General features: G+C 44.8%; 1 protein-coding gene, 1 long non-coding RNA gene and 1 pseudogene across 5 annotated transcripts; 2 read left to right on the forward strand and 1 right to left on the reverse strand.

The window, feature by feature from the left end:
• Window positions 1–12,036: 12,036 nt before the first annotated feature.
• Window positions 12,037–17,167, reverse strand: LOC123408812 (annotated as a pseudogene).
• Window positions 17,168–24,108: 6,941 nt separating this feature from the next.
• Window positions 24,109–35,089, forward strand: LOC123407505 (bifunctional nuclease 2). Of its 4 annotated transcripts, XM_045100647.1 has the most exons (12): window positions 24,109–24,246; window positions 24,638–24,669; window positions 25,012–25,311; window positions 28,262–28,432; window positions 28,517–28,566; window positions 28,644–28,700; window positions 28,785–28,850; window positions 28,964–29,038; window positions 29,448–29,566; window positions 29,923–30,014; window positions 34,768–34,826; window positions 34,907–35,089. In XM_045100647.1, the coding sequence occupies exons 2-11, from the start codon at window positions 24,660–24,662 to the stop codon at window positions 34,821–34,823; spliced, it is 996 nt and encodes a 331-aa protein (XP_044956582.1). In that variant the 5' UTR covers window positions 24,109–24,246; window positions 24,638–24,659; the 3' UTR covers window positions 34,824–34,826; window positions 34,907–35,089. The 4 variants fall into 4 exon arrangements, with proteins under 4 accessions (XP_044956582.1, XP_044956581.1, XP_044956583.1 ...); XM_045100646.1 differs by having other exon boundaries at window positions 34,768–35,089; XM_045100648.1 differs by having other exon boundaries at window positions 24,110–24,142; window positions 34,768–35,089.
• An 18,032-nt stretch (window positions 35,090–53,121) lies between these two features.
• On the forward strand, window positions 53,122–55,712 carry LOC123409881. Its single transcript, XR_006612926.1, has 2 exons — window positions 53,122–54,596; window positions 55,386–55,712. It is a non-coding gene; the product is annotated as an uncharacterized LOC123409881 (long non-coding RNA).
• Window positions 55,713–72,089: the final 16,377 nt, after the last annotated feature.

Here is a 72,089-nt window from a genome sequence, read left to right on the forward strand (position 1 = left end):
ATGAGAGAAGCCTCTACTGAAACATATGCCCCCCGGGTCTATTTTCCATATTATACTTTCAGATCTATAAACCAAAAATACCAAAAATATATTGCTGCCATTTATTTACTTTTGTTTTACTTTCCGTTCTAGCAATCTTTTATATCTATCTCCACTACAAGGATACTCCTAGTAAAGCAACACAAATTTTACAACATTTTAACTATACGTTGCAAAATTCACATTAGATACGCATATAATCGGTGCCTCATATGCGTTGTAGTTTTCCACCTCCTGGCCTACTTGTGGTATATATATATATGAAAAAGATAAATAGAGGAAAAGGACAGAAATATGTGCGAGAAAGAGAACCCTGGATTCCCCGGGTCTCTCCCAAATCGCCGCCAACAACCGCCTCATCTCCCTACGACCCACCTCGCCGCCGGGACTCCCCTTCCCTCCTCCCACCTCAAAGCTCCTAAGGCTGCCGGATCCTCAGCACCCCCGTCCTCCCATCCCTCTCGTGGCCCATCTCTCTCTCTCCCTGACGACCACTGGGAAGCACAGCAGCAGTCCCCTCGCACCGTGGAGCCCTCCCATCCGGCAAGATCTAGTGCTCGCGGCCACCAAAGACCACCCGTGATCCTTCCTCGCATCACATGGTTAGGTTTTCGTCCTTCTGCTCCAGCGTCTGTGGCCATGTCGGCCTCTTACCCACCTGCATGCCATGGCGGTCATCTCTTGTTACCTAGGTCGTCTCTTCTAAAATATCATGATTTTGTTTCTTTGGTTTGAATGGATAGTAGCTTATTCTCGATTGTAATTGTTGTTGTTTTATTGTTAAATAAATTGTTTGGAAGTTTCTGGAGGCAAAACTACGTGCACGTGGTCGGGGTGGCGATGGCGGCTATGTTTGGTCTTGTCGCTTTTCCTCTTCCCGCTAAAACCGACGCAGATAAACATTGGTATAAAGTTACAGACCTCCCTGCTATTGACTGTTCTTTCTTGTTATGCATGTCTTTTCATATACATCCTACCATGTTTTTTATTGATGGAACAGTGAGTTCGTTTTTACCCTGTGACATGATACGAGTAAAGCCAAGAATCTACATGGTTGGAATTCATGTTAGATTCACAGAAATAGTCTATCATTTTCGCTTCTTTATCTCATGTAGCTTGCAGTTGTCCAAGTGAGTATGAGAGTTGATTCCAATTGTGGGAGATTTAACTTGGACCATGTTCACATGTATTTTGTGTTCATCAAGTATTATGATGTGCTGATCCGTCGAGTTGAGATTTAGTTTTTTCATGACCATGCTGATATGTGTTGATCCTGTCAATAACTTGCCCTATCTTTGATTGTACTCTAATAGATGTGAAGTGTACGTAAGTGCCCTCTTTGTTTACCCTTTTTTCTAAACTAAAGCTTGTTTACTAAGCTACTTTTATTCCAGTTTCTGTGGATTACTCATGAGATTATTTATAACAATTTACTCCTACAAATATTTGCCCCTCTGTCGATTGTCTATATGCATAAGTAATTCCTGAAATTAGCTGTTCCATTGTTAAGCTCTAGCAAATCTTTTGTTTCATGTTGCTAAACTTGATTAATTATTCTCCCGTGGTTTTAAATATCAAAATATATGCCGAAAAATAAAGTACAGTTGCATTTGGTTGTAGCGGCCTTAGATGAAGCATCTGAAGTCGACAATCACGCGGTGTTTCTTGCGATTAACTGAACACCCGACTTTAGTTGTGCCATTCCAGGTTTTAATCCATTGGCTGCATAAGAATTTTTATGGTTGAGCTCGAGTTATCTACATGGTGATGTATGCACCCTGATACTAGATGTCGGTGACTTGCTGCATTTCGCAGTGTGCGTGTGATGTTATGTGCTTTGTATACTAACAACATACGGGAATGTAATAGATCGACTATTGTTTTGTAAAAATCAGGAGAGTCTGAAGGCAGTGAATGCCATTTTCCATGCTCCATCTTTCGTTTTAAATATTTTTCTGAAAGTATTAGGTGGTACTGGAGCGCATGAGGAGTGCCCATGTTCTTATCAGTTTTGTTTTCCTTTTTTCTAGATTTAGGATGATTTAGTTAAGATAGTTTGGCAAAAGTGAAACACTGTTTTTTTATATATGGTTTTTTAAAATATATTTTTATTTGTTGTCCATATGGACGGGCGCGGCAAAGCGTTCCTTCATGTTCTAGTATATACATTTACTCTCTGGTTCGTTCATCCTAATGTATGTGCAAAACTATCTAACTAACTCAGGGATAAATTCATTGAGCCACATGTAAAGTTTCCAAGATAGTAACTAGGACACATAGAATAGAGGAATATAGTTGGCTCTTCTTTCGTTAAGTAGGAACGGAACGTGATGAATCTTTACTTGTGTTGCATTGTTCTAAAGATGCATGCGACATTTGTAACCTTTCCCCTTGGTTTTGCAACTACACGCACCGACTAGATGCTAGGGGACGCCATAGAGTAAGTTGAGTTCATGGAGCAAGTCATGGACGATGTCATGGAAGGTATACTCTCTCTCATCTCCCTATCGTGCTACTGCTCTTTGTGACCATGGCCATTGAGCCATGCCAGGTTCTATGCTGCTGTCCATGCAAATTGATAGGATTGGGGGTTGTAGGTTTCAGTGGATTTGTTTAGCAATAAATAAATATGTTGGTTTGCATAAAAGAAGTTTGATTATAGGTGTACACAATTAGTAGTGGATCTCTAGGCTGATGACGACACTATAAATTTGTTTCAATGCATTTGGGGTTGTAGGTTTGTTCCAAAGCATGGTTAGCACTGTAGGTTTTTGTATTTCTTGTAGGATGGCTGACACCAGCTAGAGCTAAATGTTTTGGTTCAGTTTCAGGTGGCTAAAACCGTTCTAGTTCAGTTGTGCAAACTAATTGGTGATCCCATATTTAAACTTGATGATGCTGAAATTAAAATTAATTCTAGGCGGTGCATGTCGACAAGACACGTGTGAATACTAGATATTTTGTTTGGAGTCGCAAAAATTGCAATAGTCTCGGTAATGCATAAAAACAAAGATTGCATGGTCTTCAACCTTTCTACGTGTCTAATATCCTGCCTCTATCACTACTTGCACCATATTAATGCATTGTGTGTTAACAATTCATTTTTTATTTTCTTGTAGATTCAAAAGATATATGGATGAATATATGGGTGCATGGAAAGTATACTGCAATGATGGTAATGATGATGATGTTTCAGTTCATGATGATGATGATGATGATGATTATGGATGCTTTCAGTTTTAGTTAAGTTGTAGGGATGTTGTTCTTGTTGGATGATGTTCCTAGGTCAAGTTTGAGCTTAGTTGTAGGAATGTTGATGGATACTTTCAGTTTATGATTGGATGTCAAGAAAATATTTATATTATGCATCACATGCGGATGATGTTCCTCCTGTAATATCCGCTAGTGTAATCCAACAGTTTTATCCAATATATATTTTCTTCCTCGCTTGATATACATATAATTATCACCATTATGTGGAGCATTGGTTTAATTGTATGCAATGTATAAAATATTATTCACATTATAAATGTACAAACACCTAAAGCGTTGCAAATTCTCTATTGCGCAATAATGAGATTTGGATTCTTGTACATTGAGCACCAGCATATAAAAGTGTTGTAGAAGTTGGTTTTATGTGTTGTACTCTTGCAACGTTTCCTTTTACCAACGGCGGTATAAGCGTTGCATTATGCGCTAGCAACACTGGATAAGGCTACGCATCGCAATCCGTTGGTAAAGAAACTAACAACACATATATGGACTTTTAGATACGGAAAAAAGCGTTGCTAGAGGTGGCGTCATGTTGTAGTGCTCTATCAGATCTCATCCTTGCAAATAACCGTGAAGGGATTGGCAACCCCTTTTTAGCGTTGGGTTCAAGTGTTTAATTTTTTGTGTAGGTGCGGAGATTGGGGCCTTGCTTGTTTCTCATACTGGATTGATACATTAGTTTCTCAACAAACTAAGGGAAATACTTATCTACTTTGCTGCATCACCCTTTCCTCTTCAAGGGAAAACCAACGCAAGATCAAGAAGCAGTAGTGTACCACCATCTTATTCCCATCTAGATCTAGTTCGGTTCTTTTGCCCAATTTGTGCCATGTCATCTGTCTGGCCGTCTCTTCGAGCATGAAAATATGTTGAAGCCTTGGTATGATTGGCATATACCGAAGAACATTAATTGGGATTTGGGTCTGGCTCTTCTCACCCATATCGTTGTCTACCACAACATACCTGGAAGACTTGCAAATGGGACAATAGTTCAAGTCCACATACTCAAGCCTAAATACGGCACATCCTTTCTCACGGGCATGTATCTTCTCATAGGGCATCTTAATTACATGAGGTATTTTGTCCGACGGGTACAGGTTTGCAGGCATGACATGGCCTTCGGGTAGAAAGCGTCCAAATAGTGTCATCATCGCGTCGTAGCATTCTCTTCCCAAGTTGAATTGAGCCTTCAGATCCATTACTTGTGCAATGGCATCTAGCTGACAAAACTCAGTGTGCCCGTGGAGAGGACGTTTTGAAGACTCCAACATTTCATAGAAGGCCTTTGCAGATTCCTCCATCTCATAGTCTGAATCTTGAGCATCATCAAAGTCTTGCACCATGTCTTCGATCCTCGTACCATTCTCGTCGGTGCGACGATGAACCACCTCAGCTTTGGTGCGTTGGCAGACTCACCATGAAATGTCCACACCGTATAATTAGACATAAAACCCCTCCTATGCACGTGCTTACCCATTACAGCTTGTGTCCTCCTTTTAAAGTTGTTGCACCCAGGATAGGGGCACCAATTTGTTCTCTGGCCATTTGCAAATGTGAATTTCACAAACTCCTTGGTTTTCTAAACCATTCTTTGGTCATCTCTTTCTGACTAGTGTGACCGGTGTACATCCACGCACGATCACTCATCTTGCCTAGTTACTAAACACACAAGTAATATATATATATATATATATATATATATATATATATATATATATAATTCAGCATATATATTCATTAGTTAATCAAGTTTGTCAGTTTTATTACGTCCATGCAACCTACACGCTAATAGGTAAAGATAGGTCCTAATCCCACCCGAGTATGTGAAAATTGGGTTCGTTTTCCCATGCTCTGCTCTGGATCCGATGCAAAATTTTGGTAGCACCTCCCCGTTGTTTTCCTGATACACATCTCGGCAATGAGCAGAGGGGATGTGTACCCGAGGCACAGACGAAATTATGCATCGAATCCGGAGCAGAGCATATGGGAAAACGAACCCAATCTACACATACTCGGGCTTTCCATGGATAACGTTGAACAATTAGGAAGTATCACGGTTATAAATATATGCAAATGCATGCATATTTGTAAATGTAACCCTTTCGAAAAGGAGACACATACTGATGATTTAATGTACCTATATCTAGCAAGCTTCATCGGCACAAAGACCGGAAGAGAGCGAATGAAGGGGGAAGGAGGAGATGTCATTTGTGCTCGCCCACGAACGCAAGGGCGGAGCTCGTCAAACACACGGGGAGGTCTTCGAACACCAGAACTCGCAGGAACGAAACAAATGCACAGGTAAATCCACCCGATCAACACAAATATTTTGTTTTTTTATAAAAAAATCAGAAAATATAGGACACAACTCATAATTTACAAAACGATGACCCCGTCGGCCTCTGGAAGGCCGAAGAGGACCTTTTCGGTCAACAGGAGGCCGAAGCGGCGTCGGGTTCGGGGGTGAGTGGCGTGGGGGCGGCATATTAACAACTGCGTGTGGGATTGTAAGGGCGATCTATGAGTGACATCTTCCCGTCACCACATGCAAATGCAGGTGCCTGGTGTCGTGCTGGGGTGTTTGGATGTCGTGTAAGGGTGTAGGGGTGTCGGGGTGTCGGGGCGTCGTGCGGGAGTGTCGTGTTGGGGTGTCGGGGTGTCGTGTAAGGGTGTCAGGGCGTCGTGTCGGGGTGTCGTGTAAGGGTATCGGGGTGTCATTTTCTTCTTCTTCCTATTCTTCTTTTTCCCCTCTTCTTCCGTTTCTTCTTCCTCCTCTTCTTCCTTTTATTCTTCTTCATTTTATTCTTCTTCCTTTTCTTCCTTTTCTTCTTCTTCTTCTTTATCATCATCGTCTTCTTCTTCTTCTTCTTCTTCTCCTCCTCCTCCTCATCCTCTCTTCTTTTTCTTCTTTTCTTCTTCTCCTCTTCTCTTCTTTTTCTTCTTCTTCTTCTTCCTTCTTTTCCTTTTTCCTATTCTTCTCCTCTTCTCCTTTTCTCTTCTTCTTCTTCTTCTTCTTCTTCTTCTTATTCTTCTTCTTCTTCTTCTTCTTCTTCTTCTTCTTCTTCTTCTTCCTTTCTTCTTCTCCTCTTCTTTTTCTTCTTCTTCTTCCTTCTTTTCCTTTTCCTATTCTTCTCCTCTTCTCTTTTTTTCTTCTTCTTGTTCTTTTTCTTCTTCTTCTTCTCCTCCTCTTCTTCTTCTTCTTTTCTTCTTCTTCTCCTCCTCTTCTTGTTCTTCTTCTTCTCATTCTCCTCCTCCTCTTCTTCTTCTTCTTCTTCTTCTTCTTCTTCTTCATTTTCTTCTTTTTTTGCACTAACCTAATTAACCTAAAATAATAGTAACCTAATATACACTAACCTAATTAACACTAACAGCAAAAAAAGACCTAATAACAACCTAAACCAACAGTAACTACTAACAATGCAATGAAATGAAAAAAAATGCAAATACTCATCGGAGGAGGGCTGGTGGAGGAGGACCGATGCAGGGGAGGGGGTCTCGCCGCGGTGGGAGGAAGGAGAAGGGGCGCCGCGGGGAGGGGGTGCTAGCCGCGGGGGAGGAACTAGCTTCGGCGGTGGGGCACCGCCGCAGTGGGAGGGAGAAGGTGGGTCACCGCCGCGGTGGGAGGAAGGAGGTGGGGCGGCATGGGGAGGTGGGGCGGCGTAGTAGAGGGGGAGAGGGGGGCGCAGGGAGCGGGCTCGCCGCGGGGCGGCTGGTGGGTGGGGGCGGCGGCGAGTGGGCGCGAGGGAGAGGCGGGGGGAGGGAGGGAGGGGGATCTGAGGGAGGCACATAGATGAGGGAGCGACTAACGGCGGGAGGGAGGCCGTCCGCTTTGCCGTCTACTAGGCTGACGGCAAAGAAGGTTTGCGTGAGCTAGCAGACGGCAAAGAGGGCACCCATTTTACCCAAATGCCAAGTGGGCCCATCAGGTCCTTTGCCGTGTACTTCTCTGCTTTTTGCCGTGAGCTGAATGACCTAATGGCAAACACCTTATTTGCCATCATTCCCTTATTTGTTGTTTGTTTTCTACAAGCTCACGGCAAAGACCTTCTTTGCCATCCGCTCGCAGACGACAAGGAACTGGCAGATGGCAAATTCTATAATTCGAGTAGTGGCACTACGTGCAGATTGGTACCAAGATTGGTAATTTTTGCATGCGAGTACTAACTTTGGGGCGGGTCATTGCAAATCAAGCCAAACAGCGTATAAATACGTATTGATAGTGTATGTGACCGACAGATCCCACGTGTGAGGTGCTGACGTGGTAGTTTTTTTTTGCAGAAAACCCTTTTGCTTTATACGTAATCACATGAATTCCTTTATTTCACAGAAAAATAGATCATGTGAAAGATTTTTTTTGTTCGTAAAATTTTCAACGCTAAATCACTCTCTTTTGAGAGTTTCCATCGAATTGGTACTACGAGTAGTGACACTACGTGCGGATTGGTATCAAGATTGGTAATTTTTGCATGTCAGTACTAACTTTGGGGCGGGTCGTTGCAAATCAAGCTAAACAACATATAAATACGTATTGATAGTGTATGTGACCGACAAGGCCCGCGTGTGAGGTGCTGACGTGGTAGTTTTTTTGCAGAAAACCCTTTTGCTTTTATACGTAATCACATGAATTCCTTTATTTCACAGAAGAAAAGAACCTGTGGAAGATTTTTTTTTGTTCCTAATTTTTCAACGCTGAATGAGTCTCTTTTGAGAGTTTTCATCGAATTGGTACTACGAGTAGTGGCACTACGTGCGGATTGGTACCAAGATTGATAATTTTTGCATGTCATTGCAAATCTTTACCTAATAATAAAGAGGCTATCGCTTCCGTCGGAAAACCCACCGAGGTGATTTTACAAAAAAGTCCTTACTGTTTATGACATTAAACTCGTAGTACATATTAATTTTTTTTAAATACTCATATTTTTTAAACCGTAACTCCAAATTTAACATATTATATATGAAATTTGATTAGAAAAATATGTAGAATATAAATATGATATTAGTTTATCTGTTAAACGTTTAATAAAAATATTATCTAGTGTGCAATCTTAATAAATAAGTCATTATTCGTCTTTCTTTCATACCGGTACTCATCCGGGTTGGGGATGAACACGTCAACAAAATCAGGATTAGAGATGAAACTGAAGGTCACTTGACTGATTCTTTGTACGTATTAAATCTACATGCAAGCCGTGTTAAAATAGAAGACCTGTGAAATTTTGAACTGCATTTTTGTAGGATAAGACGATCTTTATTTGTGTCGTAACTACAAATTCTCATATTATAGACCATTTTTTGTAAATTAAGAGTGTGTGGTATTTCTTTCTCCCGTTGCAACGCATGGGCCCTTTTGCTAGTCAAGCTAAACAGCATATAAATACATATTGAAAGTGTATCTGACCGCGAGGGCCCGCATGTGAGGTGTTGACGTGGTAGTTTTTTTGGCAGAAAACCCTCTTGACGCAATCAAATAAATTCCCTTTATTTCACAGGAAAAAAGATCGTGTGGAAGATTTTTTTGTTCGTAATTTTTCAATGTTGAATCAGTCTCTTTTGAGAGTTTCCATCGAATTGGACATTTAAATAAAATGTATCAAAATGAGTGGTCAGCGGGATTCGAACTAGCAACCATCCGTACGCAAGCGTCGTGCCCGACCCACCATGCCATAGATTTGCTCGCGTTACACGGCGAGCACTATATTTCTTATGCTGGGCTCGCTGGTTGGGTGAGTAAAATGCGAAACGAAAAAAAGATGAAGTAGATGAATTAACTCATCCGGGGATGCTACAAATGAAGTAGTTTGTGGCCGCGTGCGAGGGTGATGCGGTCGACGCCGGACTTGTACACGTTGGCGCGGCTGGCACCCTTGGCCGGCTTGGCGCACGCCTTTTACCCGGTCGCGCTCGCCGCCATCACGTCATGCGCCATCGCGTCGTACTTGAACATTGAGCATACACATCAAAAGACTTCGTATCAGTTAACTTGCATGCAACATACTCCCCTCGTTTCTAAATATAAACCTTTTTAGAGATTTTACTAGACAACTACATACGGATGTATATAGACACTAGTTGAATGCATGTACGTTGCCACGGAATAACAAAATATAATTAGAAAATAATTATGGTAATTGAGAATCTCATAATTCTAGTTTCCTGTTAACACGGCTCTGTTGAACATTCTTAAAGTATTTTATTAGTAGTTCTTGTGTGCTATTTAGAAAAATAGTACAAGTTTTCTCTTCGTGTGAGAGAAAAGGCATATTACAAAAAGCTTGACTCATGTATACAACACATAGTTATTCATAATGTTATTCTCTTCGTGTGAGAGAAAAGGCATATTACAAAAAGCTTGACTCATGTATACAACACATAGTTATTCATAATGTTATTCATGCCATAAGTGGAAAATACACATGAAAAAACCAACACACACAATATTCTTGCACATCACATATCATGAACTACACATTGGCTTGGCTAAAAACACATGGACATAAATTTTAAAGCAACCTCCCACGCATCCCATCTAGAGCATCAAACACTCATGAAATATGGTTCCTCGTGCCACACAAATAAAAACTGATGAGCCCATCTAACCTATCTAAAATCAGACCCAAGGAAAACCTTCTCCAGCCCACCCTTGAAAAATACAAAGAATAAGTGAAAATAAGTTCTATGTGGAAAATGATGCGTTACATGACGTGTTTTTTAAATAGACATACGCAGAGTGTGTCCCTTCATTTTGCATGTAGAATTAAACACAAAACCGCACGTCCTCGACCTCTAGCATCTTGTGTCAAACTCCATCAACAAATGTGGTGCGCTAAATGACCCGTCTTTTTAAAAGACATACGCAGAGTGTGTCCCTTCATTTTGCATGTAGAATTAAACACAAAAGCGCACGTCCTCGACCTCTAGCATCTTGTGTCAAACTCCATCAACAAATGTGTGTTATCAAGACAACATAATGGAAAAGACAGATTAAGATACTACAAGAACAACAACATAGACTTGAAAATGAAAAAAAAGAATGAAGAACAATGACTAGACAAAGTGGATGAGAAAATCATTAGGACTGAATGCCCATGCATTGCCACATAATAAATATAAAAATATATAACAACATTGATCAAACAATTGTTCTAGTTTTGAAAATGTGTGTTTTACAAGCATGTCATTTTATTCATGTAGTCGCAAAATACCGTTCTCTTACACTTTTTGCTCGCATCTCCTTAACCACCTTCTCTTTACAAAATGTGAAGGTGGCATGTTTCTATGCAGAAAATTTGGCTGGTTATTCCCACTTTGTTCCGCCCATGACCTCAATGCAGCCCTCCAACAACCCCTTTGTCTGTCGCGTGCTTAAGCTTTCAACTTAATCTCGCATGTCTTTGTCTTTCCAACAGACTTACATTTGTAGAAAAGCTGAGAGTGTGAGTACTTATCCCCCTAGCTCTAACATTTTGCGACAATTTTAAAACAGTACACCGAAATCATGAGATACACCCTATTTTTAGGACCATGATAAACTAATAGTTTACGAAAATGATTTATGAATCATGAAAGTAATATTTGTACATGAATAGAGTTTGCGGTTTGGTTTGTGATTAATAGGCCTATGTCAATCAAAAGAATCATTTACATTTGTATCATGAGCACAGAGATCAACAGGACATAAGAAGCAAGGACCATTGCTCATGTTAAAGAAATATCTCATTAAAACGTAACTTCACTTCGGCTAAAACACGCACCATACAAAAATGGTTCAAGACCGAATAATGTAAAGAATCGAGGGTAATAATTTTTCAGCAGACATAGAAAGAAGGAATTCCAAAAGAGGGATCTGCAGTCGTCGTGATGGTTTAACCTTGTTGGGTTACCGCTCACCCTTCGTATCAATCCTCACCTCCCTTCCTACGCGATAGCTACCCACGCCTCGTTCGATCCACGCAGAAAAAATCCAGTGAACAAACGGGCCGATTCAGTCGACCTCCACCCTCACGATCTGGCTACCCGCACATCATATTGGCATGAAAAAAGCAACGACCACGCACCCTCGCTCCTCCCAATCCGATCTATCTCTTGAAAAAATTGCGACAACCATCCACCCCAAAGCAGCCGCTCTCCCTCGTGTTCCTAGCCGCCGTCCACTCCTAGAGCTCCCCTCGTGTTCGTTGGGCTGATTTATGGGCCACGTCGAACGCCGGGTGGGCTGCCTGTTTTACGTGCGGGTGTCAATCGTACGTGGGAGGTGATCGAGGTTGAATCATCACGACGATAGATCCCCTTTAATAGTTTAATGCCCGTGTGTTGCCACGGAGGAGAACTATTTATAAAGACAACAATATATTGACTTGTTATTCTACGACAAGTGCAAATGCTCATGCAGTTTAAGATCGTGTCCCAACCAATGATGATATCTTATTTCACTCGTGCAACACCACATATTCCTCTGATTTTCTTCATCCATTCCAAGTGCTTCCTTCAACTCCCAACCATGTAGAAGATAAGGCATTGATTCTTCTTACATCTCAAATTGTCATTGGCTCCCTATCAATCTGTCTCTAGTTTCACGTATCGTGTGCCATCTCCTCGTATGCCCCTCACTTTTGAAATCAAAAGGATAAAGATGACCAAGCATTAATCTTTTCGTATTGATATGATTTAGTGAAGTAGGAGTCCGAAGAATAGCGACATACAACATTGGTAACAAAAGGGTGATCAGGGTTTGGGACACCAAACTGGGAGCTGCCATTCCACATCAACCTGGCCTCCTAGCTGTCCAACCACACGATCTGAATCATTTACAATCAACGTGGTTAGCATCAGAAGGTGCTTCAACTCCAGAGGTGGGCATCTCTCGAGTGTCAGCTTCTTAAGACATATTTCTTTATCAAAAACTAACAGTTGGTCTAAGATATGCAGATCACGCTCTCCATTAATCGTCAATTCTGCTGGTCCAGATCTGGGAGCAACGCAGAGGAGGAAGGAATGGTTAGAGCAGAGTGATCGAGGTGCGCGCCATAAAGGGGAGTCACGTTTCCCCTCTGCATATATAAGAGAAAGAATAGGCGGAATCAGGAGAAAGAACCGTACCTTTTAATTGGATTTATTTCTGTTCTTGACGTGAAATCTTGCTTTATTTCTGTCTGGTAATCTTGTGTGTACTTCCCTCGGATCAGATGTTGTTTTTGTGCCGGACCACGCACATCCTGAGACTCTTGTGTTGGAATTCTAGTTTGTTCACTTGATGTTAACGGGGTTTCTTGAGGGATCTCGTGCTGTTTTTCTGCCGGAACATCCAGTTCCTCAACCATATCTGCTCTGGATACGCTCACGTTAGGGTGCCTGCCCGTGGCTTTCTTGAATGCTTACTCCGCGGCCTCCAAGTCACATTCCACAGCACCGGCAGCTCGCCCAATCATTCCAGAAATCTCCTGGACGCTTGATAGGTCTTGGATGCCGACAAACGAATCACCATACACTTCTCCTCGATGGGCATTGAAACCTAGTTTGAGCCTGTGAAGATTGGGCATTGTTCCTTTCAGAAATCTCAGGCGCAACACACCACACCTGAACTCAAAATACTCGAGAGCAACAAATCCTCCAGGTGCGAAGGCGAGTAGTCCCGTAGCTGGTCGCTGGACCTGCAACGTGAGAACCGTGAGGAATGACAATTCTTGCAGCTTACAGATATCAATCGATAGCAGTTCTCTCACAACAAGTTTCAGAATGCAGAGGTTGGTAAGCTGTCCAATCCACTTGGGGATTCCACAGATGGGTGACAACAACTCCATTGTTTTCATACTCTTCACTAAATCAGGAGAATATATGGATGCATCCAATGAAACAGGAGGATTAAGGGTGGTGACAATTTTGAGGGTACCCGTCAAATCGGGCACTTCTGTCCCAACTCCGAGACGAAGATGAACAATATTCGATGGAATAGCTTCTACCCGTGCATTTATTTCCAGTGTTTCGGACCTCGCGTCAGATCCAGAAGATGTACGGTGTCGTTGCATGTGACCTGCAAAGATCTCAGTAGAACCAATTCAGAGCTATGCTTGAGATCAACACCCGTGCTTGGTATATCGACCCAAATATGGAGGATCAAGACTCGGAGAAACTTAAACTCCAAAATGGAAGAGTAGTAGCAGCTCTTTAATCCAATAAAGGCAAGTGATCGAACTTGTGACAGTCCAATAATCTCTGGTCTAGTTGCATGTTTTGCACTGCCAAACTGGAGGGACAGACGACTAACCTTGTTAGGAAACCCAATTGTCCTTTTAGAATAATCTATTACCGTCATAAAGTTCTCTTCTCTGGACTTTGATGTGATAAGATTGTGTGCCATGGCATGCAGTGGATAGTAATATACGTCATTACTATAGCCCACATCTATTTGTTGGATCAGGCCCATATTTACAAGCTTATCGAAATAGTTTCCAGCAACCTTCGTTCTGTCCTCTTCTCTTGGTGCAAGGATGAAACTTTCAGCTACCCATTGCTTTACTATATCTTCTTTCAAGATTATATAATTCTCTGGGTATAAACTGAGATGCAACAGACATGTCTGCAAATGACCGGGAAGACCGTTGTAGCAAAAACTGAGTACTTGGTTGAGTACCTCCACAGGAGTTGTATTTGTTGGCATTTGCTTTTGTATCTGCTCCCATCTCTATACTGTATTTGCTTCCCCTTGGCTTGCTAGAACACTGGATATGCTAATAATTGCCAGTGGTAAACCATCACATCTTCTTATCATCTCCTTTGACACATCATCCAATTGGTGAGATTTCTCTTCTCCAGAGCCAAACACTGCACCGACGAACAACTCTTCCGAGTGGCTGGTGCTAAGTGGTTCCATCTCAAAGATGTGCTTTGACTTATAACTACAGCATGCAAGTGCAATCTTCTTAATTTCTGTCGTTGTTATTATCCTACTTCCAGTACCCTCCGGGAAAGCACGTCTAGCAACATCCCACACAGATGTAGCCCATAAATCATCAATTATAATGAAATACCTGCCATACAAAAGTTTGTGGTACATTAAGATTTAAGCATACTTACTTTTAAGACATGATAGAGAAGGAACCCATATCGATTGAACCTCAAGCATATGATATGCAATTTGCACAAAGGTGCCAGATTGGGGGAGGAGCCATGATGCAAATGAGGACATAAATAGTCATTCTAACTGAATGTAGTAGTTTCTCTAATGGGGTACTGTTAATCCTCATGAATTAATACGATCCAAGCATATTTCTATGATAACAAGTAAAACAATTCTGAAACTGCAATGTAAGAATATTAGTATCTCACAGCACCAGCTGAGACCGGCGCATTGCCTGCAGCTGGTTGGCTGACCACTGGCCACATAGAGAACGACCAACTCAAATGTGTTGAGCGTTGATGATCTTCTTATCGGACTCAGGCTTAGGTGCGCATCTATGTTCACCGGCTCAGAGGGAAGCAACCATTGCTTGGATTTGAATAAGAACCCGACCTCTGCAAATAAGATATAATTATCACTGGAGGAATATATCTCGGCAACAAGGTAAAACTTTGAGATGCACCAAAACACCAAATTAAATTGGAGGACGACGGTTAAATCAAACGAGGGTCACTGTCAATGTCAAGGACAGATGAACCTCAAGGTGAGTAGGCAATGCAATTTTTGTCTCTGCTCGGCGGCCGTGATGAGACGTACATCCAGCCGACGAAGGAGTATTCTGATTCTTTACCGTCCGGATGATCTCCTTGCACACGTGGCCGAATATGAATCCTCCCTGTTTCCACCTGTACATGTTGGTTACCTCTCCTGCACTACACCATATGCACACACACACATACACGGTACACCACCATCAGCTTCAGTTCGATTTGATTAGTTGAATTGCTATCTTTTTTGTGAGAAACAATTGAGTTGCCATCAATCATGCATGTATGTGTGTACACAACAACTGTTTCATGGAGGAAAGAAAATGCAGATATTGAGCTTACCACTGCTCCTTCCTTAAGGTGTATAAGTTATTTATCGACACCCTCCAGCTGCCAAAGCACATCGTCGACCGTTAGTGGCTCCATCTCAATCAAACACCTTGTTGCGCACAACCTGCAACCGTTCGATGCCATCTTTTTCAGATACAAAAATGCCATATACTACATCACAGTACAGTAAATTCTCTCGTCTTCATATAAAACCATCAAGAATCAATTTTTGTAGCTGTAAAAACAGGGTCTGACAACGTTCCATTTTCTACATACCCAACAACAATGGAACAGCTAGTACCGAAAGATCCAACATGAGGTTGATTACCATGGTGATGAACAAAGAAGGCCGGAAGCCTGTAACAAACTCATACCACTTACTCCTTGGTGAACATCATGTGCAGGTCACCACTCTCCTTCTCCTTGATCTTCGTGAGCTTCTGAAGATGTAACTTTAGATGTTTAAGAGCATGATAACTTTAGATGTTTAAGAGCATGATCATGCACAAGATATACATAGAATATGATACTAGACCATTCAGAGTGCATCAACCTGCAAACAGAAATACTTCTCAATATTTTATTTCTACTTGTGTTGGGTTTTGTTACTCTAGCACTTTACTGCAGTTGTGTTTGACGTATTGATTTCAGATGTAAGGGCTCTGTCAATCACATTGGCCATTGCTGTCAGTTTGTCACTGATGTGGAATAACAAAAGCCTTACATTTCACACATACATATATTAGTTGATAAGAAGAAGAGTAGTAACAATCTTTGCATGGATCACATCACTCTTGGGGAAGAAAAATCAAATAGGAATTCCCATCCCAATTGCTCAACATCACCTTTAACACGTGCAACTTGAAAGGCAACAGACTTTTCTACATCAGGACCCCTTCAGGCTTAGTACACAGGTTGTGTATGCATCACTTTCTCCTAATAATAACATGATTGTACTAATCATGCTCTTAAACATCTAAAATTATCTCACAAACATGGAAATTCCCTTGAACAGTAGTCACTTAAAAGCTAGATAGATATCAAAACCAAAAAATTGAAGCCATACACACTAAAAAATATGCACTCACATTCCCAAGTTGGTCAATGATAGTAAAATAAAACATTAGTCGTTAGACTAACGATACCATTAGTTTCCATCTCTCCTACTTCTATCTCAGCGAATCCACTGGAGTAAAGAACTGCCAAACAAATGTTGCATCCGAAAATTCAACACTACTACAACTATCAAATCAAACCAGTCCAGGTTCTTGTGAAGCGAGGAATGTACAGGGAGGATGACTACCTCGATGAGCTATTGTCAGCTATTGTGTTGTCATGAATAAGTTGATAAGCAACCCACTGTTCCCAGTTTCATTGATATTGCAAACCAATAAGCATGCAAATAACACAGAATGTAAAAATATATATTGACCAAGGCAACCGAACACTTTGAAGTCTCCTAGTAGATGCAGAAAAGAGAGAACCATGGATTGGATTTTTCGTTTTTTTCCATTCAAGAGTATATAAATGATGTTGGAACTTGGGTTTCAGCAGTCAGCACCTCGTATTTTAATTTTTTTGCATGGAGTCAGCACCTACAATGGGTTAGTTGTGGAGCACGCACGACATTAGGATGGGGAGAAGGCCTTTACCAGCGACCACATAGGAGCAGAGGAAGACAACGGCTGTGTCGGGACAGTACTTGTCCACGGGGACGACGAGATCCGGTGAGGATCAGGACCTCCTCGTCGGTGCACGGGCTGGGGATGGAGAGGACCGTCGGCTTCGTGGTAAACCCGTGGAACTCTGGGCCCATCATGATGCAACCGTCCACATCGTGGTCGATCCGTGGCGTCGTCATGGTGGATCCGTCTCCATAGTGGTGGAGCCGTCGCGCCATCATAGTGGATTCGTCTCCATGGTGGTAGGTTCGTGGCACAGGGAGGAAGATCCGCCCATTGCTGCTGGAGGCGCTACGTGGCGAGAGAGAGAGAGAGTTCCCGCGGAGTAGAGCAGAGAAAATGAATCAGAGATTCAGCGGGAGGAAAAGCACGGGGCCTGCGGAACAAAAAAACATTGTGGAGCAGAGGGGACGGGGAGAAGAAAGACTCACCGGATGTTGAGGAGGAGCACGAGGAGTGACGGCGGGCGGGCGGCCTCCAGGGGGTTGCCGGCGAGATCGAGGAGGATGGTCAGGTCGTCGTCGGACGCGTCCTCCTCTCATCCTTTTGCCCTGCTCGCTCCATCCCCTGGTGAGATGAGATCCAGGAGGATGGTCAGGTCGCCGTGGGCCCACTCGCGGAGGGCCGGCGGGGAGGGAGAGGGCGCGGCGGCGAGGAGGGCCGGTGGGAAGGGAGAGGGCGCGGTGGCGGCGCGGGGGTGGCGGCGGCATCGAGCAGCGGGGGGCGAGCGGCGCGGGGGCGTGTCCCACTCGCGGAGGGCCGGCGGGGAGGGAGCACGGCGGCGAGGAGGGCCGGTGGGAAGGGAGGGGGCGGCGGCAGTGCCGAGCGGCGCGGGGGCGTGTGCGGCGCGAGCGGTTCGCCCTCCCTTCGTCGGCTGCGGGGAGTGCGGGGATGGGGGTCGTGGGTTTTCTGATTTGTTTTCATCGAACGTACGACTACGAGGAGGTTGGGGACGAGCCAACGAGGGTGGGGAGTTTTTTTTTAATTTAATCGTCCGGTTTATGAAGGGATGAAAAAAATCGGTGGAAGTGTTAGCGGGAGGAAGTGGGGATCGAGTATGGTCGAACCATCACGACGACGGCAGATCCCCTTTAATAGTAGAGATACTTTAAAATGTAGATACACTCATTTTACTTTGTATATAGTTCCCTAATGAAATCTCTAAAAACACTTATATTTAAGAACAGATGGAGTATATACATCGAACGATGCATGCATGCACGGACTTACCTAGGACATCGCCGACCTTGAAGCTCTTGCCGCTGGGTTGAACACTGCCGCCTCGGTCACCGCCACGTGCAGGAGCACGCAGACGAGCAGAACGCCCACGACGAGGGCTGCACTGCCTTCCTGGCGCTGCCATTGCTAGTTACCTCAGGAGCTCCTATCGATCAAACACCCACTCCGGAGCTAGCAAGTACGAGGATGAGGAGAAACAGAGGAGCTGGCAATGGACTAGCGTGTGCACTTTTATTTATTGACCCGTCGGAGTGAAGGCGACAGGGCATGTAGGCCCGATAGCACGGTCGAAATAAGTGTGGAAATATCGTCAAGTAGGCCTCGTTTGGCCCAACCAACCAGCCCAATACGTCTAACCTAGTATAATAGATACTAGTTAAAGGCACGTGCGTTGCCACGGATTAAAAAAATATAATTTTAAAATAGTTGCATGAATTGATAAATATCCATCGATCATGAAGTTATGTAATTTTCATACATACTTGACAACATGATTCTCTAGCAAAATAAAAATAAAAATAAGATGGCTCTGGCTTAACTGTGGCAGCTTTAAGCACTCTCATCAATGTGCCTATGTCAAACCGATGAAGATTTTTCAACAAGGATTTACTGACATCAACGAATGATTCACAACCAGTAAAAATAAAGCCCGAAAATAGAGGATAACTGGAATCTCAAAAAAGAAGCAAGCAAAAATGTTTTAGGTGCTCACAGTCTCACCCAAAGACCATGTTTCATTCAAGACAAAATTTGCAGTGCTTTCTACAATAGTATTTGTCATGTCCACCTTGCTAACCATAGACATCACGAAATAGAAATACATACAAAAAAATCAGACCTTATTCATTCACAGGAAATTAACATGAATTTTGTAGTGATTCTGCAAACAGCAGTTAACATATTTAAATTGTATGATAGGCCCGGACTACTCTCTCTCTCTCTTGCAAGGCTAGCGGTTGCTTCACTTTATTGAATGTCACCATGGCTGTGTTCTCTCCTTGAATGTAATCTTCAACATTTCTGAAGAACGTCAAATGGAGCGCTTGTGTGTGCTCACCTCAAGGTGGCGCCTGACACCCTTATAGAGAAATCCATGTTGCCTCCCATGCTCAAGCGTCTACAAGCTTACATTTCAATCTATAGAATTACACAATAAGCAATTATGTTAAGCCCTGAGACCATGATTCCCTTTAGCACGAAAAATAATTTCTCTGCATAAAGAAATTGCATTATGTACTTTGACCAGGTTCATTGTCAAGAAAATGTCTTTTTTCGTGAAACCTTAACCCTAGCTAAATGATTTTGATGCATAGCAATCACGGCATATACTTTTCTTTACTCTGCAAGGCCTGAACAAAAAGTACAAATTAGGGTAAAGCATAATTTGTTAACAAAACATATTTTAGGTCTGATATGCTTAGATGGAAGACATTTTAGTAAAATAAAAATAGTCTATGTCTATTAATGTTTTTCTTCTTTTGCTAGATAGGAATTGGCTAGTTTGATAAAGAAAAGAAAGAAAATATAACACGTGACATGTTACTGATCCAAGTACACGCTCATCCTTTGCGGCAGCCTTTATTCATGTATCACCAAATTTAATCAACAGCTAGATGAGAAATTGAGAAACAAACGATATAAGTGTGCCCCCATAAAATGACTAACAAGTTAAGTTTGTACATAAGAGATATCTTTCCACAACAGAATGATGCTCTGTCCAATACTATTATCATTAGCAAATAACAACCAATGCCCACTATTACTTCGCTGTCATATTTATTATTTAGCATGCAAAATGGCATGAAAAGCTGCCTATGTACATGTCTCCGTCTTGCCACCCTCATCTCAGTTGTCGTCGCGCTACCTCTGCATCCAACGCTCGTCTCCGACTATGTCTACCTTCACTCGTCTCGTCGCGTCGTGTCACCTCTCTACAGCAGCCGAGCAAGCTAACAAGCATGATACCAAAAACCACCAACGAAATCAATGTCGAAAAACAACAACACTTGGTAGGTAGCAAAATCAATGTAGTTCTTCAGCTTTTTTATTACAGCTGCAGATTTCTTCAGCTTTTTTATTACAAGTGCAGATTATATCAAATTCAATAGTAGCTTCATGGAAGAAAATACCCACTATCTTGTAGTTTAAGTCAGCTGAAAGGAAATAGAGTTTAAGCTAACTTCTGATACAAACTAACTTCTGAAAGAAACTCATCACTGATATAACTATTCATCTACGTGAGCAGCAAGCATCAAACCTTAAACATGTAGGACGCCACTGCTTGCCAGCTTTCTCGCAGCAACCTCTGCACCTTCCACCCGCTGCAACTCGCTGGTCCCCTGTCTCACATACGCAAATGGTTTGTGTGCAAATACATACATTCTCAGAATATGTATGTCTTCGTGTACTTTTTTTAAACATGTCTTCATGTACTTAAAGTAAGTGTTCGGGGAAGAAAACCACATACTGTTTTCTGTCCAAGAACCACACTCGACACTGAACTCAAGCTCAGACTTTTTTGCTTTTCTTTGGAGTACCATATTAGCAGGTTTTCATCCTGCAAACAGAAAAGAGAAGTTATGTTGGGCTAGTGTGAAATGCCTTTTATTTTTTCTATACCTGAACTTTTTTACGGTTACAAGTTTTAGTACAATTATAAAATGCATACTTGGTATGAAAACAAAGAATACATGACCAATCCTGAAAGCTAGATTTGGATTTGTCTATTAACATGGCACGGTTCAAAATATATTGTGTACGAGGATAGTGAAAGAACGTGCAAATTCTTGTGCTGGTAGTATTCCGTAGTGCCAAAGAGGCTACTCACACATGATAGCCTGAAAGGGCAGAACCTGGGCTTCCCTCTCTTCCCACACTTGAGTAGATGGTGCCTTTCTCGAGAGCAGCAATGGCCTGAAGAAAATGACTTGAGCAATTAAACCATGTAACTGGAAACGCATGGCATGTATCTTTTGCAGCATTGCTGCTACTTATTGTACTTATAAGTGAACACAAAAAGATCCAGACAAGAACACTGTGAAATGAACAACCCAAGCTGTTTCAAGCTTCAAAATACTACGAGACTGAAAATGCAGAGTGCCTACTGGCTCGCTGAAAACAGTCAGGAAGAACAGATCCGTCTATGTAGAGAAGGATGCGGCGAAGTACGAGGGAGACGGAGGGGAGTCTGATCGGTGCGCTGATGTGGGTGAGGGAGCCCGTGGTGATGGACATACCGGAGGAGGAGGGTGCGGTGGCGAGGGTGCCGTCGCGAATCAGGAGGAGGCTGCTCGAGGGCAGGACCAGTGGCGGCGGTGGTCCGGCCAGCGCCGAGGAAATCGAGGCCAAGCCCAAGGACTCCGACTCCCCCATGAAAAGGCTCAACCAAAGGATTCTTTCACAAGCCTAAAGTTACTGTAAAATTCTTCAAAAACAGCATCACTTTCTTAAAAGTATAAAATTATATAGCACTTCAATAGCAGGACATGCAACCATCGTTTCACCGGTAAGGATGGGAACCACCAACGAGGATAATAGCAAATAGTATATCGAAAAAAGGCAGTCATTAACACTTCGAATTCACAGTTCATGCCCCCTGACTTGTCAATCCACCGAGAAGGAAGAAGGGGAAAAGAGAAAAAGAAAGGTATCCGAGAGGGACACCTACCTGCCTCCGGTGGTCGGCCTTTACTCCTCAACTTGTTTCTCCTGTTTCTTCCTCGCCGTTCTGGGCACCGTAGTACCAAGTACTCCCCGCGGGAAGCGGTTTCCGAATCGCACAGCGGATCCAACGTTAGGGCCGGAGCCGAGACGTATAGGACTAAGAAGAAGAAGAACATGGGTCGGGGGAGGAGACCTATGCATCCATGGCGGCGGCGGTGTGGTCCGAGGTCGATGGCGGCGTCCCGAGAAGAAGCACGAGAGGGGAGGGCGGCGTCCCGAGCCGGCCATGGCGTGGGCGCGGAGCAGGCACCCCGTCACGCCGCTAAGCAGAATCACGCGCCGAGGACGGACCACGGGGCCGACGGATCTGCGAGCGCCATGGTCGTCGCCTCACCTTCTCGCTCTCCCTCTTATATTCCCTTCCCTTCCCTTCTGAAAACGGGAGGGGGGAGGTTGCAGGCGGAGGCTGGGCGGAGGAGACGGGCGTGAGGTGCGGCGGCGGGGTGGGGAAGGAGCTTCGCCAGATCGCATCTAGGCGAGCCGGGCCAAGTGCGCGGGGGAAACACTGGGGCCAATCCCGTCACCGGAGATGAGGGAGGCGGCGTTGGAGGGGGGACTGGTGGGGTGTGGCAGAAGGGGAACGAGAAAGGGAACGACGGCGCGGCCTGGGGGTGGAGGCCGTCGGGTCCAGGGCGACGGGGTATTCTGCGAGGGACGGATCGGGGCCGGTGGGGCGGGGGCGGGTGCGGGGGTGGGCGGGCGTGGGGTACGTGGGAGGTCGAATCGGTTTTTCTTTACGTGGGGTTTTTCTTTACGTAGGAGGAGGAGGTCGAACGGAGGTGGGATGTAGAGGTCGAACCATCGCCAAGGTTGAACCATCACGACGGCACATCCTCCTTTAATAGTAGAGATGACGCTCGGTCTGTAACGCGAGCCACTCCATGGCGTGGTGGCTCGGGCGCGGCTCGTGCGTACGGGTGGTCGCGGGTTTGAATCCCGCGGGCCATCCATTTTGGTTTATTTAATTTAAATGTTCAATTCAGTGGAAACTTTTAAAAAGACCGATTCGACGTTGAAAAAATACAAACGTTTTTTTCTTTCATAAGATCTTTTTTCTACGAAATAAGGGCATTTATTTGATTAGGTATAAAGCAAGGTTTTTTTTTTGCAAAAAAGGGCCATGTCAGCACCTAACAGGTGGGCCCCGTCGATCAGATACACCGTAAGTACGTATTTATACGCGGTTTAGCTTGATTTTCAATCACGTGCCCCAAAGTCAGCACCTGACAGGCATCCCGTCGGTCAGATACACCGTCAATACGTATTTATATGCGATTAGCTAGATTTGCAATGATCCGCCCCAAAGTTGATACTAACATGCGAAAATTACCAATCTTCGTACCAATACGCACGTACTGTCCTAATTGTGGTACTTCATTTATTTTATTTAAATGTTCAATTTGATGAAAACTTTCAAAAGAGACTGATTCGGCATTGAAAAATTACGAACAATTTTTTTTCTTTCACGGTATCTTTTTCTGCGAAATAAAAGGTATTTATGTAATTACTTATAAAGCAAGACATGCGAAAACTACCAATCTCGATATTGATATATGCTAATTATGATACTTTTACACAATTAACTCATTCAAATCAGACGCCAGTTTTCATGTTTTCATTGAAATTGGGTTTTCATAAAAGCATCTTCAATAGTCCGTATATTCAATCGTTGGTATAAATGTCCACATCAACAATCAACAGCACATCATACAAGCTCTTCAATGGAGTGTATGTTAATCGTATGTAAAATAATTAAGCGGGTTCAATAAATATTAAAGAAATAACCATGCTTGTCTCGAAGCTTGTGCGTGAACCGTTGCTTTAAATACATACAATTTCATTCTCTTTCTTCTTTTATTATGCGTCATGTCATCAAAATCATCTACTCCCTCCGTACCTAAATATAAGTCTTTTAAGATATTTTACTAAATGTCTACATACGAAGCAAAATGAATGAATCTATACTCTAAAGTATGTCTATATACATTCGTATGTAGTCTATTAGTGAAACCCCTAGAAACACTTATATTTAGGAAAGGAGGGAGTATATGGTAATTTTATCAACAATGATCATACGATCATTGAAGATGCCCCTAGGATACTTTCTCCTTCTTACGGTACCCATAGCCAAAACAGCCGGGCCCCGCTCGCCCGCCGCTCCATTTCCCCCTCTCTTCTGGATAAAACGAAGGGTAAGCCCCATCTCTTTCGGCTCCATTGGTCACATACTATAAAGTTGCGCTCACAAAAAAAAGTTGCGCTCGTGCTCGATTCCGAGGAACGGCCGTTGCTGGTGGTAAGGCGATCTCCGCTCTCCTCCCGATTTAACCCATGTTTTGATGTGATCTGTGGTCTGATCGCCGTGGTTCTTTTCCCCTTTTTGCTGTCTATTTCCAGGATTTTCTGTCCGTTTTGTGATTTTCTTCGCGTTGGTTCGTACATCTTTTGGGATTTGGTCTCATCGGGTGATTGTTTGGCTCGAGCATCGATTTTGGTCTGCTCTTGCTTGTTGCTTGCGGGTAGAAATAGACTTTGATTCGTTAATTACTTTCGGATTAGTGCGGTTATTTTACGAGTCATTTGTGGCGCAAAATTGATAAATATACACTAGAAGAGATGAAATCTCAAGTGGCTTGTATAATTGATTGATCTAACTTCAGTGCTTTTTCTTCTATTTATCTACGCAGGCGCCAAGACTTACCTTCTGATATGATCTTCTGTAAGGATTTATCCTACTAATATGGGTGTCGGATTGTTTGCGTACTGGCACTAACATGGAAATTACAGTACTGATAAATATTTATGGATTTCTAATGCTGCTTTGGTAATCAGCACTCACTAATTATGCTGGAAGCTTCAAGAAAATGATGAAGACTATGTTAATTCCACTGTCTTAGATTAATTTAAAGTACTGGTTGTAAAATCTATAAACGTACTAGATTAATTTGCTTACTAGCATTTCACTGCTATTCTTTCTTATAAGCTGCAAAAATATTTCCCATTTGATTTTCCATTTACGCTAGGTCTCCCATTATTAATTATTTTAACTTCTGTTATGTAGGCACATTGATGGCAATGGAGGGAACAATTCTGTGTCGCCCTATAATGCAAGCAGGGCTTCCTGCTGCCCTTGTCAACAACTCATTGATCAAATCTGGACAGCTTGGCACTGCAATCTTGGGTGCTGTGTCTAAATACCGCAACATTACTAGACTAGTTTCTCCAATCTCCCAGTCATCTTCAAAGAACTTTCGTCCTATTTGTCGTAGCTTCAGCTCCTCATCTGATGGTAATGGATACATGGCTAGAAACTTCAATGAAAATGATGAAGATTATGTTAATTCCACTGTGCTTGAAGCTGGTAATCTCTTCGTGCCATGGTGTCTTGAATATTTTTCTGTATCATATATGTTCAAGAATTACATGAGCTTCAGTTTTTTCGCACTTCGATTACTTTTTCCTCTTCACCAATTATGCAAGGTTTGTAAGTTCTCTGGTGCATCACTAGAGCATTACTAGCGTTATGAAAATTTGAATTGTTTCTTATTATTACAAGTTCCATTTCCATGCTCAAATTTTCTTTTATTAGTAAGGTACAATACATGTTTTGTATGCTCAAACTTAGGGAAAAGAACATTGTGTAGGAAGTAGGGTCCTCCACTTGAGCTCCCACGTGGAATTGTGGGATTGTCTCAGGGAAAGTTTTGCTAGTATTGATCTGAAGCAAAGGATTGTGCACTATCTCCGTTTTGCTTCATTGTCAACCTAGTGACCTTAGTATTTGTGACTGCCTTATAAATGAAAATGTTTGTAGCATACCATTTATGATACATTGTAGTCCCATTGGATTGTGATTTGTGAACTTATGTATGGTCTGTGTTGTACTTGCAACAACATAGTTACATTTACATTGTTTTCAAGGTGTCCCTAAGGCGCCGCTTAGGTGTCAGGGCGCCCTCCAACCTCAAGGCGTCTAGCTCGCCTTTGACAACCATGAAAGGCGTCCTCTTTGCAGCTTTGAGGCATCTGGTGTGTTGCTTAGGCGCTGCCTTGGGCCAAATCAGATGCCATAGTCAGAGTGGAAATCAAGGAGGGGATTAGATCTGAAGGACTTGGCTTCATGGTTGGAGTAGAAAGCTCTTTGAAATCAACACTAGGTGGGGTTCTCTCAAAAAATACAGTCGGAGTGGAGCTTGCTTCGAGTGAACCGATGAGATAGGTGGGGTTTAAATAGGTTGAACCAGAAATCTGATCTTTTCACAGTTTTTAACATAGCTCGAAAGATCTGGGGGGATCATCTTGGAATTTTCGAATAGTGCTAAAGGTGGCAACTTTTGAATCACTTGGACGGTCCGACATGGATGTCTTCGGAGGCTCAAAGTGGACTACCTCGCAGGTCACATGCTCTCTAGAACGTCTTCGGAATGTCTGGCAGAGACACTCGGGCGCCTTTGGAATTTCCGCGAGGCGACGTTCGGAAGTTTCGAAGAGTATAGAGAGGGTTTGCCAACCAGCTCGCGGTTCCGAGTGCAATGCCTTGGCAGCTCGAAACAACTAGGGTTTAGCGTCGACTATATCTTGATAATGGCTTGGAGGATCGATTGGAAGAGTTTGGAGGCTCCGAAGGAGTGAAACATAGGTAGATATAGTGGAGAAATGGAAGTCTTTTGAGGGCTCTGGAGTTTGACCTTTAAGGACATGGAGCAAAAAACTCAGCTTAGCAATCTCATTCTTCTTTTGATAGTGTTGCATACCTATGGATACAATGTGATTTTGGGTCACTAAAATATAGAAGTGAAGTCCTTGCTTCACTAAATCTTCATCTCTTTGTTGCAACCTAATGGAATTTTCTTGAAATAAGCTAGTTAAAGCATTAGTTTTCTGAGATATGATGACATCAATTACCAAAATCCATCGAGGGGATTAGATGCACTTTCAGTTGACCCTGAGGAAGAGCGTTGCCGCCAGACCCCTTACTACCCAAACAATGGTCCCAACCACCTCCTCCCCTAGGATGAAGACGACGAGTCTGACGCTTCCTTGGATGATGATAACCATGACTACCTAGACCCATCTATGAGGGGCTAGCAGGACTCAGAGGTGCAGGCGGTAGTTGCGGTCCCGCCCGCCACTGCACCTCCCCCAACTTCTAATTCGGCGTCACGTCCCTTCGCGCCCACCCTGGCGTTGTTGTTTGTGGCACCCTGGTAGACGCGAGTGCCTAGGCGTTAGTTGTGGTCCCGCCTGCCATTGCCCCCTCCCCCAACTTCTAATTCGGCGTCACGTCCCTTCGCACCCACTCAAGCGTTGTTGTTTGTGGCACCCCGGTAGACGCGGGTGCCTACCTCCCTTAGTGCGTCGACCAAGCTGGCACCTTGCTGCTTAGGGGTTAGGGCCGTGATCACCTCCTCACTCACCTCACCTTGTCCCTCCCTTTATCCAAGAACAAAGTAAGAGAGGACTTTACGAGTGTGGGGATGGAGGTCCCCCCCCCCCTCCTTCGTCGCCCAGCTTGCCAGGTGTGGTGTCCAACCCCGTTCACCTGTCGCCGGGTCACTGACTCTGGTCCCTAAGAATCTCCGCCTGTCCTGGAGCTGGTCCCTAAGAATCTCCGCCTGCCCTGGAGCTGGTCCCTAAGAATCTCCGCCTGCCCTGGAGCTGGTCACGGTCTTCCTCGCCACCTCCGTGGCTGGCTGCACACCACACCGGCCTCCCGTCAGAGCGAGCGGCTGGTGCGCTCCAGGGCGGGAGAGGAGGTAACAGAGCTCATCACGCTCAGCGTGCGGAGCAGTGTATTGCAGCACGCAACCTGGATCCAGCAGTGACATCCGCTTTGTAGACAGGGGACAGGGACCAGCTAGGTGGCATGCTGGATGGTCTTCAGATGGCCGGGCGCCAGCTCTCTGCATCCCCTAGCAACTGACACCTTTCCCAGAGGCGTCTTCTATCGCTTTGGTGTTCCACTTTTGGGCATGTTTGTGTTGTTGCTGTAGCATACTAATTATTTACTTTCCTCATATATGGATAGCTTGCTGTATGTACTTGGTTGGTGCTTTATCTATAAACCGGGGCAAAAGCCTATTTCGAGATATTTAGGGAAGTACTATAAGCAATCGTGCAGGGAGTAATAGGGCACATCATGTTTGTATCACATGATAGTGCTGGAAATATATTCCAAGATTTGGTTACACTTACAGAATAATGAACAGATAGATGCCCATCGACTAACTAATTTTTAACAGCAATATATTGGATGTGTTTGTTCTTCAGTAACTGTTAGTAAAGCATGTCTTTTGTGTTCGCTTTTCCAGTTGAGGTCAGAAGTGGATCAGAAGGATATATAGTAAAGATGCGAGATGGGAAAAACCTGCTGTGTGTGCATAATAATTCTCAAGGGAGAGAGATTCCAGAGAGTGCACCACAACCTGCTATCGTTTTAAGAATCGAAGATGGAAGTGGAACTTTACTTCCAATCATTGTTTGTATGTACAACTTCCTATTCTCTTTGGAAGTTTGAAATTGGAACATCTCTTTGATTATAATACATGCCAATGTATTTTTTTCAGTGGAGATGCCAAGTGTACTTCTGATGGCTGCTATTCGTCATGTTCATATTGTAATACCCTATTTTATTTCTACAGTTCATGCCCCTTTCTTTTGATTCATAAAGTCAGTAACTCTTTCTTGTTGTAGGCAAGACCTACCATATATCAAGTTGTTAAGGAACTGATTGATAAGATGGGCTATGAGGTATTGGAATGCTCTGGATCGTGATCAGTTCAGACGCCATAACTCATTAATTTATTCCTTCTCTTATGTTGTGGCTATTTCCAGGTAAAACTTGTTCGAGTAAACAAAAGAATTCAAGAAGCATACTGTGCCGAGCTCTATCTAACAAAGGTACTCGAGTAATTGAGTAAATTGCTAGGAAGGAAACTGAACATCATGTTCAGTGAGTACAGACGTACAGTAATATTATAATTGTTCTGAAGCAAAAACTGCCTGTACTGCAGACTGGAGATCAAACAGAGTGTATAACATTTGATCTTCGACCTTCGGATGCTATCAATATTGCTGTTCGCTGCAAGGTATTATTTTAGCGTTGAAGGTTCATTTTTGTATCTAATAGCTCTGGCAATATGATGACATTCTTTTCTGTTTGTCTTTCTGTTGCTGCAGTTTCTCTTCATTTCTAAGTTGATTCTTCTCCTTTTAAGACTTCATGATTTAGCGTCTTTTACTAATATTAGATGAGTTTAGAACGTAGCTGCAAGCTCACAAGGTTACTTGTGTTAGCAAAATGGATCACTAGGAGTATTTTATTTACAGTTTTATACACGTGAACCAGGGGTAATCATGTCATGCTTTCCGCAGTTCAGACACCAAATGTGAGGATAATTGTAGAATTGCGTTCATAGTGAAGATGATCTTAAGCCCATCTTATCTTATTATGGAGTGCACCACATATATTTATGCCGTTGCTCTTGACAAAAACAGGTTCCTATACAAGTACATAGGAGTCTTGCATACAGCGACGGCATAAGATCAGTCGAGCCAGCAAAATTTGTGGCCTCAGCTGGCCTATCAGATGGTTTGTTGTTTACTGAACTTGACAGGTATCTGTTTTATGGACCTATGGTATTATGGGCTGAGTGCACGAACCAATTGCGAAACATCAGTTCGTTATACATACCTCGATTGTTGCATTAATTTGTTTGGATTTCCTGTCATTGAAAAATGCATGTGAACTGTAACAAGAACGAGAATGAGTGCTGTCAGTCAGACCTTTCAGAAAACGAGCTGGACACAGTAACTTTTATGGTTGAAGGGTTAATTATGAGTTGATAATTTGTTCGTCCATTCAAAATTGCGTTTCGTTGTAAAGAATTTTCTCTATTTCTGTATAACTTAATGTTCGAAAACTCATCCATCTTCCTGCATGTTAGTCTCCTTACGCTTAGCTTTTTGTCAGACCTGATGGACAGCCCTGCGTTGAGGCTCAAGAGTTTAGTTTGGTGCGAAACATGTTCATTGCAGTTGTTGAAGAGAGATACAAAGATGCAGGTAACGTTTCTGTGTTTTGATGGCCTTATTTTGATGCATCAATGCACTAGAAACAATGGATGGTATATTGGTATTTGGCTCTTTGATAAGGATTTTGTAACAAACCCTAGGTGATCTAGGATCGGTACAAGGGAATTAGGGATGAGTTTGGATTTGCTTTATTGAGAGGAGGATGAGGATACAGGAAAGTAGGTAGGAGGAGGGGAAAGTGAGGAGAGAATCCAAAGTCTCGTACATGCATAACCCTCCCTTAGACACACACACCTACTTATACACCACCACACCCTGGCCAGTGGCCCCCGCCACCTGGCCCACACTGCTGTCCACCGCATCAGGGGATGCCGGTGTGACACTCCCCTCTTCTTCAGATAGAGCCTCCCCTTCATGGTGATCACGCCTGCTTGCTGCCTCCAGGTCATCGTTGAAGCCATCGTCTTGGTTGTGCCATACTGGTGCTGTAGGGAAGCGGCGACACAGGGTGTCGTAGTCCTCCCAGGTGGTACTCATGGGTGAAGAAGACCATTGAATTCGTAGCCGAACGAGTGCGCTGTTGCCTCGCTTGACCATGTTCCGCTCCAGGATCTCCAAGGGCTCGATGTCGTGCCAACTGCCAAATCTGGTGGTCTTGGAAGCCCGGCAAAGACTGGTATGTAGTTTGGAGTGAAGGGCTTGAGCTCCGAGACGTGGAAGACGTTGTGTATGCGGCTGTCCTGGGGTAGCTCCAGCTTGTAGGCGAGGGCGCCTATCTTGTCTGTGATCTTGAAAGGCCCGTAGAACTTGTAGGCGAGCTTGGCGCACGTCCTGTTGACGACGGATGATTGCGCATAGGGCTGCAGCTTCAGGAGCACCGAATCGTGATCTGCTTGTTTCTTGAAGCGGTTTTGGGCACACTGTATCTGCTCTCGTAGGCGCGTCGTGTTGACGCCCCAGTCCCACTACTCTGCGTCCATGGTGGGTGCCGTCTTGTCGTCCCAGAGAGCCATGGCACCCAGGTTTGGCTCGACGCCGTAGAGAGCCTTGAATGGTGTGCAGTTGATGGCTGAGTGGAAGGAAGAATTCTACCAGAATTCCGCCGTTGGTAGCCATTGAGGAAGAATTCTACCAGAATTCCGCCGTTGGTAGCCATTGAGGAAGAATTCTACCAGAATTCCGCCGTTGGTAGCCATTGGAGCTAGCGCTGGGGTGTGTCGTGGATGGAGCAGCGGAGGTACATCTCCAGGCATTGGTTGACGCGCTCGCTTTGGCCATCCGTCTGCGGGTGGTAAGCCGTGGAGTAGAGCAGCTTCGTGCCGGCCTTGGTGAACAACTCCCGCCAGAGCGTGCCGGTGAACACGCGGTCGTGGTCGGAGGCGATGGACTTGGGGATGCCATGGAGCTTGACGATATTGTCCCAGAACGCGCGCGCCACCTGTGCGGCGTTGAATGGATGGCGCAGGGGAATGAAGTGCGCAAACTTGGTGAGGCGATCAACGACGACCATGATGGAGTCGAAGCCTTCGGACTTGGGTAAGCCCTCCACAAAGTCCATGGTGAGGTCTTGCCAGGCGCGAGTAAGCCGGCTGGATGTCTATGCTCGTGCTTGGCGTGCTGGCAGGTGGCACACTGTTTGACGAAGTTGTCGACGTCTCCTTTCATGCCCGTCCACAGAAATAGCTTTTTGAGGCGTTGATAGGTTGCTGTGGTACCCGAATGTCCACCGATGGCGCTGTCGTGGAGGGTGCTGATGAGCTTGGTGCGAAGAGCCGCGTGGCTTCTGATCCATAGCCGGTTCTGCTTGTGGATGAGACCTTGGTGCAGTTGGAACCCCTCCTCGTCTGGGCTGTGGATGGCCAGACGCGAAAGGAGGTCTTGAGCGTCGGCATCAGTGGCATACGAATTGGCCACCTCTTGCACCCAGGCTGGTTGGCATAAGGACAGGGCACTTAGGTCCAACACGGCACCCACCCGTGACAGGGCGTCAGCTGCTCCATTATCTACGCCTCGGCTATATTGGAATCTGAACTGAAGTCCCACCAGTTTGGACATGGCCTTGCGCTGAAGATCCGTCTCCAATTGCTGACCCCCAAGTTGCGTAAACTTTTGTGATCCGTGGCAATGGTGAATTGCCCGCGCTGCAGGTAGGCGCGCCACTTGTCCACTGCCATCATCACAGCCAAGAATTCCTTCTCGTAAGCAAATAGCTTCTGGTTGCGGACGCCAAGAGCCTTGCTGAAGTATGCCACAGGGTGCCCTTCCTGCACGAGCACCGCCCCAATGCTCGTGTCACAAGCGTCAGTCTCGATGCTGAATGGCTTGTCGAAGTCTGGCAGCGCGAGGACTGGTGTGTTGGCCATGGCGCGCTTGAGCAGTTCAAATGCGGCTTGAGCTTGATCCTTCCATTCAAACCCTTTCTTTGTCAGCAGAGTTGTTAACGGCTTGGCGATGATGCCGTAACGTGCCACGAACTTACGGTAATAGCCTGTGAGGCCGAGGAAGCCTCGCAGCTCTGTTGCTGAAGTTGGTGTTGGCCAATCGAGCATTGCTCGAGTCTTCTCCGCGTCGGTTGCCACGCCTGCTGTAGAGATGACGTGCCCCAGGTAATCAATGCTCTCCGTGGCGAAGGAGCACTTCGAGAGTTTGGCATATAGCTGGTGTTATTGGAGTAGCTCAAAGACAGCTCGCAGGTGTTCTTCGTGGTCTTCCAAGGACTTGCTGAAGACCAGAATGTCGAGGAAGATGATGACGAAGCGACGGACGTGCTTGTAGAAGATCTGATTCATCAGGCACTGGAATGTGGCTGGCGCAATGGTAAAGGCCGAACGGCATGACACGAAATTGGAAGTGCCCATGGTGTGTTTTGAATGCTGTCTTCTCCTCGTCGCCTGCGTGCATGCGGATCTGATGGTAGCCGGCGCGCAAGTCAAGCTTGGAGAAGTACTTCGCGCCGGCCAGCTCGTCGAGGAGTTCGCCGACGATGGGCAGGGGAAAACGATTCTTGACTGTGAGGTCATTGAGGCGGCGGTAGTCGACGCAGAATCGCTAAGAACCATCCTTCTTCTTTACCGGGAGGACCGGGGCTGCGAATGGGCTCATATTGTGCTCGATCACGCCAGACTCGAGCATCTCCTGCACTTGTCGCTCAATCTCATCTTTCTGCAATGGTGAGTAACAATATGGCCTTGTGTTGGCGGGCTGAGCTCCTTCAACCAAAGTAATGGCGTGGTCATATTGCCGGTGCGGGGGTATTGCCTTTGGGTCTTTGAACACGTCGCTGTACTCCTGCAGGACTTGTCTGATGGCTGAAGGAAGCTTGTCGGGTGGTTCTGCTGGGCGAGGTTGTCTATCAATCAGTGCCATGTACCATATTTCATTCCTTGAATGCTATTTGCTGAATTGGCCTGGCTCCAAGGGCTCGAGTGCGGGCGCTGACTTGTGCTGGACTCCTTGCAGTGTAACTGTTTCGCCCTGGTGATCAAACGTTAGTGTTTTGTCAAGCCAGTGGCAGGTCATGGGGCTGAACTGTTCTAGCCATCCATGCCCAAAACTCCATCGTAGGCGCCGAGCTCTAGCATGCGCACGTCGGTGGTGAATGTGTGCCCTTGTAACCACCATTGAACGCCTCAAACAATTTTGTCACAAACAATGCGGTCAACGTTTGCCACCCGGACCTCAACTGGTGGCATAGGCGCTGATTTGGCTGCAATCCTTTGCGCAAACGACGCCGAGATGAAGTTGTGTGTGCTGCCGGAATCCACAAGCAGCAGCATAACTTGGTTGCCCATCAATGCGCGGAGGCGAATGGTGCGTGGTGCCTCGCCCCCGGAAACTGTGTGCGTCGAGAGGACACAACATTCCTGATCCGGTGCCGCTGGTGGAGGAGGTTCCTCCAACAGTTGCTCGTTGAAGGCGAGCTGCGCCTTCACATGCTTATCGGCGGTGAGCTGCCCCGACTCGACTCGCTTGAGCAGAGACTCGAGCAAAATCTTGATCTCGGTGGAGCTTTCGGCCATGGCGGACAGGATGTGGTGAGTCTGGGCTGAGGGTTTGGATGGCGGCGCCGTCGCCTCGCTCCAAATCGGGTCAATCCCGCTGGGGATTTCGTGCCGGCCACCGAAGTGAGCCCGCACCCGCAACGGTGGATGTTACGATTGAGTGATCGAGAGAGTGAGAGGTCAACGAACCGGGCGGATCTGGTGGGGCGGATCGGGGGGGGGGGGGGGTGTCAAAAAATGGCTCTGAATACCAGTTTGTAACGAACCCTGGATCTAGGATCGGTACAAGGGAATTGGGGATGAGTTCAGATTTGCTTTTATTGAGAGGAGGATCAGGATACAGGGAAGTAGGTAGGAGGGGAAAGTGAGGAGAGAATCCAAAGTCTCATACATGGATAACCCTCCCTTACACACACACACACCTACCACTTATACACCACCACACCCTGGCCAGTGGCCCCCGCCACCTGGCCCGCACTGCTGTCCACATCAGGGGATGCCGGTGTGACAGATTTCATACAGTTCTGTGTTCTCAAGATGTTTCAAAATATTTTTTCCTGCTGGAAGGTGAGGATTGTTGTGAACTGTAAAAGTAGCTCCAGTTTGTGCCGTACAAATGAACAAAGAAAACAGAAATGTCACCTTATTCGACATGAAGATGTATGGAGTAGATGGCACCCAAAAAATTGATCTTGTGTACTGTTCTTAAAATACACTGTAAGTGGCTTTAGCTACAATCAACCGAGAACTATTAAATTATTATTTATTTCTCTGTTCTGCAGCAACATGGAAGGACAAACTAATGAAGCTGAGGTCCAAGCGGAAGAACTGGGCCTGAAAGGTTCTTAACTCGGTACTCTATTTGTATCATATTGTCCTCCGTTCGCAAAATTGTGATTACCCCGCCCCCCATGTCAACAGACCAGCCTCTTTGGACTGTGTAAATACAAAAATGTGTCCTGAACCCATGCAATGGAGATGATTGGTCGGTGTGGTTCGATGTAACTAGACGTATAAGTATATTCCAAGGCCCTCAGAAGTAGCCTATGTAAATTCAGACTAATATTCAGAAAGTAGAACTAATATACTCCTATGTAAATCTTATTTCTGCCTGTTGGCGCCAATGGTCATCTCGGCCCTCATTGAGTCTTTTGTTTCAACTAAAAAAAAGTATAATATATCTAGGGCTCCTTACATATATCGCTGGACTGTATTTTCATATTTAATACAACTTTTAAACTCGGAAATTGCTTTTGGCTCTCGAGCACCATGGAGGCCTTTTTTGAATTATAAAATAATTCAAAATTTAAACTTTTTGGTTTAAAAAAATCTGAAAATTTATGCAAGTAAACAAGGATGTTATATATATGTGTGTAAAATTTCAGAATGAAAAACGTTGAAATGCAATCTGTACAAAAAAGATAAATTCATGACTTTAGAGGATGAATAGCTCTCATCCAAATGTCGACATCCAAAGACTCCACCTTTAAGAATAACATCTTGGCGTTCCGCATCGGCATCGATCTTCACCTTCTTATCCTCGAGCATGGCCTTCTCTTCGATCAAGGCCCTCTTCTCTTTGATCGCCAGTTTCTTCACGGTCGCCTCCATCAACAATTTGAACCTCTTCATCTTTTTCTCGTCCTTGATGTCGGACTGCGTGACGTATGCCTCCTCCTTCTTCAACAAGATGTCCTCGAACTTCTCCTTCAACGTGACAATCGGACCTTCTCGCTTTGCCCTTTCCTCCTCCCACTTTTTTCTCGGAAACTCTCTTCTAATCTTATTTGGCGATTCTTGGGTTGGGTCGGTAGGCTTGGGGGCTGTCTTGGCTATAAAATTATTCCACTTCGATTGCCCATTCAACTTCAACCAACAATGCATGATGGTGAGTTTTTTTTCTCCAACTTTTTGAACACCGTACACGCCCAATATGGCTACAAAATAAAACATCGTCAAGACCTATGTATACATATCCGGCTAGTGAACAACAATACTTTGCATATCCGACTACGAAACTATGTATTTCCGGCTAGTGATCAACAATACAATGCATATACGGGTGGTGATCAACAATGCAATGCATATCGGGTTGGCGATCAACAATACAATGCATATCCGGCTACAAAACTATGCATAACCGGCTAGTGATTAACAAAAGTGCACACCGCTAGGCCATCATACGATGAATGTTTCAAGTGGCCGCAATACTTGGAGACGACCTCTTGGATGGTGTACCATCGATGGTTGAGGGACTTTGATCCAGTGTTACGGATGACCGCGTCAGAGTGGGGTGCAAAATGCTTGTGTTCATGAAACCATATGTGAATGTTGTTCCAAAAGGTTGTGCCATTTTGCTCTATGCCGTGGATCGGATCGAGGCTAGTGTCCAACCATGCATCACACAACAGCTCGTCCTCATGCACGTTGAAGCTTTCTCCTCTACCCCTTTTCTTCAGATTGCCAGCAAGATAGTCCAAACCATCGCCCTATTGATGTTGTAAGGCAACCCAATCTGGCTAATGTGTGCCCGTCTCGGTGTTGGCCTGCTGCATGTCCGCCTAGGTGTTGGCATGCATCGTGGCCGTCTGGGTATAGTTGTCGGACTGGGTGGGATCCGAGTCTTCCACCTGCCCGTCCTCATAGGCACATCGTCCTCACCTTCATCATGAATGATGTCCATCATCTCCCGGTCCCATCTTAGGCTGACTCCATTGCTTTAGGCATACACGCGAATAACATGCACGCACAAATCTACCCCTGCCCGATGTCCGCGCCTCGACAAGCTGCGACAAAAAAACACTCCAAGAAGAGCAGCGATGCTGCGTTGGCGTTGACAACGAATGACATGATGGCGGCAGCCTAGGACTGCCTACCCAGTTGGTTCACGACATAGAAGTAAAGAGCCTTGTAATGATCCGGCCATGGCGGTGTTTGTATGGTGGGTGACACCATATGCGCACCATGGCCATGACCTCCGCCTAGTCCGCGACCACCACGCCCGTCGACACGGCCTCCGCTGGCGGCCCACTTCTTGTGAGTCTCCTTCTTTATGGCTTTCGCTTTGACGAGCCGCTTTTGTCGCGTCGGTATGATGGTACAGAAGAAGGGAATGGTAGAAAAGGGCGGGAGTTGGGTAGAGAGTGGCGGGATGAAAGAAGAGATTAGGGATTTTGCCGCGTAAACATGGTGGACAACTACAAAAGTGCGGGCTTGCTTGCCTTTTGGGTGGGATGGGGGTGTCGGAGCCCTACATGTCTGCTCTCCGTACTCCCACAAAACCCCCCACATTTGGTTCTAGTTTTTGGGAGAAATTGCGTCCGGTCCGCCCCGCAGACTGATACATGTCTGCATTGGATGTCACAATACGTCCGGACCGTATAGCCCGGACGGATGTGGGAAATTTGAGGGTCGGTGTTGGGGATGTGGTAACACACATGCCACATAGGCAAAAGATATGATGTCGCTAGTATTTAATGAGGAAAGATGCAAAATAAAGTAACATAATATGTTACCATCACATAGCGGTTTTCAATGTAAAATGGCTCTACAAAGTAATAAATAAAGCTCTTTATGTTATCACATCTATGCCACTATCCACTGTGAAGCTAGTGCATATCGTTCGTCATATATCTATATTCTCATTGTAAAGGTAAAGTATTATATGTTTTCTTGTGGATCCCATTTCTAAGATACATATATTACTATGAACAGTTCCTATAACAAGTGGCTACTAAATGTTACTGTTGTCCTTAATGTGTTCCTTCTGTTCTTCTATCTCATTGTTCTATTCAAGTGCAGTCTGTTTCTCTTCTTATAGTACTTTCTTAGAACGCTTGTTCAAGAAGCATCAACGTACAAGAGAACGGATTGAAGCTATTTGCTTCAAAATACACAGAGTCGGCAACGATTTTTTTCTCTAGAATATGCACGAGCGTGCATATCATATTTTATAGAAGAAAGGGGGTGAAGAGCCCCTCCACAAAGTTTACATCATTACAAGGCTTAGAAGATCCTCACACCACTCATGCTACACTGCAATAAAAGCAACTACTCGCCATTAGCCCGCCTATATAATCCGCTAAAAAGGAACTCTAGGTCATCCTTGAGCAGCCCTGCCGACTTCCACGCGCGACCTTCACGATCAGTGGTGCGTGGTGCTGTTTGAAGTGATGGTGTTTCGCGGTAAAAAAACAATTAAATTGTGATGCTTCCACGGTTCCCATAAACATAAAATGATGATCACCTTGAGGTCTTTCGGTGTGCAATGGGTCCCCACGTGAGCACCATTCCACCAAGTCGTCTTCCGTCGCTGACGCCTGTCTAGGAGCCCCCATGGCAGTCCAAACCCAGAGCCATAGTGTACGTGCAAAAACGCACATTAGCAGTATGTGGTTTATGGTCTCCACCTGTTGGTTGCAGAAGGGGCATTCGGCCTGGTGAGGTAGTCCTCGACGTGCCAAGCGGTCCGAGGCCCAATAGTGGTTTCACATTGCTAGCCACGCGGAGAAGCGGCATTGTATGGGTGCCTTTTGTTTCCATACAAAATCTACATATGTTGCCACTTATCGCCCCATGAACTTTGCCGCATATGCCGATTGGATCAAGTAGTTACCATTTGCCTCCCAGGCCCAGCGGATGACGTCTTCCCTCTCCTCATGCAACTCCACCTCAACCACCCTGTCCCATAGCATCGGGTATTCTTCAATGTTTTGTAGCTCGAGGTTAGGTCCAACATCCCTCGCCCAATTGTTGTCCTGAAGGGCTTGTCACACTCTTTGTGAGGCCCTCTTTCTTGGGGCAATCATCTCATATATGTTGGGTGGCACGTCTTGAACCCGGTTGCCATGAAGCCATTTGTCTTCCCAGAATAGTATCATGTCACCCTTTCCGATGGTTGCCGTTCTTGCTGCGTGGAAAATTGCTTGTGCTTCACTCGTGACCTTTATGTCAAACTCCGCCCATGGCATGTCTACATCCGTACGTCGCAGCCAAAGCCAGCGTGCCTGGAGTGCGGTGTTCAGCCAATGCAAGTTTGGAATGCCAAGACCACGGGCCCAACATGGTGTACAAACCTGCTCCCAAGCCACTAGGCAGTTACAACCATGGGCCTCCCGCTTTGCACTCCATAGGAAGCCACGATAGATTTTCTCCAAGGCCAATAATGTCTTTGGTGGTAGCTCAAGGGCCATAAGATCATGTATTGGGATGGCACAAAGAACCGATTGGACCAATAGGAGTCTGCCACTTTTTGGTAGTGAGGTCCCTCTCCATGTTGGTAACTTATTTGCTAGTTGATCCACAAGATATTGGAATTGAGCTGCAGTCAACTTCTTGATGATCAGTGGATGCCCAAGATATTTGCACGGGAAGGACCCGATCCCGCAGCCAAGGATCGCCTTCTTCATTTCTCTTTGATTTGATGAGCAATGTATTGGCATCACCGCACTCTTCCGGAAATTTACCCGCAATCCAGAGGCCATTCCGAAACTCTCCAGGATCTCGGCACAACAGCCAAGTTCCACCTCTCTGGGCTTCAAGAATATCATCACATCATCCGCATATATCGAGAATCGTTTGTGCAAACCTCTCGGCTCTAGGGGCTCTAACAAGCCAATTAATGCCACCCTCGAGAACATCGTGTGAAGCACCTCCATGATAAGGATGAAGATCATGGGCGATATAGGATCCCCTTGACGTAGCCCTTGCCTTAGGGAGACCGACATGCCTGGAACACCATTAATCAAGACTCTGGTTGGAGAGGTAGCTAAAAGTCCGCATATCCATCCTATCCACTTGGAGGAAAATCCCATAGCCGAAAGCACCTCAATAAAAAATGGCCATTGAACTCTGTCAAAAGCTTTGGAAATGTCCAACTTAAGCATGATCATCACAATATTTAGAGCATGCAAACGTATGGCTGTGCCTTGTACCATCATGAAATTATCATCAATGGACCGTCCACGCACGAAAGCACTGTGATGAATCCCAACCAACTGTTGCAGGTCGTCCGTGAGGCGGATCGACAAAATCTTGGCAAAAATCTTGATCGCGCCATGGACAAGGCTCACAGGCCAGCAGTCCTGATGAGGTAATCAACATCATTGTTACACCCACAGCCCCAGCTGCTATACATACTGGACCAGTTACTAGAGCTCGTGCACGCCAATTGAATTACTAGGTACTTTCGTTTCTTGGGAATACTTCTAATGTTCATGAACATATGATGCTGCCTAAGTTAGATACTTTTGTTGTGCTTATGAATGAAGGACCTAGCATGGACAAGAAGGATATCCGTTGGAGCGGGATCAAGCATGGATAAGAAGGTGCACGCGCGGGAGAGAACGATGGAGCTTCCACTGGTGATTTTGGCACTTTAAAGCCACCATAAGGAGAGCATGAAGGCTTTGGACGAAATATTCAAGACGCCACTTTATAAATTTCGTCCATATGCTATTATAGGTGTTGCGCCACCTTATTTTTTGGGCTAGGCCCATGTAATTTACCATAATATAGGCTATTTTAGAGTCCGTATGTGTGGGGAAACTGAGTTTAGGGCTGTTTTCGGACCCCTCCTCCAAGGGTCACCAAATTGCCTCTCTATTCCCTCATATATACAACCCTTAGGGCACCATTTAGACTTGGGTTTTGTTTAGATTACAAGTTCACCATAGCTGCAACTTCGCGTTCTTCGTTTGTGTTCTACGACCAGACAAAAGCGTCACACAACCCCACCTTCATCAATAAAGCTTTCCTATTATATTCGCAATATCTTGATTGCATCTTAGTTTCTTGCTTGTTCTTCGTTTGCGTGCAGGAAACAGACCTTTGTGGTCAGGTTGATTGTGCTCCGGCGTGGTCAATAACCTCTCGGAGTTGGTTTAGCGATTGCTAAGGCGTGATGTCCTCACACGTTCGTAGTTGGATCGTCAAAGTCTACTCCACCAAAACGATACCCACGATCTCATCAAAAGAGAGGGACAACTTCGCCTCTATCAAGTGGTATCAGATTTCCAGGTTGCTCGCTGTGATTTTACCAGTTTTTCGTAGTTAGATCGCATCTGTTCTTCATACCTATAGTCCACGAAAAAGCCATAAAAAAATTAGGGTTAGATCATCATATCCGAACCAACCTGAGCCTTTGCATAGTATGTTCAGTAGTTTGCTTAGTTGAATTTGCGGTTACATCATCGTGTCAAGTTGCTGGTCTTAGTGTCTAGTCCTTTAGAGTTTCGAGTTCTCTTCACAGGTTATCACGTCGCCACTGCACCGTCTTTCATCGCTGCCATATACCACCTCCACGCTACCATCCTCGCTGCTGTCATATACCACCACCGCGCCACCATTATCCTTGCTGTCATATACCACCACCATATATCCACCACAATCCTAGTCTGCATCCTTTTCGCCTTGGGTTAATTTCAAGATCTCTTTGATTTCGGTTTCGCGTTTCCTTACCTGAGTAGATTTTAGAAAAAAAGAGTCTGCCACGCTTTCCAGAGCACTTTTTAGGGGTGGATTTTTTCCCCTATCGTTTTGTTAGGCATTTTAGAGAGTTTTGAGACACTGGCCATCATAGTGATTTTTGTCGCAATTTTTGGCTGTCGCAGCCCTGAATTGCTCCAGAAAAAAAATGTCAACAAATTTTTCCGTGCCTATCCTGTTTTTGGTCCTTGGGAAGAGTTTTGAGACATTCGCCATTATAGTGATTTCCTGAAAAAAGCGCAAAAAAAGATTGCAAAGAAAAATAGAAAAATAAAATCAAAGTGGCTCTTCCCTTGACTACGTGTCGTCATGATTTCGTTGGTGTTCTAGGCTCGCGTCTCGAGTACGGTCTAGCCTAGGACCAACACGGTACCGTCGTTGAGCGTCTTTTCAACTTTGCATCTCTGAACTAATTATTGCTGACCCTTCTTGCTACCATATTATAAGCCTTCCCAACTCCACATACATCTACATCGTGTGTTTGGCACCACCTGGCAATCTCTCTATCCAAGCTTTAAGAGTTTTGACTACATCGGTTGCCGATCGCCACCTGCTGCTAGGTAAGAATTGGTAAGAAATTGAGATATGCTTGACAGATTTGTGACACACCACCACCCCCACCACTTCCTAGTAGTCTGTAGGTTCATATTTTGCTGTGTTCCTATTGCTGCTAACCATGCCAGGATCACACGACGAGGAGATCGACTGAGAGAACCTGACCAACCGGGAGCTCCGTGATAAATTTCAGCAAATAATGTGTGACCAGGTACAGGATTTCGTGGCCACCTTTGGAGAGGCCATGGACAAGCTCGAAGGTATGGAGAAGAAATTCGACACCAAGATGAACACAGTTCAATGAGGTGCTTGCCCATTTACCACCACCAGCTGTACCTCCTGTCCCTCTTCAACCACAACAACAACAACGCCTACGAGCGCGGCGTGTGCCTGTTGGCCAAGTGCAGAATTTTGGTGTTGTTGCTCCTACTGCTGCTGCTGGTCCTGCTTCTACTACCGAGGTTTCTGTGGCTGAGTAGAATGAGCATTATGATGGTGATTATGATGGTGATTACGATGATGAGGGAGAGGTTGCTCCAGTTCAGCACCAGGAACAACAACCACCACGACAAGCCGCCGGTCGTCCACATGGATACAATCGCAATGGTACGGATGCACCACACCCTCAGGTACGGGATCAGGACCATTTCCCTAAACTTAAATTGAATATTCCTACTTTTGATGTTCGATATGTTCCTGATATATATCTTACTTGGGAGTTAGAAACAGAGTAACGTTTTACATGCTTGCAATTTCCTGAAGATATACGTGTTGCTGCTGCTGTTTGTTCTTTCACTAGTTTTGCTTGTGTTTGGTGGTCTGATTATTGTCGAAAACATCATGCTAATATTCCAATTACTTGGGCTGCTTTGAAAACTGCTATGCGTACTCGTTGGGTTCCACCATATTATCAATGTGAATTACTTCAAAACTTGCAGCGTTTAAGACAAGGAAAAAAGTGTGTAGAAGAATATTATCAGGAATTACAAACTGGAATGATTAGATGTGGTATTGTTGAGGACAATGAAGCTATGTCTGCATGTTTTATGGGTGGATTAAATAGAGATATTCAGATTATTCTAGAATATAAGGATTATAACACTATCACTCATTTATTCCATCTTGCTTGCAAAGATGAACGTGAAGTGCAGGATCGACATGCATTGGCGAGAACTAATTTTTCTGTAGGTCGCACTTCCTCATGGACGTCACGAACCATATCTACTTCCACACGTCCTCCTGCATCAACACCGCCTACTTCAGCCGCCAATTCCACCGAGATACCAGGAAACATGCCCCTGCACCACCCTTCGCCAATAGCATACCTTCCGGGCCCGCACAAAGCTCTTCTTCATCCATGGCATCCACAGGAAAACACATGAGGTTATTTGTCGTCTTTGCAAGGGTGGAGGTCATTATGCGAGAGAGTGCCCATCCAAGCGCGTGATGATTATTACTGAGGATGGTGGATATGAATCCGCTAGTGATTATGACGAGGAGACTCTGTCTCTTATTGTAAGTGAAGAACGGAGTGTCGATGATACTGAACAAGAGACACACTACATGGCTGCTGACTATGCTGACATGTATGAAAGCTTAGTTGCTCAACGTGTTTTAAGTGTGCAGGTAACACATGCTGAGAAAAATCAGAGGCACAATTTGTTCCATACAAAGGGAGTTGTAAAGGAACGTTCTATTCGCGTCATGATCGATGGAGGGAGTTGCAACAACTTAGCGAGCAAGGAGATGGTGGAGAAGTTGTCTCTCACCACCAGACCGCATCCTCATCCATATTATATCCAGTGGTTCAACAACAATGGCAAGGTTAAGGTAACATGTACTATTCGTGTGCATTTTAGCATTGCTACATATTCTGTTTTTGTTGATTGTGATGTGGTACCCATGCAAGCATGCTCCGTTTTACTTGGTAGACCATGGCAATTTGATAAAAAAATCTGTACACCATGGTAGAACAATTTAGTATACTCTTATTCATAAGGATCAAAATATAACTTTGCTTCCTATGTGTCCTAAACATATTATGAAAGATGACATTGCTAGAGCTAATAAAGCAAAACATGACCTACATAAGAGTGAAGATCAGATTGTAGCAAAGGAATTTGAGCAACACAATAAGGGAGTGTTCGGAAACACTCCAGCTCCTAACTCCGCGGCGGAGCGGAGCGACCCGTAGTTTAATTTTTTCCGAGCGGGCGTTCTGCCGCTCCTCCGACGGAGCGGAGTGGCTGGAGCGGTCCATCGCCGAACAGGTATTAAGCCTACTAAATCATCATCTAGTGTTGCCTCTGAAATAAAACTGAAGAGTGGTTGTTTACTTGTCAGTAAATCTGATATTACTGATTTGGATATTACTAGCTTTGTTTGCTATGCTTTCGTATGCAAAGAGGTATTATTTTCATTTGAGGACATGCCACCCTCTTTGCCTCCTGCTGTCATTAACATTTTGCAGGAGTTTGCTCACGTCTTTCCACAAGACGTGCCACCGAGATTACCACCTATTAGAGGATTGAGCATCAGATTGACTTAATTCCCGGTGCATCTCTACCCAACCGTGCACCATACAGTACCAATCGAGAGGAGACGAAGAAGATTATGCGTCAAGTACAGGAGCTGCTCGACAAAGGTTATGTACGTGAATCTCTTAGTCCTTGTGAAGTTCCTATTATTCTAGTGCTGAAAAAGGATGGTACATCGCGTATGTGTGTTGATTGCAGAGGCATTAATAATATTACTATTCGTTATCATCATCCTATTCCGAGGCTAGATGATATGCTTGATGAATTAAGTGGCTCTACAATTTTCTTCAAAGTTGATTTGCATAGTGGATACCATCAAATTCGCATGAAATTGGGAGATGAATGGAAAAAGACATTTAAAACTAAGTTTGGATTATATGAGTGGTTAGTTATGCCTTTTGGATTGACTAATGCACCTAGCACTTTCATGAGATTAATGAATGAGGTTTTACGTGCTTTCATTGGACGATTTGTGGTAGTCTACTTTGATGATATACTGATTTATAGTAGATCTTTGGGGGAACACTTGGATCATTTCCGTGCTGTTTTTATTGCTCTAAGTGATGCACGTTTGTTTGGTAACCTTGGAAAGTGCACCTTTTGCACAGACCGAGTACTTTTCTTCACTATGCTGTTACTCCACAGGGAATTGCAGTTGATAAAGCCAAGATTGAAGCTATTGAGAGTTGGCCGCAGCCCAAAACGGTCACACAAGTGAGGAGTTTCCTTGGACTCGTCAGGTTTTATAGGCGTTTTGTGAGAGATTTCAGCACCATTGCCTCACCTCTTAATGAGCTTACAAAGAAGGATGTGCCTTATTCTTGGGGTACCACATAGGAAGAAGCCTTCATGGTTTTGAAGGTTAAGTTAACACATGCTCCTTTACTCCAACTTCCTGATTTTAATAAGACTTTCGAGCTTGAATGTGATGGTAGTGGAACTGGATTAGGAGGTGTGTTATTACAAGATGGTAAGCCTGTTGCATACTATTCTGAAAAATTAAGTGGGCCTAGTCTGAATTATTGTACTTATGATATGGAATTATATGCTCTTGTTCGGACTTTGGAAACATGGCAACATTATTTATGACCCAAAGAATTTGTCATACATTCTGATCATGAATCTTTGAAACATATTAAAAGTCAAGCAAACTGAACCGTAGACATGCTAAATGGGTTGAAGTCATTGAGACTTTCCCTTACGTCATTAAACACAAGAAGGGTAAAGAAAATGTTATTGCTGATGCTTTGTCTCGTCGTTATACTATGCTTTCACAAATTGACTTTAAAATATTTGGTTTGGAGACCATCAAAGATCAATATGTGCATGATGCTGATTTCAAAGATGTGTTGAAGAATTTTAAAGAAGGGAGAACATGTAACAAGTTCATCATTAATAATGGATTTGTGTTTCGTGCTAACAAGCTATGCATTCTAGCTAGCTCTGTTCGTCTTTTGTTGTTATAGGAGGCGCATGGAGGAGGATTGACGGGACACTTTGGTGTAAAGAAGACGGAGGACGTACTTGCTACACATTTCTTTTGGCCAAAGATGCGATGGGATGTTGAGCGTTTTGTTGCTCGCTGCACGACATGTCAAAAAGCTAAGCCACGACTCAATCCTCATGGTTTATATATGCCTTTGCCTGTACCTAGTGTTCCTTGGAAGAATATATCTATGGACTTTGTTTTAGGTTTACCTCAAACAAAGAAGGGGAGGGATAGCATATTTGTTGTCGTGGACAAATTTTCAAAAATGACACACTTTATACCATGTCATAAAAGTGATGATGACGCTAATGTGGTTGATTTGTTATTTCATGAAATTATTCGCTTGCATGGTGTGCCAAATACGATTGTTTCAGATCATGATGCTAAATTTCTTAGCCACTTTTGGTGATGTTTATGGGCTAAGTTGGGGACCAAATTGCTTTTTAGTACTACATATCACCCCCAAACTGATGGACAAACTGAAGTAGTCAATAGATCTTTGTCTACTATGCTTAGGCTGTTTTGAAGAACAATCTAAAACTGTGGGAAGAATGCTTGCCTCATATTGAATTTGCTTATAATCGTTTGCTGCATTCTACTACAAAGAGCGTCCTTTCAAAGTTGTGTATGGTTTCCTACCTCGTGCACCTATTGATTTGTTACCTCTTCCATTTTCGGAGAAGGTTAATTTTGATGCTAAAGAACGTGCTGATTTGATATTAAAGATGCATGAGTTAATTAAGGAAAACATTGAGCGCACGAATGCTAAATATAAACTTGCTGGAGATAAGGGTAGAAAACATCTTTGCACCTGGAGATCTTGTTTAGATGCATTTGCATAAGGATAAGTTTCCTGATTTGCGTAAGTCAAAGCTAATGCCGCGTGCTGATGGTCCTTTCAAAGTGTTAGAGAAAATAAATGATAATGCATATAGACTTGAGCTGCCTGCAGATTTTGGGGTTAGTCCCACTTTTAACATTACATATTTGAAGCCATATTTGGATGAGGAAGATGAGCTTCCATCGAGGACGACTTCACTTCCAGAAGGGGAGGATGATGAGGTCATCAACACCATTGTTACACCCACAGCCCCAGCTGCTATACATACTGGACCAATTACTAGAGCTCGTGCACGCGAATTGAATTACTAGGTACTTTCGTTTCTTGGAAATACTTCTAATGTTCATGAACATATGATGCTGCCTAAGTTAGATACTTTTGTTGTGCTTATGAATGAAGGACCTAGCATGGACAACAAGGATATCCGTTGGAGCGGGATCAAGCATGGATAAGAAGGTGCACGCACGGGAGAGAACAATGGAGCTTCCACTGGTGATTTTCGCACTTTAAAGCCACCATAAGGAGAGCATGAAGGCTTTGGACGAAATATTCAAGACGCCACTTTATAAATTTCGTCCATAGGCTATTATAGGTGTTGCGCCACCTTATTGTTTAGGCCAGGCCCATGTAATTTACCACAATATATGCTATTTTTAGAGTCCGTATATGTGGGAAAACCGAGTTTAGGGCTGTTTTCGGACCCCTCCTCCAAGGGTCACCAAATTGCCTCTCTATTCCCTCATATATACATCTCTTAGGGCACCGTTTAGACTTGGGTTTTGTTTAGATTACAAGTTCGCCATAGCTGCAACTTTGCATTCTTCGTTTGTGTTCTACGACCACACAAAGGCGTCACAGAACCCCACCTTCATCAATAAATCTTTCCTATTATATTCGCAGTATCTTGATTCCATCTTAGTTTGTTGCTTGTTCTTTGTTTGCGTGCAGGAAACAGACCTTCGTGGTTAGGTTGATCGTGTTCTGGCGTGGTCAATAACCTCTCGGAGTTGGTTTAGCGATTGCTAAGGCGCGACGTCCTCACACGTTCATAGTCGGATCGTCAAAGTCTACTCCACCAAAACGATACCCACGATCTCATCGAAAGACAGGGACAACTTCGCCTCTATCAAGTCTCCTTTATCCACCGCTCCATCTATCTTGGGAATGAGTGTGATGAGGGCCTTGTTTATGTTGTGCATACCTCTCATATCTCCATGGTGAAAAGCGTGTAGTGCACGCATGAAATCCTCCTGCATAATCTCCCAACAAGCATAGTAGAAGCATCCCGTAAATCCATCGGGTCCGGGTGCTTTGTCTAGGGGCATGGATTTGATCACCTTTAGCACCTCCTCTATCGTGAAAAGCGTGTCCAGGTGAGATAGGTCCCTCACTGGGAGGCCTAACTCCATGAGATACAGTACGTATTCTCGCACCGGTGTATTTCCGAGAACTTCTGTGTAGTATGGATCAGCCGCTATTGCAATTTCATCATGTCGTGAGAGTATTCGTTCTCTGCATTTCATGGTAGTGATCATGTTCCTCCTCCTCCGATAGGAGGCATGCAGGTGGAAAATTGTGTCTTAGCATCCCCATCTCTTAACCATAGCATCCTCGAATGTTGTCGAGCGACTGATCTCTCAAGTGATGAGAGGCCCAACAACTTCTTCTTGAGTAGCCGACGTAGTGTCACCTCGGCATGGGAGAGATTCCACCGCTACATCCAGGCGTTGGATTAGTTCTAGGACTAGACTAATCTGCAAGTTGATGTTCCCAATCCACTTGTCACTCCACTGTTGTAGTTTCTTGGCCGTTGCATGTAATTTTGCATCTAGGACTGCATACGGGTTACCAACCACCAGAACGGAGGCCCACGCTGCCGGGACCACATCTTTGAAGTCCTATTTCTTTGTCCAAAAAGCCTCAAACTTGAATCTTTTCCCTGTCTGGAACTCCGCATTGAGATCAAGAAGAAGGGAGCACTGGTCCGACACCGTCGTGCCCAAAGCCGAGAGGAAACTAGAAGGGTAGCGTTCCTCCCAAGAGATAGTTGCAAAAACATGGTCAATCTTCTCGAGGGTGGCATTCTACCTTTCATTGGACCAAGTGTATCTCCGCCCGTTGAGGTACAGTTCTTTGAGTTCCAGTCAGTTTAGTTTTGCCCGAAATCTAGAGATCATCCGCTGATTGACTGCACAATTGTTCTTGTCGGCTCGGTTCACCAAAAGGTTGAAATCCCCCAGAACAACCCACGGTCCAGCATGCAGGCCCCGAATGTCACCAAGTTCGTGCATGAACTCAATCTTGTCCGCATCCGCCTGTGGGCCATAGACCCTTGTGACCCACCCTAGTGGGTCCCCGCCCGACTGTACTAGGGTCGTGACCGTATTCCTGGTGTAGTGAGGGTTCGATAGTATGACCAACGTGACATCCCAAGCTAAGACGGTACCACCATGAGTCCCCACCACCGGCGAATAGAAGAAGTTTCCGAATTTATTAGCCAAACACTGTTTTACAAAGGCATTCGATATCATATCCACTTTTGTTTCCTGCAAACAAACGACTGTCCGGTTTCCCTCCATGACCACGTGGCAAACCGCATTGTGTCTAGCAGGAGCGTTTGAACCATGAACATTCCACACCAAGAATTTTATCGGTTGAGCAGCCATAAGTGAAGCCCACCAGTCTAGCTGTCCACATGTGTGGCTCTTGTTGCGCCACACAACCCATCCGTGGCATTAAGGAGCGGGAGCACGAATGGTTCCCATCCAAACAGTATCAGCAAAGCAACAATGTGTGCGTCAGACAGTGGCATCGCGAAGAGTTGAACGTAAGCTTGCAGAGTTGATTCATCAATTCACTTCGCCTCGTTATCCAAACAAAGCTTCCTGATGATGACCCCTTGCTGCTTAGAGACCATGGTTCCTCCTTTGCATTTAGCGATTCTAACGCTCCTCCTTGGTGATCCCACCATCTGGTAGCGCTTCCTTGGGTGGGCCAATCCTTGTTTTGTCTTGGCAGTGGGGGCTATAGGAGCAACGGTGCGAGGCTTGTCCTTATCACAGCAGCACTGCCTCTCCTCTTTGTAGTTCCAACCCCATCCTCGGCCCTGTTTGGATCCTAGGGTTAGAGTTAGAGTGGGTTAGATTTGAGCCATCTAACCCTCAAAGATCCAAACAGGTGGATTAGAGTTGGTTAGATGCATCTAACCCTCCCAAAAACTCTAACCCATCCAAGAGGTGCTTTTTTGGGTTAGAGTAGGTGGGTCCAGGGAAAGAGAGAGATCCAAAGTAGCCAAATGATTGAGAAAGAGCATTTATTGTCCATGTAACCCTCCCATCCAAACACCTTTAGAGTTAGAGTTAGTTTAGATTAGTTCAAGGGTTAGAATCTAACTCTAACTCTAACCAGGTTAGAGTATCCAAACAGGGCCCTCATGTGCATAAGGGACGAAGAGTGTGTCGCTCGGGGTGGGGGTGGTAGGCGTGAGGCGTGCATGGAGAGCATGGAGTGCATGGTCATGTCCCGTCCCTTCCAGCCGGCATGTCATCGTCTTCCGCGAAAGCGGATAGGCTGACCTAGAAAGTATCCCAAGGTGCTCATGCGGGTGTATTTCGAGGAAAGATGGATATTCGATCGTCATCCACTGAGAAGAATCGCCTTCCCACGATCGAATCTGCAATTGTCTCTGGATCGACCTCCATCAAAAGATTCATGTCAGGCGACATCGGGTCATCGTGTGGTGCAGCGGGCGTGGCAGATAGTAGCAGCTCAAAAGAGCCAATCGGGATCCTCGTCACGGGCCCCTCCTCCCGCTGCTGGTAGGGAATCATGTCCCTGGGGCCTGCCTCTGCCTCTCTAGTCGAGGCGCCAGCCGCATATCGCCAGCGTGCCAGACAGATCGAGCGGGGCGACTGATCAACCTTGTTCTCTCCCGTGCTTGGTGTAGGAGGGGTTGCAGGCTGTGCCGAGGCGCATGAGGACACAACTGAAGAGCCTACTATCCTGGGCAGACCAGAAGCCGCCGAATGATCACTTTTATCACCTGTTCCACTTTCCATGTGTTCGCATGGCACTAGGGCTGCTTGGTGTCTCCCAGCTGGTCGGTCTTCCCTGACTTCATGAGAGTCCCCACCTCTAACGATAGCCACGCAACCGGCCTAAGCACACCCCAAGACAATTGGCGCCTCGGGGGTATGAATTTCCCACTACCTTGTCGTCGGTGGCGTCGGGGCCGAAGCCGTCGAGGAGGAAGAGACACCACCATCTCCAGCTGCTGGAGGAGGCGGCGCATCACCAAAGCCTCTGGTAGTCCCACCCCACCCCCCAAAATCCTCCCAGTTCTCCGAATCGAGCGAGGCAGGTGACTGCGTAGGGTAGTCACCGGCGTAGTCATCTTGCTAGCACATTGTGGGTTGGGCCAGCTGAACGATGGTGATTGGGTATCTCAGTGCCTTGTTCCACTTGCGAGGCACATCCACAGTCGGGGCACGACTGCCGTCATCGCGGCCCGGCACCACGTGGTGATCTTTCACGAAGAGCCATCGTCGCTCTCGGATGTGGTCCGGTTGGTCCGTCCTCAGCCAGACCTGGAAATCCAACATGTCGTCGCGGCGCATCATCTCACCGACCACATCCAACACGTAGCCAGCGCCCCGTAGGATCACGATCGCCGTCTGGAATGATGATACGTCTCCAACGTATCTAGGGCATGTTCTGGTGTTTTTGACCCCTAGGGCACGTTCTGGTGTCTCCAACGTATCTAGGGCATGTTCTGGTGTTTTTGACCCCTAGGGCACGTTCTGGTGTCTCCAACGTATCTAGGGCACGTTCTAGTGTCTCCAACGTATCTATAATTTTTGATGGTTCCATGCTATTATCTTGTCAAACTTTGGATGTTGTGCATGCCTTTTATATATTTTTTGGGACTAATTAACTTATTAACTCAGTGCCAGGTGCCAGTTCCTATTTTTTCCATGTTTTTGACCCCTTTCAGAGGAGGATTTTGAACGGAGTCCAAACGGAATGAAACTGCCAAAAAGATTTTTTCCGGAACAGAAAAAGATCGGGAAGCTGGAGAATCAGTGCAGGGGGCCACCAGGGACCCCACAAGCCCTCATGGCGCATCCAGGGGGCGCTTGTGGGCTCCCAGAGGCTCCTTTGACTTAGGTTTTGCGCCTATATTCTCTAAAATCCCATAAAAAATCAGGAGATCATCTAAAGTACTTTTTTGCCGGCGCAAGCTTCTGCCTCCACAAGATCCCATCTAGGGCACGTTCTGGTGCCCTGCCGGAGGGGGGATTCAGATACGGAGGGCTTCTTCATCAGCACCATGACCTCTCCCATGATGCATGAGTAGTTCACCATAGACCTATGGGTCCATAGCTAGTAACTAGATGGCTTATTCTCTCTCTTGGATCTTCAATACAAAGTTCTCCATGATCTTCATGGAGATCTATCCGATGTAATCTTCTTTTGCGGTGTGTTTGTCAAGATCCGATGAATTGTGGATTTATGATCAGATTATCTATGAATCTTATTTGAGTTTCTTCTGATCTCTATTATGCATGATTTCATATCCTTGTAATTCTCTTCGAGTTGTGGGTTTTGTTTGGCCAACTAGATTTATGATTCTTGCAATGGGAGAAGTGCTTGGTTTTGGGTTCATACCGTGCGGTGACCTCACCCAGTGACAGAAGGGACAGCGAGGCACGCATCGTGTTGTTGTCATCAAGGGTAAAAAGATGGGGTTTTCATCATTGGTTTGAGTTTATCTCTCTACATCATGTTATCTTGCTTAAGGCGTTACTCTGTTCGTCATGAACTCAATAAACTAGATGCATGCTGGATATCGGTCGATGTGTGGAGTAATAGTAGTAGATGCAGAAAGTATCGGTCTACTTGTCTCGGACGTGATGCCTATATGTATGATCATTGCCTTAGATATCGTCATGAATTTACGTGGTTCTATCAATTGTTTAACAGTAATTTGTTCACCCACCGTGATATTTTGTATTTTGAGAGAAACCTCTAGTGAACACTATGACCCCCGGGTCTACTCCACACAATATTTTCAGCTTTACACTTTTTACTTCGTTGAACTTTCTGCCTTCAGATCTTACTTTGCAATCAATCTTGACTTGACGAGATTCTCCTACTGGATTGTTACCTTGGTTCTTAAACTGAGAAAAATACTTACTGCTCCTGTGCTGCATCATCCTTTCCTCTTTAAAAAACCGACGCAAGCAAAAAAAGTAGTAAAAAGAATTTCCTGACGTTGTCTGGGAATGACTTTTGTTGCCGTAGCAAGCGACGAGGCATCCGTCGGCACCCCGCGGAGCGAGAGCGGGACCACGTACAGAAGGGAGACCATGGACGCATGAGCCTGCCGGAGCCACGACGTGACCGTGAGGGAGAAGCGTGGCCCCGGCGAACTCCCAGCCTCCAGCATCCGGTCCCGGTCCTCCTGACACCGGCAGAGCACACAAAAAAAAATCCTCCGAAGTTTACGACCGGATGTACATATCCTTCGGGCCTACACCGAACTCCACCTGAAGCACCGCAGCCACTGGTGCGAGATCATCCTTCTGTCGTGTCACCGAGGCGATGATCATCACGGCCTTCAATAGTTCACCCTCCATCCAGCAGAGGGATGCAGACGACTCGAGGAAGCAGGCCTCAGCCATCTCGTCTTTTTGGTCCGAACGCCGCGGGGATCAGCGAAAGGATCACAGAACGCCCAGCGCGTGACACTGCCCACAGATGTCGATCGCACCCGCGCCCACGCCACCTCCGCCCAAGGGTGCAGCAGGCGCACCGGCCCATCGGCAACGGACTCGGAGGAGGTGGGGGGAGCACTAAGGGGACCGGGGGCGGCGGGGTAGGCTGTAGGTGGTGCCTCGCCGGGTGAGGCGGATCCGAGGGGTACGAGTTGCTCCGCCGCCGAGTGCATCCCCTGGAGATGTGGCCGTAGCCACCATAGCGGACGCAGAGCATCTCGTTCATGCAAGCCAGATGTGCTTGTCGCTCCCACAGTTGTAGCAGCAGCCATAGAGGGTCATCAGTACACGAGAGTTTGGGGGCCGCGAAGAGGGAAGGACATCAGTGCGTCACCCCCCGCGCCAGGAAGGAGCCGGGTCGCGCATCTGGTGGTGCGGAAGGGATGGCCCTGCCAACGAAGCGGGACTGTCCTCCAGTCCACGGCCGGCATAGGGGCCCTAGGGAGGGAGCTCCGCCCGGCCTCGCTCACAGGACCAACGCCCCGAACGGCGTCCCAATTATGGAGCGGAGCCTGGGCGCGACAGCGGCGGCAGTGAGGACGTCAGGTAGGAGCTCACAGACGACGCAAAGAAACACACGCGGGAGGCCATCGACCGCACCACTAGGGCCAAGCCCAAGAGGAGGAGCGAACAGAGGAGTCGAGGTGGGAATCAGCAGGAGCTCGACCGCCCGCATCAGGGAGGCATGGATCCCGAGGTGGACTGGCCGAGGAGATCCGCCGCATGGTCGCTGGCATCAGGCAGGATGCAGCAATCACACCAAGGAGGCGCCCTTGTTCTCAGATCCGTATGGCTGCGTCGGGAGGGGCTCCAAGGTCTGCTCGATCTGGAACCGGTTGGCGTTGGCGACCGCGTCCACCTGACGGCGCCCTGTCGGCAACGACTGAAAGGCACAAGGCACAACATTACATACACTTATCCAACACTGGTTAGTCAATCATGTATTCCACTTTATGCTTGTTGTTCTTATAAGGGCATGTACAATATGTCTTATACTTGTCGTGTTATCTTAGAAGTGTATTCCACTTTATGCTTGTTGTTCTTATAAGGGCATGTGTTGGAATATTTTTTTTGGTATAGATCTTAGGACAACTAATAATATGGTAGGGCCGGGGTTTACGAATCTACGACGTGATTATATAGACCGGATATTAAAAGTAAAAAACTTGGAGACTATCTCCGTTCTCAACATGGAAACTTACGCGATTATGTTAATTAATGAGAGAGAAATTTATAGCACACGTATACTGTGTTGTAGCTTTACGAGAAATATGAAAATAAAATGTTAAACACTTGAGGAATGTAAATCTGAAATCTTTTTTTAAAGGTTATTTAAGTTTGTGAAAGTATATAGGAACATAATAAGAAGGCTATATATAGAAAGATCATACATTTAAGTTTGTGAATAATATATACTTCTATAGTGAAAAATCACTTTCTATATTAATTCACTTGTATTAAGAAGTATGTTTTCATTTATGTTCTAGTGCAAAAGTATGTCGTATAAGTAAGTCATTCAACAAGTGGTACATAAATTTTTTAAAAGGGATTTAAGATAGTATTTCACTGAAGGAGATGACCGAAGGAGAGAAAATGTGGATGACAAGTGTTACTCTGAATTGTTGAAGGTTGATCATGTTTGTGTTGAAGGGAGAGTGAGAGCTCTATCATTGATCTGGAAGACTCCTTTGATGATACTAGCGGGCATTTTGTGCAGGGAATCTAGGAGTCGGAGGTCAAGGAGGCTTTCAAGAGGATGAAAGGAGGCAAGGCGATGGGGCCCTGATTGTATCCCCATTGAGGTGTGGAGAGGCCTTGGGGACATAGCGATAATATGGCTAACCAAACTTTTCAACCTCATTTTTCAAGCAAACAAGATGCCAGAAGAATGGAGACAAAATATATTAGTACCAATCTTCAAGAACAAGGCAGATGTTGAGAGTTGTACTAATTACTGGGGAATTAAATTGATGAGCCATACAATGAAGCTATGGGAGAGACTCATTGAGCATCGCTTAAGAAGTATGACAAGTGTGACCCAAAATCATTTTGGTTTCATGTCTCGGAGGTCGACCATGGAAGCCATTTTCTTGGTACGACAACTTATGGAGATATATAGGGAGCAAAAGAAGGACTTGCATATGGTGTTCATTTACTTGGAGAAGGCCTATGATAAGATACCGTGGAATGTTATGTGGTGGACCTTGGAGAAACACAAAGTCCCAACAAAGTACATTACCCTCATTAAGGACATGTATGATAATGTTGTGACAAGTGTTCGAACAAGCGATGGCGACACTGTTGACTTCCCGATTAGATAGGACTGCATCACGGGTCAGCTTTGAGCCCTTAACCTTTTGCCTTGGTAATGGATGCGGTCACAAGGGATATACAAGGAGATATCCCATGGTGTATGCTCTTTGTGGACGATGTGGTGCTAGCCGATGATAGTCGGACAGGGGTCAACAGGAAGTTGGAGTTATGGAGGCAAACCTTGGAATCGAAAGGTTTTAGACTTAGTAGGACTAAGACCGAGTACATGAGGTGTGCTTTCAGTACTACTAAGCAGGAGGAGGAGGGGGTGTTAGCCTTGATGGGAAGGTGGTACCTAAGAAGGACACCTTCCATTATTTGGGGTCAATGAAAGCCGGATGGATGAAGTGGCGCCAAGCTTCTAGCATTCTTTGTGACAAGAGAGTGCCACAAAATCTAAAAAGGCAAGTTCTATAGGAAGGCGGTTCGACCCGCAATGTTGTATGGCGCTAAGTGTTGGCCCACTAAAAGGCAACATGTGCAGCAGCTAGGTGTGGCGGATATGCGCATGTTGAGATGGATGTGTAGCCACACAAGGAAGGACCGAATCCGGAATGATGATATACGAGATAGAGTTCGGGTAGCGCCAATTGAAGAGAAGCTTGTACAACATCGTGCGAGATGGTTTGAGCATATTCAACGCAGGCCTCTAGAAGCTCCAGTGCATACCCGACGACTAAAGCATGCTCATAATGTCAAGAGAGGTCGGGGTAGACCGAACTTGACATGGGAAGAGTCTGTAAAGAGAGATATAAAGGATTGGAGCATCACCAAAGAACTATCCATGGACAGGGGTGCATGGAAGCTTACTATCCATGTGCGAGAACCATGAGTTGGTCGCGAGATCTTATGGGTTTCTCCTCTAGCCTACCCCAACTTGTTTGGGACTAAAGGCTTTGTTGTTGTTGTTGTTGATGATGATGATGTTTTAGATCATGTTTGTGTTGTTTTGAATGGGTTTATTGAATACAAGAAAATTGTGCTATGGGAAATCAAATTTGATGGGTTGTTGAACCTACGTGCAATTAAAATGTTTCATCTTAAGTTTCGTACATTTGTTGTAAACTGGACAGATGTGAAAGATCACTGTGTTATGATGTTTCAAGACCGGAAACTCAAATTCTATGCTCCAGATATGCACAAAATTTTTGGGTTTTCTTGTGGGCATAGAAGTATTCATGGTATTGACACTAAGACAACTTCTGCTTCTATTGACTTCTTGATAAAAAATATAGGTATGCTTGGAAATGATTCTCATAGTTTGAAGCCAAGTTATCAAGCGAAGTTGAAAAAGCATGCTTTAAGGTAGCATATGTAATATTTATTATGGGTCACTTGGGGACACCTTCTTTTAAACATGACTACACTACTGTTGATTATTAGGGAGCTCTGTGTAGGACTGATTACATAGAAGAATATAAATGGTGTGAGTATGCAATGAATTATCTTGTTGATGCTATTAGAAATGCACAACAAGAGATTGAGTCAAATAGCCATCTCATATCTTTGTATGACTGCCAATTATTTTTACAAATGAGTATCATGTCCATATTAATCATCGTTATAGTGCTGGGGAACGTTGCATTGGAAACAATTTTTCTCCTACGAAACAACCAAGATCTATTATGTGGACATGCTAGCAATGAGAGGGAGAGGTGTCTACATACCCTTGTATACCGAAAGCGTTAACACTCTACAGATCATGGTTGACATAGTTGTACTCGCGTCGCGATCCAGTCCGATCCAAGCACCGAATGTGTGGCACCTCCGAGTTTAGCACACGTCTGGCTTGGTGACGTATTCTCCTTCTTGATCCAGCAAGAGAGGGAGAATAGGTAGATGAGATCTGAACCAACACGATGTCATGGTGGTGGTGGTGGCAGCTGATTTCCGGAAGGGCTTTACCAAGCGCATATCGAAGAAACGTGGAAGGAGTTGGGAGAGCCCATGGCCAAGGATGAAGGGTTGGCTGCTCCCATGTACCCCCATCTATATATAGGCTAGATGGCAAGGGAGGGCATCCGAAACCCTCCTAGGTCCGACCACGAGGGAGAAAACCCTTTAAACATGAAGATAACATCTTATCTCCACATTCAACTCTTTAAATTTAGCGATAAGATCCGATCTCTAGATATAAACGATATGTGCCTAGGGGAATGGTGCAGCCAGCCCATGTGGGCTATAGCCCCACCACCCGGTCCATGTGGGCCCTTCTTGGGTTGTTGGGCCCCATGGTGGAACCCCCGAAACCTTCTTGGTACTCTACCAAAAAATTCCAGTACTTCTTCGAAACCCTAAATATGACTTTCCATATATAAATATTTACCCCCAGACCATTCCGGAGCTCCTCGTGATATCCCAGATACCATCCGGGACTCCAAACAACTTTTGTATTTCCTTCATGGGAGAACTAACTTGCTTGCCATTCTTATTAAAGATTCCATTCGTTCCCTTGCCTTTGTTGAAACTAGGGATTTTATTCACCATCAACACTTAATGATCATTTTTGATTTCTACTTCCACGAGTTTGAGCATCGCGAATAGCTCGGAGATTGACTTGTTCATCCATGGCATATTATAGTTCATCACGAAGCTCTTGTAGCTAGGTGGCAGTGACTCGAGAACTTTGTCAGTGACTGTCTCGGGCGGAAGCTCAACTCCCAACCGATTCAAGCGGTTGTAGTAGCCAAACATTCTAACTATGTGCTCACTGACAGAACTATTCTCCTCCCTCTTGCACGCGAAGAACTTATCAGATGCCCCATACCTCTCAATCCGAGCATTATCTTGAAATACTAATCTCAACTCCTGGAATATGTCATATGATCCATGACGTTCAAAACGCTTTTGAAGTCCCGATTCTAAGTCGTACAACATGGCCCACTAAACTATTAATTAGTCATCAGAAAGCAATGGCCATATGTTCACAACATCTGCAAACGACACTGGAGGGGGTGGCGCACCGAGCGGTGCATAGAGGACATAAGACTTTCGCGAAGCTGTGAGGATAATCCTTAGATTACTGTAATGCCCAAGATGCGATCCTATCCTTATTTTGGCATGAGAGCCTCGACACGGATAAAAGCGCATCTCGTCATTTCGCAAGAATGGATATCGTTACAAGTACATGTACATAATAGATGAGTATATGTAATTGCCTTACACTCGCTACAAGCTACATCAGAGTCACGTCAATACAACAGGATACAGTCACGATGAAGAAGAGTAGGGTACGGCTATGGTCGAAAACAAATGATAAAAGAACGACGTCCATCCTTGCTATCCTAGGCTGCCGACCTAGAACCCAACCTAGATCGATGAAGAAGAAACTCCAAATCGAACAATCATCGCGCTCACGTCAAAGTAACTCTTTACCTGTACCTGCAACTGGCAACACTATCAAATGGTTAAGCAAGCAATAACATAACCAATCAGTGGTTTGCTAGGTTGTAGAAGGTTGAGGGTTTCATGGCAATGTTGAGAGTCTGACATTTAACAGGTGGTAGGCAACGAGACATAGCGATAGAAACAAAACAACTAGCATGGCAATGATAGTAATGGTATCTAGGGAAATGATCATCTTGCCTGAGATCCTGCTTGGAAGAAGAATGACTCTATGAAGCACATGAACCAACATAGTCGAACAGATCCTCACATTCCGACACACTTGCAGAACTCTATCGAGACAGAGCAAACCAAAAACAAGAGTCAACACACGATATCACCACCACATACAGGACATGATGCACAGCCTAATATGATGCATGAACGGTTGAAATTATGCAAGACATGGAATGACAATTCACACAATCAAACACTACACATTAAGTGAAGCTCAATATGCAACAAGTTGCATATTGACGAAACTCCACATACGAATTATTTAGTTCACTACCGTTTAGGTACACGACAATATTAAATGTTGTTAAACATTGCAAGGGGTGAAGCACAAATAGACTACCTATCTAGGCATTTTAAATGAGGCCGGAAACGACATATAACATCATTGTGCTCATGTCAAAGCAAGCGGTAATATAGACAATCAGTGGTTTGCTAGGTTGTAGAAGGTTGAAGGTTTCATGGCAATGTTGAGAGTCTGATTTAACAAGTGGTAGGCAACAAGACATAGCGATAGAAATGAAACAACTAGCATGGCAATGATGGTAATGGTATCTAGGGAAATGATCATCTTGCCTGAGATCCTGCTTGGAAGAAGAATGACTCCGTGAAGCAGACGAACCGACGTAGTCGAACAGATCCTCACATTCCGACACGCTTGCGAAAATCTATCGAGACGAAGCAAACCGAAAACAAGAATCAACACACGATATCACCACCACATAAACGACATGATGCACAACCTAATATGATGCATGAACAGATTAAATTACATAAGGCATGTCATGGAAATTTGCACAATCAAACACTACACATTAATGAAGCTCAATATGCAACAAGTTGCATATTGACGAAACTCTATATATGAATTATTTAATTCACTCTCGTTTAGGTACATGACAACATTAAATGTTGTTAAACATGGCAAGGAGTGAAGCAGAAATAGACTACCTATCTAGGCATTTTAAATGAGGCCGGAAACGACATATAACATCTCCGAAATGACCCCACGCGTTAACTTTGTAATCTGTCCAGATCTATCCTAGCCGCAATTTATCTTTATTAACGGCAAAAAAGTGGTTCACGTGATTCTACTCATCGTTCTCGTCCATTTACATATATGGCTCATCTCCAATGGAGCTACCATTAATTAACTACGACATAAATCATTTCTAACACGTCGACACGCAAACCAAAGCAAACAACATGCTAAACAGTTTTAAATATGCATGGGAGTTGGAAAATATTATTCTACGCGAAAATCTACACGTTTAACATATGTAACTTGCTGCGATCCGACGCACGGATTAAAAGTTACGGCCGTTTTAAAAATATGTGTTTTTTTCTTCTGAAATCCCTCGTAATACATAAAATTATCGAACTCGAAAAAACTAATATGGGCCAAATCTGCTACTGCGGGCCTAAACAGAGCACATGCAGAAAATATCTAAACGTCGCTTGGGGCGTCATATAGGAAAAAGGGGAAGCAGCTCACCTCGCGGCCTCGGGCCGGATCTGAAGTTGGAGTGGGCCGAAGGTTGGGGAGGCGAGGTGGGCGGGTGCGCGCTTGGCCGGTCGGGCGAGCGACCGGGCCGGCTTTCTGGCCCAACGGGGCGAGACGGCCCAGGCTTCTGAGGCGCTGCGGCTCGGGCCTTCGTGCTCCTCCCGCAGGAAGCAAGGTTCGCCGGCGGCTGGGCTGGCCGGTCATCGAGGCGAGGTCTGGCGAAGGACGCGGTGGGGATGGGTTCCCCCGGGCCGGATCTGGCCAGATCCGGCCGGATCAGGGCGGCTGCGGCTGATGGCGGTTGACCCGGTGGCTGGCTTGGCTGCCATGGAGCTCCGACCGACGGTGCTTGGGGCTGGCGAGGCTCGGCCGAGGAGGCGGCGAGCACCGGCGCTAGGTGGCGCGACGACCGGTGGTCTACGACGGGGATCCGGCGGGGTGCAGCTTGGCGGGGACGGCGGCTCCCGACGAGCTCGCTGGTTGGGTCGCCCGGGCAGACTCGGGAGGAGCCAATTTGGTCGAGGGTGCAGGGGAGCTGTGCTATCCCACAGACAACAGCGCCAGAAGTTGACATGTTGACAGAGGCTGGGCTTGCGTTAGTTCTTCCCTTGAAGAGGAAAGGGTGATGCAGCACATGAGCAGTAATTATTTCCCTTAGTTTGAGAACCAAGGTATCGATCCAAAAGGAGGGTCTCGTCAAGTCCAGAGTACCTGCGCAAACACAAACAAGCTTGCACCCAACGCTTCAAAGGGGTTGTCAATCCCTTCAAGATTGTTTGCAAAGTGAGATCTGAAGGCGGAAAGTTCAACGAAGTAAAAAGTGTAAGGCTGAAAATATGGTGTGGAGTAGACCCTGGGGGCCATAGTGTTCACTAGAGGCTTCTCTCAAAATAGCAAGTATTACGGTGGGTGAACAAATTACTGTCGAGCAATTGATAGAACCGCGCAAAGTCATGACGATATCTAAGGCAATGATCATGCATATAGGCATCACGTCCGAGACAAATAGACCGATACTTTCTGCATCTACTACTATTACTCCACACATCGACCGCTATCCAGCATGCATCTAGTGTATTGAGTTCATGACGAACGGAGTAACGCTTTAAGCAAGATGACATGATGTAGAGGGATAATCTCAAACCAATGATGAAAACCCCATCTTTTTACCCTTGATGGCAACAACACGATGCGTGCCTCGCTACCCCTTCTGTCACTGGGTGAGGTCACCACACGGTATGAACCCAAAACCAAGCACTTCTCCCATTGCAAGAATCATAGATCTAGTTGCCAGACAAAACCCACAACTCGAAGAGAATTACAAGGATATGAAATCATGCACAAGAGAGATCAGAAGAAACTCAAATAAGATTCATAGATAATCTGATCATAAATCCACAATTCATCGGATCTCGACAATCACATCGCAAAAGAAGATTACATCGGATAGATATCCATGAAGATCATGGAGAACTTTGTATTAAAGATCCAAGAGAGAGAAGAAGCCATCTAGTTACTAGCTATGGACCCGTAGGTCTATGGTGAACTACTCACGCATCATTGGAGTGGTCATGGTGTTGATGAAGAAGCCCTCCGTGTCCGAATCCCCCTCCGGCAGGGCACCAGAACGTGCCCCAGATGAGATCTTGCGGAGACAGAAGCTTGCGGCGGCGGAAAAGCGATGGCAATTGTCTCTTGTTTTTTTTTGGAATTTATGGGATTATATAGGTGAAAGATCTAGGTCAGGGGACCTCCAGGGGGCCCACAAGCCTGGATGGCGCGACCCCCTGGCCACGGGGTGGGGGCTTGTGGGGCCCCTAGGGCTCTTCTGTCTTGGCTCCCAAGTTCTACGATCTTCTTCCGTTCCAAAAAAAATATTTTCCGGGATTTTCTTCCGTTTGGACTCCGTTTCAAAATATCCTCTGAAAGGGGTCAAAAACATGGAAAAAACAGGAACTGGCACTTGGCACTGAGTTAATAAGTTAGTCCCAGAAAATAAATAAAAAGCATGCAAAACCTCCAAAGTTTAACAAGATAATAGCATGAAACCATCAAAAATTATAGATACGTTGGAGACGTATCAAGCATCCCCAAGCTTAACTCCTGCTCGTCCTCGAGTAGGGAAGTGCTAAAGAATGAATTTTTGATGTGGAATGCTACCTAGCATAGTTGTCCTTTGCAACTTCTTTCACGTGGCATGAATGTTCAGATCCGTAAGATTCAAAACAATAGTTTGCTATTACCATGAAAACAATAATACTTCAAACAAACTAGCAAAGTAATCATGCACTTTCAAAATAACAAGGCCAAAGAAAGTTATCCCTACAAAATCATATAGTCTGGCTATGCTCCATCATCCTTACACAACTAATGTAAATCATGCACAACCCCGGAATTGGCCTAGTAATTGTTTTCACACTCTTACTTTCTCAAACCTTTTATAACTATCACACAATACATGAGCGCAAGCCATGTATATAGCACTATAGGTGGAATAGAGTGTGATGGTGGTTGCGAGACAAAAAGGAGGAGATGGTCACACTGATTCGGCGTATCAATAGGCTATGGAGATGCCAATTAATAGATATCAATGTGAATGAGCAGGGATTGCCATACAAAGGATGCACTAGAGCTATAAGTATGTGAAAGCTCAAAAGGAAAACTAGTCGGTGTGCATCCAACTTGCTTGCTCACGAAGACCTAGGGCAATTTTGAGGAAGCCCATCATTGGAATATACAAGCCAAGTTATATAATGAAGATTCCCACTAGCATATGGTAGTGACAAAGCAAGAAGCTCTCAATCATGAAGAACATGGTGCTATCATGAAGCACAAGTGTGGAAAAAGATAGTAGCATTGTCCGTTCTCTTTTTTTTTTCATTTGGGCTCTTAGGCCTCTTTTTTTCTTTTGTTTTCTTTTTTTTTGTTTTTGGGCTCTTTGGCCTCTTTTTTTTATTTCCTCACATGGAGGAATTCTCTAATAATGATGATCATCACACTTTTATTTACTCACAGCTCAAAGATCACAATGATGATGACTCCATAGGAAATGCCTCCGGCAGTGTACCGGGATGTGCAACGATCTAGCATGGCGTATGACGTTGAAACATCTCGCTAGCTATCTTACGATCATGAAATGGCAATATGAGAGTGACGGCACAAGTCATGAGACGGAACGGTGAGAGTTGCATGGCAATATATATCGGAATGGCTATGAAAATGCCATAGTAGGCAGATATGGTGGCTGTTTTGAGGAAGGAATTTGGTGGGTTTGTGCACTGACGATAATTGCGGGGCACTAGAGAGGCTAGCAATGGTGGAAGGTGAAAGTGCATCTATACCATGGGATCACATTAGTCATGAAGAACTCACATACTTATTGCGAAAGTTTTTATTAGTAATCGAAACAAAGTGCTAAACGCACACTCCGAGGGGAAGGGTTGGTACGTGTAAACCATCGCGTGATCCCGACCTCAACACAAAGGATGACAATCAATAGATCAATTATGCTCCGACTTCCTAACATAGTGGTTCACCATATGTGCATGCTACGGGAATCACTAACTTCAACACAAGTATTTCTAGATTCACAACACCCTACTAACATAACTCTCAATATTACCGAATCCACGTCTCAAAACTAATGGAGAGGAATCGAAACTTCTCTTTCTACTCAGTGCACATGAAGATGGAGATTTTTGCATCCTCTTTGGGTACCTAGCACATTTGGGACTACTTTCATAGCATAAGCAAACTACCAAATCACGCACCGCCGTGCTCTAAAGATATAAGTGAAGCACAAGAGCAAAAGTATCTAGCTCAAAAGATATAAGTGAAGCACTATGAGCATTCTAGAAAAATCACGATGAGTGCATGTCTCTCTCTCAAAAAGGTGTACAGCAAGGATTATTGTGACACAACAAAAGGAAAAGACTCCTACGATACAAGACTCTCCAAGCAAAAATACATATCATGTGGTGAATAAAAATATAGCTCCAAGTAATGTTACCGATGGATTGAAGACGAATGAGGGGATGCCTTCCCGGGGCATCCCCAAGCTTAGGCTTTTTGGTTTCCTTGAATTTGGCTTGGGATGCCTTGGGCATCCCCAAGCTTGAGCTATTTCCACTCCTTATCTCTTTGTTCATGAGAACATCATCCAAAACTTGAAAACTTCACAACACAAAACTTAAACAGAAACTTGTGATAACATTAGGACAAGAAAACAAACTACCACTTCTTTTGGTACTGTAGCAAACTTGAATTCCATCTATATTGGTGTTGGTCTACTGTATTCTCACTTTTCCATGGCTAGTACCCCCTGGTACTAACCATAGTCTCATCAAACCAAGCAACCAACTAAACAAAAACAAAATCTGTCAAAAACAGACCACTATGTAGGAATCTGTATACTGCGTATACTTCTGGTACCTCAAAAAATCTGAACAATTACGACGTCCTGAGAAAAAAGCATATCAATCAGCAGCAAAAAGAATCAACTCAAAATCTCTTTCTGAATAAAAATGAAAAATCATCTCGTGAGCGAAAAGTTTCTGTCTTTTTCCAGCAGGATCAGACAACCATTACCAAGACTAGTCATAAAGGTTTTGCTTGGCTCAAACACAAAAAGAAACACAAAAAACACAATCACAACAGAATTATGAAAGTGTGGACGCAACAAAACAGAAAGAAAAATATGAATTCATTGGGTTGCCTCCCAACAAGCGCTATTGTTTAACGCCCTTAGCTAGGCATAGATAAATCAATGATGCTCACACAAAAGACAAGAATTGAAGCACAGCGAGAGCATCATAAAGCATGTGAAAATCACATCAAAGTCTAACATACTTCCTATGCATAGGCATTTTATAGGAGAACAAATTGGCAAGACAACTAATAGTTACCAAATGCAAGGAAGAAGAAAGAGACAATAGCAATCTCAACATAACGAGAGGTAATTTGGTAACATGAAAGTTTCTACCACAATATTTTCCTCTCTCATAGCAATTACATGTGGGATCATATTCGAATTCAACAAAATAGCTATCACAAAGGATATTCTTTTCAAGATCCACATGCATGCAAAGTTGACGCTCTTCAAAAATAGTGGAACTATCATCAACTAAAGTCATGACTTCTCCAAACCCACTTTCAATATTATTGCAAATATCATTGCAAGAAGTAGTGGACATAGCAAAACTAGCATCCCCAAGCTTAGGGTTTTGCATAGTTTTAGCATGATTGTCACTAATAGAATTTATAGTGAAACCATTGCAATCATGCTTTTCATTCAAGGAGCCTCGTGAATCACTTCATAAATTTCTTCATTATGATTTTCAGATTCACGCATCTCAAGCAAAACTCCATAGAGAAAGTCAAGTGCACTCAACTCACTAGAAATTGGTTCCACATAAGTGGATCTCTTAAAGAGATTAGCAAGTGGGTGAGGATCCATATCAATAGATTTTCAGCAAGCGAAGATGCAAGCATATTGAAGGCACATAACACTCAAGCAAAGGAAAGACAAGCTAGAGAAAAGGGCGAACAAAAAAGGCAAACGAAAAAAGGCAAACGAAAAAAGCAAATTGGTGAAGTGGGGGAGAGGAAAACGAGAGGCAACTGGCAAACAAAGTAAATGCAAGAGATGAGTTTGCGACACCTACTTGGATGAGTTCTTGACTTGATCCTCCCCGGCAACGGCGCCAGAAATTCTTCTGCTATCCCACAGACAACAGCGCCAGAAGTTGACATGTTGATAGAGGCTGGGCTTGCGTTGGTTCTTCCCTTGAAGAGGAAAGGGTGATGCAGCACAGGAGCAGTAAGTATTTCCCTCAGTTTGAGAACCAAGGTATCGATCCAGAAGGAGGGTCTCGTCAAGTCCAGAGTACGTGCGCAAACACAAACAAGCTTGCACCCAACGCTTCAAAGGGGTTGTCAATCCCTTCAAGATTGTTTGCAAAGTGAGATCTGAAGGCGGAAAGTTCAACGAAGGAAAAAGTGTAAGGCTGAAAATATGGTGTGGAGTAGACCCCGGGGGCCATAGTGTTCACTAGAGGCTTCTCTCAAAATAGCAAGTATTACGGTGGGTGAACAAATTACTGTCGAGCAATTGATAGAACCACGCAAAGTCATGACGATATCTAAGGCAATAATCATGCATATAGGCATCACGTCCGAGACAAGTAGACCGATACTTTCTGCATCTACTAGTATTACTCCACACATCGACCGCTATCCAGCATGCATCTAGTGTATTGAGTTCATGAAGAACAGAGTAACGCTTTAAGCAAGATGACATGATGTAGAGGGATAATCTCAAACCAATGATGAAAACCCCATATTTTTACCCTTGATGGCAACAGCATGATGCGTGCCTCGCTACCCCTTCTGTCACTGGGTGAGGTCACCGCACGGTATGAACCCAAAACCAAGCACTTCTCCCATTGCAAGAATCATAGATCTAGTTGGCCAGACAAAACCCACAACTCGAAGAGAATTACAAGGATATGAAATCATGCATAAGAGAGATCAGAAGAACTCAAATAAGATTCATAGATAATCTGATCATAAATCCACAATTCATCAGATCTCGACAAACACACCACAAAAGAAGATTACATCGGATAGATCTCCATGAAGATCATGGAGAACTTTGTATTGAAGATCCAAGAGAGAGAAGAAGCCATCTAGTTACTAGCTATGGACCCGTAGGTCTATGGTGAACTACTCACGCATCATCGAAGAGGTCATGGTGTTGATGAAGACGCCCTCCGTGTCCGAATCCCCCCTCCGGCAGGGCACCAGGACGTGCCCCAGATGAGATCTTGCGGAGACAGAAGCTTGCGGCGGTGGAAAAGCGATGGCGATTGTCTCTTGATTTTTTCTAGAATTATGGGATTATATAAGCGAAAGATCTAGGTCAGGGGACCTCCAGGGGGCCCACAAGTCTGGATGACGCGGCCCCCTGGCCGCGGGGTGGGGGCTTGTGGGGGGCCTTGGGGCTCTTCTGGCTTGGCTCCCAAGTTCTCTGATCTTCTTCCGTTCCAAAAAAAATCTTTTCGGGGATTTTCTTCTGTTTGGACTCCGTTTCAAAATCTCCTCTGAAAGGGGTCAAAAACATGGAAACAACAGGAACTCGCACTTGGCACTGAGTTAATAAGTTAGTCCTAGAAAATAAATAAGAAGCATGCAAAACATCCAAAGTTTAACAAGATGATAGCTTGAAACCATCAAAAATTATAGATACCTTGGAGATGTATCAAGCTGCGCCTCGCGCTGGCGGCGGTGCTGGTTTGGGCCCGGGCGGGCCTCGGATGGGCCTAGCGGCCCCCTGGCAGCCGAGGAGAGAGGAGGAGGTGGCTGTGGTGCGGATCCCGAGGTGGAGACTCGGGTTTGTTGCCTGAGGGTCTATAAATAGGAAAAACAGGGCTAGGGTTAGCAGTTTTGCTCCGTTTTCGAGCCATTGGACTGCGATCCGACCACTCCGATCGGAGAGGTTGGCTCGATGGGTTGCGGTGGTTGTGTAGAATAGGCCAGGTGGTCAAGAGAGGGAGGTTGCTGTAACACCCAAGATGCGACCCTATCCTTAGTTTGGCACGAGGGCCTCGTCAGGGATAGAAGTGCATCTCGTCGTTTGGCAAGAATGGATATCGTTACAAGTACATGTACTGAAGAGAAGAGTATATGGAATTGGCTTACACTCGCGTCAAGCTACATCAGAGTCACACCAGTACAATACATAATCATCATGAAGAAGAGAAGGGTCCGACTACGAACGAAAACAAACGAGAAAACAAGAACGACGTCCATCCTTGCTATCCCAGGCTGCCGGCCTGGAACCCATCCTAGATCGATGAAGAAGAGGAAGAAGAAGCAACTCCAAATGAACAATCAACGCACTCGCGTCAAGTAACCATTACCTGTACCTGCAACTGGTGTTGTAGTAATCTGTGAGCCACAAGGGACTCAGCAATCTCATTTCCAAAGGTATCAAGACTAGCAAAGCTTCATAGGTGAGGTATGGTTAAGTGGTAAGGCTGCAGCAAACGACTAAGCATATGTGAGGTGGCTAACTTACGAGTACAAGAATAAAGAGGGGGAAGACCTACGCATAGCGGTCGTGAACTACTGGTGACCAAATGAATGATCCTGAACACCTACCTACGTCAGACATAACCCCATCGAGTCCTCGATCGGAGAAGGAGCTCATGAAAGAGACAGTCACGGTTACGCACTCAGTTGGCAAGTTTTAATTAAGTTAACTTCAAGTTATCTAGAACCAGTGTTAAACAAAGTTTCCACATTGCCACATAACCGCGGGCACGACTTTCCGAAGGATTTAACCCTGCAAGGGTGCTCCAACTAATCCATCACAAATTACCACAAGCCGCATAGAAATCCTTGATCACGAAACTCGCGATCTCGTCGGATTCCTTAGTGGAAAACCTGAACTCTGAGATTACCCAAAGCATCACCTGAATCCCGATGCACAAGACATTCGTCAAAGGTAAAACTAATCCACCAAGGCCGCCCCACGTGTCGACGATCCTGATAGGAGCCGTGTATCTCGTTCTCAGGACACGGCGGATGAGCACTACGTACGGTGGCCGGATAGACATCCCCCGAGTTGCCCCGGGTGGCCACGCAAGTGGCTCTTTTTTTGGACTAGCACCATGAGCACTGGCCCTCCCTGTATTATGTAAAATTACTCCTCGGGTTCATGACGCCCTATGCTTTCAGTATTAACAAAATTATTATGTTGGGGAAATGTAGTACCAATGTTGGGCCTTGCCAGACCAACTTTAATCTAAAATGAATTATCAAGGGGGTCCCCATAACAACCCCAATCGTTTTAGGAGCGCTTAGTTATGGAACATAACACAGGTAGGCGAAACTAAGGGGGCAAAGGTGGAACAAAACACCAGGCTAGAAAGGCCAAGCCTTCCACCTTTTACCAAGTATATAGGTGCATTAAATTAAATAGCATTTAATATGGTGATATAACAAGGAACCCATGTTATCACATGGAAGCAATTGCACCTGCAACTAGCAACGCTAACACATGGTAAAGCAAGTGGTAACATAGCCAATCAGTGGTTTGCTAGGTGGTGAACAGGTTGAAGGTTTTCATGGCAATGTTGAAAGGCTGATAGTTAACAGGTGGTAGGCAACGAGACATAATCGATAGAAATGGTAAAAACTAGCATGGCAATAATAGTAATGGTATCTGGGGAAACGGTCATCTTGCCTGAGATCCCGCTTGGAGGAAGAACGACTCCGTGAAGCAGACGAACCGATGTAGTCGAACGGGCGCTCACAATCCGACACGCTTGCGGAACTCGATCGATACGAAGGAAACCGGAAACAAGCATCAACACACATATTCACCTCACGGCGAAAAAGGAATAAAGGGGGAATCTTGTGGAACGTCGGTCTCGGGCTGTCACAACTCTCCTACACTACAAGAGGATCTCGACCCGAGATCCAAGAATGAAAGGGGAAGAGGATGAGAAAGCAAGAGCAATAGATAAACTTAGTTGCTTATTTGATAGACGAGTGAAACCAACGATCCTTGAAAGTTGCGAAGAGATGAGGAATGATATGAGAAACAAGAAAGAATTCACGGAAAATTTCGGCAGCACTTCGGTAGGAAAAGGGGACAAAAATTCGATAAGATGGACATACCTTGATACAATTCACAACAAACAACTAAATAGAACAAGGGAACACCATGATCTTGATAGAACAACATGATTGACCCAAATGAGCAACATCACCACAACTCTGGAACACGAGAATATAAACTAGATCATGGAAGAAACGAACGAAGAAGAAATTGAGAACTACTACCACAAATTCTTGAAGAACACCTTGAGACAAAGAATTGATATCACGAGCCACTCCGGAAGAAGAATTGAAACCATTTGATGAAGCAAGAATAAGAATTATGTTATGCTTATCCTTCATCAAGTTTAATTGATGACAAGCAACAGATTTAGCATACCGTTATTCTTCTAGAAATGATTGAGGAGAGATATGAGCACAAACTTGAAGAAGTCTTGAAGGAGACACCGGTAAGAATTGGATTGAATGGGAATACCAAGAATTAATGGAGATACATGAGAATGAAGAGATCATGAGCCACCTGAGAGAAAGAACTTAAACAAGACACCAAATAATTGAGAGACGAACGAAGAGACAACACTTGAGAAGAATTGAGGATGAAAGCTGAAAGCTGAGAACGAAGAATCTTCTGAAATGATGGCCTTTGGAGGATCGAAAAATGCACACAACACAGAATGCACCGGTTAGATATGGAAGGAATACTCATGATTAACAACAATTGAAAGGATGACACGAAGCTGAGATGACAATCTTCAAAAGAATGGACAGAACTTGAGAGAAACACTTCTTCGGTCTTCCAAGCTGGAAAAGATGAGGAGAACACCATCAAGAATAACTGAGACACTCCGGAATAATGAAGAATAAAGGTTGAGCGAAATATGAGAATTAATTCGAATAGATCTTGGAGAAGGAATATGACTGATGGGATTCATACTTACGTCATAGTTGAAAAGAATGAGAGATCTCCGGAAAAGATTACAATAGCCGAATAAGATCCTGGGAAAGAACCTTTGGGTTATGGGCCCACTCAAAGAAACCACCGTTGAAAAGATTTTTAATCAAGAGATATTGCACCGGTAAAAAGAAAACCTGATGAGGTTAGCATCTCGAAATAATTGAAAGAATTGAAAACAAGAACTTCTTTGATAACTTCAACGCTCCGGATAGAATAGAGATAACTGAATAAAGAAGATAGGCTGATAAGAATCTCCAACATGGGAAAGAATTTAAAGGATGAAAATGATATGAGGAACACAGATTTCTTGAACTGAATTCACCAGAAAAGACAACAAGATTGAATAAATATGAACACGAAGTTCCTGAGAATCTTCATAATGAACCACCGGCTACAAAAGGAAGAAG

The sequence above is a fragment of the Hordeum vulgare genome, chromosome 7H (genome assembly GCF_904849725.1).
Source record: "Hordeum vulgare subsp. vulgare chromosome 7H, MorexV3_pseudomolecules_assembly, whole genome shotgun sequence".
NCBI lineage: Eukaryota > Viridiplantae > Streptophyta > Magnoliopsida > Poales > Poaceae > Hordeum > Hordeum vulgare.

Excerpts from the sequence above, each read along its gene's own strand:
- LOC123407505 (XM_045100646.1), top strand. Across the intron at positions 28,433-28,516 it reads TTTACTTCCAATCATTGTTT|TGGAGATGCCAAGTGTACTT; the intron begins GTATGTACAACT and ends TATTTTTTTCAG. Across the intron at positions 29,567-29,922 it reads TTGTTTACTGAACTTGACAG|ACCTGATGGACAGCCCTGCG; the intron begins GTATCTGTTTTA and ends GCTTTTTGTCAG.